The 72,089-nt window shown below is 34.3% G+C and overlaps 2 protein-coding genes across 3 annotated transcripts; one reads left to right on the top strand and one right to left on the bottom strand.

Annotated features, from left to right (window-relative positions):
* Positions 1-29,205: 29,205 nt before the first annotated feature.
* On the top strand, positions 29,206-47,422 carry LOC136203107 (myosin-15). Of its 2 annotated transcripts, XM_065994163.1 has the most exons (39): positions 29,206-29,344; positions 29,450-29,578; positions 29,655-29,801; positions 30,486-30,631; positions 30,737-30,893; positions 31,263-31,321; positions 31,894-32,050; positions 32,196-32,345; positions 32,447-32,583; positions 33,134-33,280; positions 33,377-33,478; positions 33,866-33,923; positions 34,013-34,114; positions 34,687-34,724; positions 34,820-34,946; positions 35,058-35,231; positions 35,838-35,969; positions 36,696-36,805; positions 37,077-37,143; positions 37,236-37,413; positions 37,956-38,161; positions 38,321-38,440; positions 38,535-38,633; positions 39,571-39,792; positions 40,177-40,316; positions 40,571-40,682; positions 40,796-40,846; positions 40,928-41,014; positions 41,277-41,447; positions 41,705-41,854; positions 43,249-43,425; positions 44,606-44,740; positions 45,604-45,674; positions 45,756-45,855; positions 45,973-46,029; positions 46,104-46,160; positions 46,279-46,360; positions 46,444-46,525; positions 46,901-47,422. In XM_065994163.1, exons 1-39 carry the CDS (start codon positions 29,333-29,335, stop codon positions 47,022-47,024), a joined length of 4,572 nt encoding a protein of 1,523 aa, XP_065850235.1. In that variant the 5' UTR covers positions 29,206-29,332; the 3' UTR covers positions 47,025-47,422. The 2 variants fall into 2 exon arrangements, 1 of the variants encoding a protein (XP_065850235.1); XR_010674709.1 differs by lacking the exons at positions 46,444-46,525; positions 46,901-47,422 and having other exon boundaries at positions 45,980-46,029.
* A 389-nt stretch (positions 47,423-47,811) lies between these two features.
* On the bottom strand, positions 47,812-49,114 carry LOC136203898 (protein OXIDATIVE STRESS 3 LIKE 1). The gene is made up of 2 exons (XM_065995124.1): positions 48,668-49,114; positions 47,812-48,570 (listed from the first exon to the last, which is right to left on the bottom strand). The coding sequence occupies exons 1-2, from the start codon at positions 48,958-48,960 to the stop codon at positions 48,120-48,122; spliced, it is 744 nt and encodes a 247-aa protein (XP_065851196.1). The 5' UTR covers positions 48,961-49,114; the 3' UTR covers positions 47,812-48,119.
* Positions 49,115-72,089: the final 22,975 nt, after the last annotated feature.

Genomic DNA, 72,089 nt, shown 5'->3' with positions numbered 1-72,089 from the left:
CTTCTAGGATTGGCCTCTGAATGTGTTTGGCAGTATGTGATTCATTCGCATGAATCTGACAATTGTGACAAGACTCTACCAATTTTTGGGCATCCAATTCAGCCGTGGGCCAGTAGAAACCTGCTAACCTGGACTTTTTCAAGATGGCGGCGGATGCTTCATGTGCCCCACATGATCCCTCATGTAGCTCCTTGAGGATTTGTTGTCCTTCTTCCGGTAGAATGCACTTCAACCAAGGATGACTAAAGGACTTTCAGTAAAGGCAGTCATTGATTACGGAGAAATAAGCAGCTCTCCTAACTATCCGTCGTGCCTCTTCTTTGTCCTCAGGTAAGGTTCCCTTCAGCAGATATTGGCGGATGACTGATCTCCAATCATCCTCCACTGTTGTGAGTAGAGAAACTTCCTCTGAGGCGAATGCTGGAGCTATTTTAACTTCGAAGGGACAATCCGGATCCGTCCAGTTCTCCTCATATGAGGCCATTTTAGCCAAATGATCTGCCTCTGTGTTGGACTCCCTTGGTACGTGAATCAGTTCCCATTTAGTTTCCTTAGCTTCAAGGTGATCCAGCAACTTTTTGGCTTCCGCTACATATTTGGCCAGAGCCTCGTCTTTCACCTTGTAATTCTTGATTACCTGGTTGACCATTAGTTTAGAGTCGCTATAGATCACGATCCGCCCCGGAGTGAGTTCTTTGAGTAGGCGCAATCCCAATATCAGAGCTTCATATTCAGCAGCATTATTAGTGGCATGGAAATTTAATTTTGCTGCGTATCGTAATTTTATGTATTGGGGACCCTTGATCACAACGCCTACGCCAGCTCCATCCGCCGAGGAGGCGCCATCGGTGTACATTGACCATTCCTCTATCAGAGGCTTGGGATGATCTATCCCTTCGTCAGTGAATTCATTCACGAAGTCCACCAGGACCTGACTTTTTAAAGCTGACCTGCTTTCATACCTCACATCGAATTCGTCCAGGCGGATTGCCCATTCCATCAGTCTTCCCGAAGTGTCTGGTTTCTGCAACACCTTTCTCATTGGTATATTTGTTCGCACCACTACAGTATGCGCCTGAAAATATGGCCTAAGGCGGATTGCTGTGGTACAACAGCCAGTGCCATTTTATCAAGCTTTGAATACCTGGTTTCGGCGTCTTTCAGAACCTTGCTCACGTAATAAATCGGAAACTACTGGCCATCCTCTTCTCGTATCATGACCGTGCATACGGCTTTGTCTGTGACCGATACATACATGTAGAGGTCTTCTCCCTTCAAAGGTCGACTCATCATAGGTGGCTCAGTGAGGAACCGCTTGATTCCTTCGAAGGCTCTTTGACAATCCTCATTCCACTCGAATGCCTTTTGCTTCTTGATGACTTCGTAAAAGGGCTGGCATCTGCGAGCCGAACAGGAGATAAACCTGCCCAAGGCTATGATACGCCTGTTAAGGCATTGTACCTCTCTGATATTCCGCGGCGCTTTCATTTCTAGGACTGCCTTAACTTTGTCAGGGTTTGGGCTAACTCCTTTTTCGCTGATCATGAACCCTAAGAATTTTCCATATGTTGCCCCGAAAGTGCACTTCTCTGGGTTTAACTTAATGTTGTGGCGTCGGAGTACGCCCAGTACCTCTTTTATATCATATGCATGCTTTTCTACGGTCGTACTTTTGATGATCATATCATCGAAATAGACAGAATAATTACCCCTTTTACTATCTGCGAATATCTTGTTCATCATCCTCTGATAAGTTGCACCTGCGTTCTTAAGCCCGAAGGGCATAACTTTGAAACAATAAGTGGCTTGGTGTGTTACGAATGAGGTCTTGATTCTATCTGAGGGCTCCATAGGGATCTGATGATAACTTGACTTCACATCAGTAAAGGAGTACATTGCGTGACCGGCAGTTCCATCTACAAGCATATCAATACATGGCAAAGGATAGTTGTCTTTGGGGCAAGCTTTATTGAGATCTGTGAAGTCAATGCACATACGGTAAGATCCGCCAGCTTTTTTCACCAAAACGACGTTCGCCAACCACTGAGTGTAAAGCACCTCTTCAATGGCATCCGCCTTCTGGAGCTTGGCGATCTCTTCCTCTATCACCTTCTGCCTTTCCGGGCCATGATTCCTCCGTTTCTGAGCCATATGAACTGCATCCTTATCAATGTTGAGCTTGTGAGTGATTACGTCTGGGCTGATTCAGGGGAGAATTTCATCCTTCCATGCGAAGACATCTTCTGCCTCGCGGAGCACTTTGGTGATTGCATTTTTAATTTCATCTTTGAGCCCTTTGGCCATTCGCACCTGCTTTTCATCCGCCATAAGGTACATTTCGGTCTCGCCCAAGGCCATCGTGACGCGTTCTTCTTCATCTTCCTCCTTAGATTGAGGGCGAATCATTAACGATGCCGAATACGTTTCTTGGGCCACCTTTTGGCTACCTTTGATCATTACACCTCCCTTGGCCGTGGGAATGTAAAGTGTTAAGTGGCGAATGGAGATAAGAGCTGCAACTTCGGAGATAAAAGGTCGTCCGAGGATGATATTGTAAGCTAACTGACCATCCAAGATCGAAAATTCTAAATCTCCCCTCCAAACTTGGTCATCATCTGTAAGCTCACAGTCCAAAGTAACTTGTCCTTTTGTTTGAATAATATATCCTGTCACTCCCAAGATATCGACCACGGTTGGCTCTACTTGAACAGGATCAATCATGAGTTTGGCGAAAGCTCCTCTGGTGATGACATTGCATGAACTTCCAGTATCAATCATTACCCTTTTCATCTCCCAGCCTTCCACCATCATAGTCACGACCAGTGCATCCGCATGGGGTAGTATCTCAGGACCTGCATCTGAAAAGGGTCGATTTAATGATGTCCTGTCAAGGGCGGTAGTCCTTGCCTTTTTCAACGTTGGCTGGTACCCAGGTCCGCCTGCTATGACATTGATAGTACCCTTTCCCTTCTTCTTTGGGTCCTCCTTAGATCTGTCACCATCTCCTCTCTTGCCTTCAGTTTGGATGAACCGATCCAATTTGCCTCTTTCTATGAGACGCTCAATTTCTCGAGCTAACTCCCAACATGCATCAGTGTCGTGGCCATTTTTCCTGTGATACTTGCAATAGTTTTTTGGATTTTTACCATTATTGGTGTACTCCCCTCCCTTTGGTTCGGGGTATGAAATGCTCCGCTTGTGTTGACTATTCTCGATCCACATAAGAACTTCACTTTTAGAAGCATTAAGAGGTGTGAAGGAGGTGACAAACGTTGATTTGCTCTTAGAATCTCTTCGCCGGTTTCTAGAGTTAGAGTCCTGACGTTTGTCTCTGTCTCTATCTCGGGGACGAAATTCGCCTTTGTCCTTCTTCGGTGATGATGGCGAACCTCGGCGAATGTCATCCACCTCTATGAAATCCTTACAACGCTCCATTAACTCTGCCATGCTGGTGGGTTTCTTTCGAATGAGATCTTCCTGCAGACTCTTACAGGTGGTGTTTCTTACGAAACATTCCACGGCTACGGAGATATCTACATCGACAATTTGTATGCATAACTGGTTGAAATTGTCCACATACTCCCGAAGGAACTCGTTCGCCTTTTGCTTTAACTCAAAAAGCTTTCCAGATTTCACCACTGGAGGAATACAGCCGGCGAATTTAGCACAAAATTCTCTGCTCAATTGATCAAAGCTGTTTATCGAACCTAGAGGTAAAGATTGAAACCACAAATAAGCTGGGTCCCCCAGCGTGGTAACAAAAATTTTGCAGAGCACGGGCTCGGTGGCACGGTTGAGTCTAAGCAGTATTCGATACTTTCTAACGTGAGCTTCTGGATTGTCATTTCCTGTATATATCGCAAGATTGGGAATTTTAAAGGCCTTGTCTGTTTCCTCCGCTTCAATCCAAGCTGCGAAAGGCGAATCCCTATTGGCGAATGGATTATGCCTAGCATTTTCTTCATTCATACGGAGCACCAAGGCTCTAACTCTATCATCAAAATTTTCTGGATTCGGCCTTGGACGACCTCTTCGTGGCGATCTGCTAGGAGAAGAAAAAGAAGAACTTGAATCAGACGATGGATCTGATGGCGAACGCCTTCCTCCATTACCGCGTCCACTTCCTCCTCTGCCTCCTCCTCCACCACCACCTCCCCCTCCGTTTCCTCCACCTGGGGGAGTCGGACCGTTTCCTCCTCCCTGGCCTCCCGACGGGATGTGCCCAATAGTTCCTGAAGGTGGTGGCGGTGGTGGACCACTTGCATGGGATGTCTTTTTTGGCCTTTTACTTCGCCTACGGCCAGTAGATGGGGGCGATCTGCCATGACGGGAGGATCTCGCTTGTCGGGGTGAAGGTGACCTGGTCCGCTTACCTTTCTCTCTTCTATGCTTCTTGTGAGTTGGCCATTTAGATCCGCCAAGGGATAAATTCGTCCGTGGACGCCTGGGTACATTGGACCCGCCAAGATTCAACCCTGGACCCCCAGATCCGCCAGGAAGAGTCGTATCATTTCTTTGACTTCCTTCACCAGGGAATAACTCCCGATTAATTGGTCGCTCGCCACCGGATGTCGTGGCAGTTATCATGGAATCTGTGTTGTGAGCTTGAAGGAACGAAGGGCTATAGGCACCTGGTCCAAGGCCAAAGTTTAAAGGCCAAGATGAAACGGTCGATGTAGACATCGTGCTCCAACGTGGAGGAAGAGTCATGAATGTTCGAAGGCGATTCCCTATCTCAAGTCCATATCGCGCCTCAATATCTTGAGCACACATATTGATAAAAGCAACTGTAGGCATGTTACTGTCGACATGCGTTATAGGAGCAGTTGTCCCAGTGCGACCAGCACTAGATGGTGTAACTAACGGCGTTTCAATCCCTGAGGAGGGATTTTGACCTCCATTGGTCATTGCGTTTTCAGCGTGAACGAAAAACCATTTATTTGATTAAGGTTTCCACGATCACCGCACCAATGTTAACTTTAAGAAAAATCCTTGATCGGAGTACTTCCCTGTGAGGCACCGTTGGGATCGACCGGGAACACTCCGATGCCAAAGTCAGTAAGATGGATCAAGAAAACCAACGGAATTGACAAGAATTGTAAGAATGTGTGTACCTTGATAACCTAGGGGATCAGGCTATATATAGCTGGAAGTTTGTAACCTTCAGGTAACTAGAAAGTCTCCATTAATGCTTTATTAATGGCGATTATGAGTTATCCTTAACCTGGCGGTTTAGCTAATTAATAACTCATTAATGAGCTTTTATGGCCGAGTCGGCGGCCAGCCGTTATAGAGGCGAATAGTGAGATCCGTCCTTATAGATCCGCCAGCGGATCTCTTGGAGCTGATTCGTGGAGATCCGCCAGCCAGCTTCCCTTTGGGGATCATTACGTGGCGTACTCTGAGACGAATATCCCTTTAGGTCCTCAGGATAATATCTCGATGTTATCACAGGTAAAACAGTTTCACATTGTTTTGTTATTTTTGTATAGAAATATCGTCAAGCATAATCATATATAAAATAACTAGTTTCTTAAATTAATATTATTTTACCATTTATATAGTTAAAAGAAGGCCTTGCCCCTAATGAATATCTCAAATGAAATTTTTCATTGTATATGCAAATGAGAACTGACATGGAAAATGTGATGAATTATCCTTTATGTATTACTATGGAGGAAAAGTTGAACTTTGAATTGAGCACATTTCAACCTCTAGGTATTGAAAATGTAGAAGATTCTAATTTACCTATTGTTCAAGCTCAAGAAGCTCCTTTAGATATGATTGATTATGTTCATCATTTAACTAAATCAATTTTGGACGAGTTAGAGAATCCAGTTAGAATTGAAGACGGAAAATAGATAGAAGGAGATTCTTCACTAATTTCAGACAAAAAGTACCAAAACTTTGAGGAGGGAAATATTTTGATTGATAAAGCAACATTGCAAAGTGCATTAAGCTTTTATGCAATTGAAGAACGCTTTCAATTTAGAACTGAGAGATCAAGTCAACAACATTATTTTCTAAAATGTATTGACACAAGTTGTTGTTGGATGTTTCGAGCAAGTAGGTGTGGTAAATCAAGTGCATTTAAGATTAAGAGATTTGTGAACATCCACTCCTGTTGTTTGGATATTCGATTTTCGGGGAACAGGCAAGCTACTCGGAAATTTATTGGTGAAGTGATAAAATTGAAATATGTTGAAGCAAAGTTTCACTATAAACCCGCAGATATAATTGAAGATATGAGACTTGGATATGGGGTTAATATAAACTATCAAAAGGCTTGGAATTCGAAAGAAAATGCACTTGAATTAATCCGTGGTAAATCGAATGATTCGTATACATTACCACCAAGCTACCTACATATGTTAGAACAAACAAATTCTGGGACTATTATTGAATTCATAAGAGATGCATCAAACGCATTCTTATATGTTTTTATTGCTTTTAGTGCCACAGTTAAAGGTTGGAGATATTGTTGGCCAATTGTAGTTGTTGATGGAACTTTCTTAAAAGCAGCGCATATTGGTACATTAATAACAGCTTGCACTCAAGATGCCTCAGGTAATACTTAACTCTTTGTCTCTAATAAAATACTTATATCACGTGATATTTTTAAAGACAACACTAATATGAATAATGTTATTTATAAGAATGTTCTAATATGCTTATTTCTTTTACTTTAGTTATTACAAATTATGATTAAGTTGTTTATTTTTTGCTAGTTATCTTTTACTGATTTATTGGAAAAAAATGTTATGCAAATTCATCTTATTCTTAAAATAAAATAAGCTTTAGTGTAATATGTAATGAGGGTTAGTTTCATAAATAAGATTTCAACAAATCCAACTGATAAAAATGTAATTATTTATGCAATTTTTCCATTAGCATTTGGTGTGGTTGATTCAGAAAATGATTCATCTTGGGAATGGTTCTTCTCTAAATTTAGAGAATCATATGGGTTAAGGAATGGAATGACTTTTGTATCAGATCGTCATGAAAGTATTGCAAAAGGATTGGATAAAATCTACCCAGAAGTAGACTATTATGCTTGCACGTATCATTTACGGTGTAACTTGAAGTCTCGATTCCGAAAAGAGCCTAAAAAAGTAGGCATGTTTTTTGAACATGCTGCAAAGTCCTACACAATTGCTGAGTTTGAATTGAACATGACTCAATTAGATAATATTGATAAAGAAATTAGAGCTTATTTATCAAATATTGGATTAAAAAAATGGGCCAGATGTTATCAGTTTGCAAATAGGAGCTACAATATGACTTCAAATATAGCAGAATCAATGAATGCAGTGAACAAAGCAAGTCGTGAATTGCCCATCACCGCTTTAATAGAACAACTGAGAGATTTGACTCAAGAATGGTTTGTTAAAAATAGATTGGTTGCAGAATCTGCATTCACGAAGTTAACAAAGAGGCATGAAGAAAAACTGAAGAAGAATTACATTGCAGCAGAAAAATATCTGGTATGTTCATAATTTAGCACTTTTAGTTTTTGATGTTAAAATCATATTAATAATATGATTTTATTTTTTTATTAAACTTAAATCATTTCTTTAATTATATTATTTATATAATTAATAATTACTCAAACATGCCTCTTTTACAAAAATGCTTTTACATGTTGTTACATACTGTTTTTCATGAATTTATATATTTTTTTTATTGAAATACGGACCTAGCCCAACGGGAAACTTTCATGAATTTATATAGGTGAAGGAATCGAATCATGAAGTTTTTAAAGTCAGTGTTGGTAGGGATGACTTTGTTGTTGATATGGCTGCTAGAAAATGCACATGCAACCAATTTCAAATAGATGAAATTCCATGTGCTCATGCGTTAGCTATAATGAGTAAAAAACATATGGATCCTTATCTATTTTGTTCTGAATATTTCACCAAAGAAGAAATGATATCAACATATGAATACATCATTTTTCCAATACCAAAGCAAAATACGTGGGATGTTCCAACGAATGTGAAAGCTATCATTGTGCATCCTCTGAATTACAGAAAGAAAGCTGGAAGACAAAAAAAAAAGGCGGTATAGATCAGTTTGGGAATCAAAGGCACAAAATTAATGTTCTAGGTGTTTGAAAAAAGAGCATAATAGAAAGTCATGCATTAATGGAGTTAATTATAATCAAAACATTTGAAGTATCATTGTTCAATAGTTGAAGTATCAAATGTCAATGTACTTAGACTATATAATTGTTTATAATTTGATCATTTTAACCTGTTTTATTTAATGTTTCATTTTTGTTTAGATTTTTTTGTATTTATATTTGTATTTTAGACTTTATATAGAATGAATTGCTTAGTGAAAATCATACATTTTAAACACCAATCCAGCATTAAATTTTCTAGATTGAAATGACATAGCATTTAGGTTGATGTCTATTGAGTTGTGGCAAGCAAAAACGACTCTGATCCGACATATTAAAATTGGTAAATGCTTATTTGTTAATCATAAATGTTTCCTTATTCATTGCCTTGTCATTCCACTAATGGTTATCTTGTTTCCTCTAATGTATACACTTTCTGTATTTTGGCTTTTTGCAGCAGGTTTCTATGACAGATAAATGGGCAGAAATGAGCTGAGAACCAAATAAGGTGACAAGCAGAAAGAGAAGTTCTTTGGTGGTATAGGTTCTCTCCAGGGTGAGACATGGCATGTTTCCCAAAGTGACGAGCGTAAGTTTATTTATAATTCCTGATTTATTCATCTGATAGATTTATAGACAGCTAAGAAACCAATACAATTGATTAGATTTTGTGATAAAATATTGTAGGATGCTACATCTGCAATTTCATGAAAAAGTTTGAAGTTATTAGCTTTTAACCATGACAAGTTCAAAGTGATGAATGTAATATGATAAATGTGAAGGTGAATTTATAGTTATTAGTATCTTCCATTTTTAAAATGAAAGACTACTTGCAAAGGGATAAAAAAAAATGTGTTCTTTTTTATCTGCTTAGTAATAAATTTGTGCAATTATTTGTTGTTTCACAGAATGAGCTCTTTAAATGGCATGTTTGGCTTGTGTTTCAGTTTGGAAACCAGCTTATTATTAACATGCATACAACATGCTTCAGTTGATATTCCTGCATTAATTAGTATCTCTGGATTTTGTGACGTTATAATTAATTTTTTGACTTCATTTTTTAAAATGATGATTATGTTGGTGTGACTGTATTTTGGGTTTTTGCAGCAGGTTAGTATTACCATTGTTATCATTCAGTGGATGTATCATGAATTGCTAAATCGCATCTGTGATATGGTTTATTCATTATGTCGACTCGTCCATATTTTAAACTTTTATGAAATGTGGAATAAGCAATAGATAAACCAATATGCAGATGGACTCATCATATTGTTTGTGGGCATACTCTCAAGCATTTAAGAGCAGCAATGGTTCATGTATTCTTGACACACATGCTTGCAGAGAGGAGTCTTGTAACTGAAAGGTTTTTTCCTATCTCTCCTTGCTTTTTTTTTTGCTTCTTTAAAATTATGTTTTGAAGTGGTACTTTAGAGTAATGGTGATGATTATATATGCTTATCACAAAAAAAAAACAGGAAATTACACAGGAAATCAGTTTTTGATTTTTATTTACAACATTATATCTTCTTTTTTTTTTTGTCTTTTATCATATGATTGATGGTTAAATTATGAATATCAGTTCTGATACATTTATTTCCAATTATGTCAAATTTACAGTTATCACATTAATTCTTTAAATTTATTATTAATTTGATTAATACAAATTTATATTTCAATCCTATATTTTCTGAACCACTATCTTTTTGCCGTTTCGTTCCTTCTTCTGCATATTTATTTTTGCTGTTGTTCCTGATTTTCAGAAGTGACTCTGTTAACCACTATGCTTTTGCGGTTTACTGTTGTTCCTGATTTGAAGAAGTGATTGTGTTAACCACTACGCTTTTGCGGTTTATTTCCTTCTGTTTTTTGTTTGGCATTGTTCTTTTTGCTGTTGTTCCTGATTTTTAGTAGTGGTCGTTTTCAATTTTCCAGGTTTTTCTTGGATTTTTTTGACCTTCGATAGTTTCAACCTCGATTCTTGTTTCCAAGCTTTTGTTCTAGCTTATTAGTTTTCCATTGGTACCTAATGACTGCTAATGCTTTGTTCAAATTCATAATCAATGGGAAATGTTCTTCAAATTTCTCTTTAGCTGATGCTTTGTTTTCTTAACATGGTTCTTCCTTATTCTTTTTTCTTAAAACAACATTTTTGGTTGGCAAACAACTTTTTTTATATTTCTTTTGGTTGCATTTTTTTGGACACCTTTGTTGAAAATAATGGTTTGTGAAAAACTCATTAATTTCTCTGTTTTTTGTTGTTGTGTGCCATTGCAGTAACAAGTTCATGTGGCTCTGTTTTTTTTTTAAATTCATCCAAGTGCTATGGTAAAGTTGTGTATTAAGTCTGAACTGCATTCTGACTATATAATCAAGGTATGTTTTTCTTACCACATTTACATTTGTTGATTGCTGTTATGTTTATGTTTTTTTGATGTAATTTTTTGGGTTAAAAGCTAAAAATTAGAACACAAGTGAAATAGGATTTCGAAACCCGTTGTTGCAGGTGAAAAATATGGCAATATGTTCTTCATAAATAGTTTAATGGATGTTATCTCCGCTTTCTTTAAATATGATTAATTTTTGGTGTTTTTGGCAGTATCTAATAGTGAAATATTGATGAATTTTTCCTTTGTTAGATTTGGCTCATATTGTGGTAGCTCTGCCGATCACAATCGTATGTTTGGAGATAATTGTGATCTATGTTCTTCGTCAGTATGCGTATCATTTCGGCCTGCATAAACAACTATCTAAGAGGAAACGTAAACAATAGTCGAGTATCCAATCCATGATATTCAACCCAAAAGTTATTTCTATTGAGGCACACTATAATTTTATTTTATTGCTTTCTCTCAATTAGATATTCATACTCTAATTGTATCAAGAAATTTTGGAAATACAAACTCTTATGCTGCCATTTTGAATGTTTAAAAAAGTCAGTTTATTCAACATTCATGTCTATGATTTTTTTTAAAAGAAACCATATTTGACATGCCTTCCAATTTGCTGCAGTATAATACCGGAACTTGCAACATCGTTGATATAGGAAAATTTAATATCAAGACTAATTACACTAAGTGTAAATAGATCCTTAAAACCTTAAGTCAAGACTAATTACCAATGCTTCCACCAAGGAACACAATAAATTGACAACCCATTAATTAAAAAAGGATAAGGTGTAAAACTACGTCTAATGTTTACAAGCAGGAGAAATTAACCCTTAACGTTTAAAATAGTACAATTTTACCCATAAGGTTAGCAAGTTTGGTAAAATTCATACATTATTATAAAACACATATAAGTTTTTTTCCAAAAATAGCTTATTTGACCAAAATAAGCATTTTTTAAACTTCTCTTCACCAAACACCACTATTAGAGGTTTGACTAGTCAAAACATCTAAAGTGGCTCAAACCTCTAATTTTACCTCAAAAAGCTGTTTACCAAACAGGGTCAATATGATAAAAAAAATTCTCCAATTAACTTAACTTATCAATGTTAGGGGTAAAATTGCTTTAGACTGCCAAGATTAAGGGTAAAATTGCTCCTGGGTGTAAACTTTGGAGCTTATTCCATTAAAAAAATAAGCATCACTTAAAGAAATGATTTTTGTGAAATAGATATAAAGAAATTAAAACTGATGCATTGAACTATATCCTTCCACTAATTGATGTTGAAAACAGTTATGTGTTTTCGTACTTGATGAACCATATTACTTCCTGTTGTAGGTTTATAATTGATAAACAATAAATGATTTGTTAGAAATTAATGTACTATTGAATTAATGAAAATTGAAAAACATTAGTATCATACAAAATAGATACAAAGAAATTTAATTGTATTCTTCAAATAACAAAAAAAAAGTCTGAATATATTGTTGGTAAAATATATTCATTACAAAATGTTAACAGAACGTTAAAATTAATTAGGCAATTTACTTAATTCGATATCACTATTTATGCACTCATTGGCCTTCATCAGTCCATGCTGATACACCAATATTGCATATCTCTTACGATGAAAATCAACAGAGATGTTGCTCAGTATTTCAGAATTTTCGATAAAATGCTCCGCAAATGTGCACATAAGGATCTCGCTTTCTCTGTATGATTTGCACACAAATAAATTCAATTGTTAGTTTAAATAACATAAATTAAATTATAATAAATTAAAAAATATTACATTCAGACACTGTTATAACAAATAGAATGGGATGAACTTACTTGTTATCTAGATGTGGAAGGTTTTGTATCTCCTCGACAATATATGGTTCTCGTGTACTAATTCCCTCATATGAGCCAGAATTATGATCAATGTCAGTTCGGATTGCATAAAATCCGGACAACTCAATAAAAAATGGTAGCAATTCACAATATGCTACTAAGGTAGACCTAGCTTCACGAGACATCAACGGAGTCCTCAAAGAATTATACAAATAAATCCGGCTGTCTAGGAAAGACAACCTAGCTAAGACCCAATAATTTTGTTTTTTTCCCAAGCATATCGGAAAGAGTACATGATCAACATTTAACCATGATGTTGAGCAATCCATGAAATGACCAAGTATTAAAGGGAGAATTTCTCGATCTCTTTTCAATATGAACTCATCACGTTTACTGGACAAAAATTGGCCATGTAGAGACTGAATATGCTCATCAAAGAATGAGTTTGTTGTTGTGCACCTTAATACGCGGGATTTACCATATATCACTTTCTTTCGCAAGTAATAGAATACTACATTTACATGCTGCAAATAATACAAAGGAAACAATGAGTACAAATACAGTTATATTTAGAAAAGTTTAAATCGTTTTTTTATGATTATTACTAATAATTAACATTAAAACCAAAATTCTAAAAGAAACTTTATCACATGAATGACTATAGCAGTTCAACAAATACATACCGATTCTGTGTTGCATCGTTCAATGGTACGTAAATCATATAACCAAATCTTCTCTCGGATTAATGCAACTGAAAAATCAAGAGATTTTCCAATATGATCCTTCATATAAATCTTCCCCCTATACCGTCCAAAAAAATGTTTGTTATTATTATTTATTGATTGAAATGGAATATAATAATAGACAATAAATGACTTACTTTCTCCATTTGTTTACCCCATAAAGCAACCATCTTTCAAATATATCATAGTGAGGATCGTCATTATCAAATTCAGATATTAGTGTAAACGGAGACATTCCCTTTATTGATTTTGATTTTGATATCACCTTCTCAGAATTGCATTCTACTCCATAATTAGGTAAATCAGATGCGTGAGTGACTGACATTGGTAGTGTAGCTGGTTTAATTTCACATGGCGTTAGACCAATATCAAATGATGGGGCATCATCAAATGTCATATTAACCGATGCAGTATTTTACTTAAAATATGTTAATGTGTTGAAAGTTACTTGACAATACAAACTTTTTTTCATGTAATCCCATTGTCTTGTATGCATAACCTTCTATTGCATCTAGTTGGCTTGGATTCAATTCATCTAAAATGATACCAGACGACTCCTGTATGAAAATATAGTAATATAAGCTATATTTAATTTATGATTTTCCTAAAAAATTAAATACAATCCAATGTATTAAATATCGTACCTCGTGGTTAGTCTCAGTTAACATACCACATGTCCCAACAACGAATGCACATCCATAATTTTCACTTAAAAATGATGATTTATGTAATAACCTTAGTTTGAGCCAATTAGTTATATATTTTTAATTCTCTTTATCTTATTGAAAATACTAAAGTGTATTTATATAGATATAAAATTACAGTTTAGGACCCTACCAAATAAATCCTTATTAAAAAAAAACAAAACAAACAAACCTACTTGTTCCGCGTTTTAAAAAGGAAAGAAAAGAAAGAAAAAGTTCCTCCAGGAAGAGCCGCCGCTGTACCGTCGAAAAAAATTGCGTCTTCTTCTTGAAATTCTAGATCAACAAATTGTTGAGCCTTTCATCAAATCATTAAGTAAGTTTGGTGTGGTGATGAAATAGCTTTTTTTGTATTTTATATATATATATATATAATTTGTTTCTTTGTGCATAGACTATTACCTTTTTCCATGGAAAATTAGAAATCTTGGAACCTGCACAACATTTTGATGTTTTCAACAAATAAACTATAGATATTATTATTATTTTAATTCATTTATATTGCTATTTTGTTGGATCTTCTTTTTACCAATGGTTCCACTTCTTTTATGTTCTAGTTTGAAAATTATATATATACATATATTAAACTAAGTTGTGTCTTTGATTTTATTCTATTATATTTGTTTGAGTCAATGAATTATTTGAAACAACTACAAGTGATGTGATTTTCCAATTTTGAAACAACCTCTGCTACTATTAAACCTTAAATCGTTTAAATGCTTTCATTAGTTTTTTTCTTTCTTTTCTTTTTCTTTTAAGATAAGTGGCTATGGCATAGCACTGTTTCAGACTAGTTAAGATCATCTTCCCCTCATTTACCTTGTGTCCGTAGCAATTTAGTTTGGGTTGAGTTTGGATTAATTGGTTTGTGTCTTTCTTGATCAATAGGAAATTCTGCATTTGGCCCGACGCTTGATTGATAAGAATCAATCACTCTCTTAGACTTCAGGTGAGTGGTAATTATAGTACATGACACGATTTGATTGAAATATCCGAATGAAAACCGTTTATCAAAAATTGGGATTTGATCGTATGTTTTCCTTTATAAAAGCGTATATTTGAACCTTATGTTTATTAAATATATTTAGTATTAGAGCGTATATTATGGGAACAGGCCCTTCATATTTGATTTGTTTTATTACCAGTTGCAAAGAAGTTATTAAATTTTGATTTGATATGATCTGTACTTTCTGATACGCGATTTATCGCCGTTATTACTTTTATTTTAGAAATCTGATAATTTGTTCAATCAGTTATGATTTTCTGATTTATATATGTATACTATATGTTTTCAAACTGGTACAAGTGCTCAGTATATCTGTATCTGTTATCTAGCCTCTCACCGATCTTCATAACATTAGGACTTTGCATTTGTCTTCAAGTCATGATGTCAGTTGTCAGTCTTGTCGTCAGTTGTGTCAACATTAGAATCATGCATAAGATCGGTGAAGGCAAGTATATGTTATCTGTATCTGTTATTGGTAGCGCGCTTACCATTTACCTGGCCCTGGTGGTGTGCAGTATCACCACTCTGTTACACTGTACCATGTGTTTTAAAGCTTTTATCTTATTTTCTGATTATCCTAATATTTGATATTTTGGAAGGTTTCAGTATTATGTTTTACAATTGATTATCAGCATTTTGAATTGATTATCTTATATTGACCTTCTAGTTTAATTGATTTTGAAATACTATATTTTGAACTATATTTGTCATAATTTAAAAGTATCAGCCTATCTGCCTGTTCCTTTTCTACTGTGTGCTATAGCTACTGCTCACTGAGGTTTTCGCTCGTATAGACGAAAATCTCATACCACGTTGAATCTTTCTTTTTCAGATTAAGGTCTCTGTTCGTGAGGTAACCTTTGGATTGATGTTGAAGGAGACTACTTAATTATTTAGCTTTATATCATTTTTGGAGACTCTTGATTATTGAGATTTGACTTGAATAATTAGGTTCCTTTAAGGTTTATGATGTAATTTCAACGAATTTGATATTCTGTTAGTAAATTTTGGAATTTCCATTAGTTCAGAATTAAGGCTAGCATAGGTTAAAGTTAATTTAATTTATGCGCCGGTCATGGCCTGGGTTGGGTCGTGACAAAGGTGGTATCAGAGGCAGGTTTAGGTTCTTGTAGACTTACTATATATGATTCACGTGTTCTGTTCGTATCCCTTATCTTGCATATCTATCTGGGTCTTCCTATTTACTCATTTTCAATACCTCATTTGCTAAAGTGTCTAATTCTCCTGCATGGATAGGTAATCATGCCTCCTAAAGGAAGAGGAAGAGGCAAGAATACGGTTAATGTTAGTACTAGGAGTAGGGTGGCCGTTGAGAATTCATCCCAACTTGATGGGGGAGCTTCACACCCTATTGGAGGACCAGCTCCAGCATCTGAACCAATATTGCAACCAGCTGGAGGGTCATCTCAACCCACTCGTACAGCTTCAACCTCCCAGCCTGCTCAAATATCTAACACTGATTTGGCTGTTGGATTGCAAAGGGTCTTTCAAGCAGTTGAAAGGATAACAAATGTGGTGGGGAAAAATAGACAACCAAAAACTACAGGATCTGGTATACCTAATGATAGAGCTCAATTACAGGATCTCAGTGACTTCTTGAGGTTACAACCTCCAAAGTTTTCGGGTGAGGATTCTGTAACAGATCCTATGGATTTTCTGGATGATATGGACAGATGTTATGAGGTCTTGGGATGCACCAGTGCTAGGATGGTATTGTTAGCAGGGAATCAGTTACAAGGAGTGGCGCGTAGTTGGTATCTTTCTAAGAGAGGGAATGGACTTGATAATGCTTTCCTTTGGCCACAGTTTCATGATTCTTTCTTAGAGAGGTTCCTTCCTCCTAGTGTTAAGGAGGCTAAAGCTTTGGAGTTTGAAGTGCTGAAGCAGGGTGGTATGACTGTGAGTGAATATGAAATTAAATTCACTCGACTTGCTCGTTTTGGTGAACATCTTATCCCAACTGAGGAGAGGAAGGCTAGGAGGTTTGAAAGGGGACTTCGGGACAAACTGTTAGGCCGAATTGCTCCTCTATGATTGTCTAACTTCGAGGAAGTGGTGGATCGATCTAGGCAGATGGAGATGTTTGATGATCAACGTAGGGCTCGTGATCAGAACAAACGTGCTCGATATGACAACCAGAGTGGTCAGCATAGCAGGGGAAGTAACTATTCAGTATCTCATGGGTCCCATTCTTTACGTGGTCAAGGAGGGCAATACTCCAAGAATAATCAGAGACATGGTCAGAGAGCTCAGTCTACTAGTACTCAGAATAGTCAAAGTTCCTCTAGATCAACATTCCCTACTTGTCAGCTTTGCGATAAATTCCATGGTAACTCTCCATGCCATCGAGCAACTGGGGCTTGTTTTGGTTGTGGTCAAGTGGGACATAAAAGAAAGGATTGCCCAAGTAGTAACACAACACTAGCTGTGAGTCAGGATACAGTTTCTACTCCTTTTATCAGTACTAGCCATCTTCTCAGTATGGTAGTAGAGGCCAGAGTTCAAGAGGTCGAGGTCAGGGTGGTCGAGGTCCCAATTCAGCTCCTAATCATACAACAGCAGGTCGAGGTCAGTCTAGAGCCTTTGCTCTGACACATCAGGATGCCCAGGCATCTAATGTAGTGGTGACAGGTACCATTTCTGTATGTTCATTTGATGCTAGAGTTTTGATTGATCCTGGTGCTACACATTCCTTTGTTTCTCTTTGTTTTTCTATGAAATTTGGTGTACCAATATGTTAGATTGTCCTTTATCTGTGGCAACACCTATAGGAGATGTCCTTGACATAAATCTAACTTTTAAGAACTGCTTAGTAAAAGTAGGGGAAAGGGAACTCTTAGCTGATCTTGTATTACTTGAAATGTTAGATTTTGATGTGCTTTTGGGAATGGATTGGTTAGACTCATATCATGCCTCTTTAAACTGTTATAGCAAGTTAGTAACTTTCAAAATTCCTGGGGAGATAGAATTTCAATTTCAAGGAGATTGTAGCATGGCTCCTCATAGTCTTATTTCTACTATTGCTGCAAGAAGATTGTTGTATAAGAACTGTGAAGGGTTTCTAGCCTATGTTAAGGATACTCAAGCCAAGGGTATCGAGTTGGAGAATGTTGATATGGTGAATGAGTTTATTGATGTCTTTCCTGAAGATTTGCCAGGTTTGCCACCTGAGAGAGTAATCGATTTCTGTGTTGACTTAGCACCCGAAACAAAACCCATATCTATGCCTCCTTACCAAATTGCTCTTGCTGAACTAAAGGAGTTGAAGGAACAACTGCAAGAATTGCTTGATAAGGGGTTCATCCGCCCTAATGTCTCTCCTTGGGGTGCTCCTGTGTTGTTTGTGAAGAAGAAGGATGGATCAATGAGATTGTGCATTGATTATCGACAGCTGAACAAGGTCACAATACGTAACAAATATCCTCTTCCTCGAATTGATGATCTATTTGATCAGCTCCAGGGTGCAAAGTACTTTTCTAAGATCGATCTGAGGTCCGGTTATCATTAGTTGAGGGTTAAAAATGTTGACATACCTAAGACAGCTTTCAGGACTAGGTATGGTCACTATGAATTTCTGGTGATGCCTTTTGGTCTCACTAATGCTCCTGCAACTTTTATGGATCTAATGAATAGGGTGTTTAAGCCCTTCCTTGATCGTTTTGAGATAGTGTTCATAGATGACATTCTGGTGTATTCTAAAAGTAAAGAAGAACATGAGAAGCATCTGAGGCTTGTTTTTCAAACTCTAAGAGAGAACCAGTTGTATGCTAAGTTCTCAAAATGTGAATTCTAGTTGGATAGTGTCGCATTCTTAGGGCATGTGGTATCCAAAGATGGGGTGAGTGTTGACCAAAAGAAGGTTGATGCTGTTCTTCATTGGCCAATGCCTAGTTCAATGTCGGAGATTCGAAGTTTTCTTGGGTTAGCGGGTTACTATCGACGTTTTGTGCAAGACTTTTCTCGAATAGCTTCTCCTTTAACCAAGTTAACCCAGAAGAATGTGAAGTTTCAGTGGTCAGAAGCGTGTGAGAAGAGTTTTGAAGAATTGAAAGTTCGTTTGACTTCAGCACTAGTGTTAGCCCTTCCATCTGGATCGGGGGGCTACATAGTATTTTGTGATGCTTTAAGGGTTGGTCTGGGTTGTGTATTGATGCAACATGGTCATGTGATTGTGTATGCTTCTCGCCAATTAAAGCAACATGAACAGAATTATCCAACTCATGATTTGGAAATGGCAGCAGTGATCTTTGCTTTGAAGATATGGAGACATTACTTGTATGGGGAGACATGTGAGATTTTCACTAACCATAAAAGTCTCAAATACATCTTTGATCAACGTGATTTGAATTTGAGGCAGAGAAGATGGGTGGAGTTTCTCAAGGATTATGATTGCACAATTCAGTACCATCCAGGGAAAGCAAACGTTGTAGCAGATGCTTTAAGTAGGAAATCTTTGGGTAGCTTAGCTCATCTTTCCGTAGTGAGGAGACCTTTGATTGGTGATATTCATGAATTGATTGATCAAGGAGTAGAATTTGAGGCAACATCTGAACCGTTAGTAGCTCATTTTTGAGTTAGACCTATTCTGTTAGATAGAATAACAAGAAGATCCTCAATTGTGTAAAGTTAGGGATGCTGTTTGTCAGGGTAAGGTTCAAGACTTCGTGATTGGTGACGATGGAGTTCTTCGTTATGGAGCTAGACTGTGTGTTCCTGATGTTGATGATATAAAAAGGGAAATTTTGGAGGAAGCACACTGTTCAGCTTATACAGTTCATCCTGGTTCCACTAAGATGTATAGAGATTTAAGGGAGTTATACTGGTAGAGTGGAATAAAGAGAGATGTTGCAGACTTTGTTGCCAAATGCCTTACTTGTCAATAAGTCAAGGCAGAACATCAGAGACCGTCTGGGTTGCTCCAACCATTACCCATTCCTGAGTGGAAGTGGGAGAATATTGCTATGGACTTCGTGGTAGGATTGCCTCGTACTAGGGGAGGGTATGATTCTATTTGGGTGATAGTCGATCGTTTAACTAAGTCAGCTCATTTTCTTCATGTGAAGACAACCTATGATTTCTCTAAGCTTGCTCAGTTATACATTGATGATATTGTTAGACTTCATGGAGTTCCAGTCTCTATCGTGTCAGATCGTGGTGCTCAATTTACTTCTCGATTCTGGAAGAAATTTCAAGAAACGTTAGGTACAAGACTCCAGTTTAGCACAGTGTTTCATCCTCAGACCGAAGGTCAGTCAGAGAGGACTATTCAGACTTTAGAGGATATGCTTCGAGCTTGTATCTTTGATTTTGGTCAAAATTGGGATCATCATTTGCCTTTGGTAGAGTTTGCTTATAACAATAGCTATCAAGCTAGCATTGAGATGGCACCTTATGAAGCCTTGTATGGTTGTAAGTGTCGGTCACTAATTTGTTGGGATGAGGTTGGAGAAAGGAGACTCACAAGACCCGAGTTGATACAGTTGACTTCAGATAAAGTTCGTGTTATCCGTGATAGACTCTTAACAGCTCAGAGTAAGCAAAAGAGTTATGTTGATCCGAGGCGCAAGAATGTGGAATTTCAGGTCGGTGATCATATGTTTCTGAAGGTCTCTCCGATGAAAGGAATCATGCGGTTTGGTAAGAAAGGAAAATTGAGTCCGCGTTACGTTGGTCCGTTTGAGATTCTTGAAAGGATTGGTGCAGTTGCATATCGGTTAGCTCTTCCATCTGATTTCTCTAAGGTTCATCCGGTATTCCACATATCGATGCTTAGGAAATATATTCCAGGTACTTCTCATGTTTTGCAACCACAATCTATACAAGTTCGAGATGATTTGTCTTATGAGGAGCAGCCTATAAGGATATTAGACGGTCAAGTTTGGAAACTGCGTTCAAAAGAAATTCCTTTAGTTAAAGTTCTTTGGCAAAACCACTCTAGTAGTAAAGCCACTTGGGAGACCGAATCCGAGATGCGAGTTAGATACCCACAATTATTCGATATGCCAGGTTAGTGTTCCTTGTAATTTAAATTCGGGGACCGAATTTTTCTTAGGGGGAAAGAATGTAATAACCCTAGTTTGAGCCAATTAGTTATATATTTTTAATTCTCTTTATCTTATTGAAAATACTAAAGTGTATTTATATAGATATAAAATTACAGTTTAGGACCCTACCAAATAAATCCTTATTAAAAAAAAAACAAAACAAACAAACCTACTTGTTCCGCGTTTTAAAAAGGAAAGAAAAGAAAAAAAAAAGTTCCTCTAGGAAGAGCCGCCGCTGTACCGTCGAAAAAAATTGCGTCTTCTTCTTGAAATTCTGGATCAACAAATTGTTGAGCCTTTCATCAAATCATTAAGTAAGTTTGGTGTGGTGATGAAATAGCTTTTTTTGTATTTTATATATATATAATTTGTTTCTTTGTGCATAGACCATTACCTTTTTCCATGGAAAATTAAAAACCTTGGAACCTGTACAACATTTTGATGTTTTCAACAAATAAACTATAGATATTATTATTATTTTAATTCATTTATATTGCTATTTTGTTGGATCTTCTTTTTACCAATGGTTCCACTTCTTTTATGTTCTAGTTTGAAAATTATATATATATATATATATATTAAACTAAGTTGTGTCTTTGATTTTATTCTATTATATTTGTTTTAGTCAATGAATTATTTGAAACAACTACAAGTGATGTGATTTTCCAATTTTGAAACAACCTCTGCTACTATTAAACCTTAAATCGTTTAAATGCTTTCATTAGTTTTTTTCTTTCTTTTCTTTTTCTTTTAAGATAAGTGGCTATGGCATAGCACTGTTTCAGACTAGTTAAGATTATCTTCCCCTCATTTACCTTGTGTCCGTAGCAATTTAGTTTGGATTGAGTTTGGATTAATTGGTTCGTGTCTTTCTTGATCAATAGGAAATTCTGAATTTGGCCCGACGCTTGATTGACAAGAATCAATCACTCTCTTAGACTTCAGGTGAGTGGTAATTATAGTACATGACACGACTTGATTGAAATATCCGAATGAAAACCGTTTATCAAAAATTGGGATTTGATCGTATGTTTTCCTTTATAAAAGCATATATTTGAACCTTATGTTTATTAAATATCCTTAGTATTAGAGCGTATATTCTGGGAACATGCCCTTCATATTTGATTTGTTTTATTACCAGTTGCAAAAAAGTTATTAAATTTTGATTTGATATGATCTGTACTTTCTGATACGCGATTTATCGCCGTTATTACTTTTATTTTAGAAATATGATAATTTGTTCAATCAGTTATGATTTTCTGATTTATATATGTATACTATATGTTTTCAAACTGGTACAAGTGCTCAGTATATCTGTATCTGTTATCTGGCCTCTCACCGATCTTCATAACATTAGGACTTTGCATTTGTCTTCAAGTCATGATGTCAGTTGTCAGTCTTGTCGTCAGTTGTGTCAACATTAGAATCATGCATAAGATCGGTGATGGCAAGTATCTGTTATCTGTATCTGTTATTGGTAGCGCGCTTACCATTTACCTGGCCCTAGTGGTGTGCAGTATCACCACTCTGTTACACTGTACCATATGTTTTAAAGCTTTTATCTTATTTTCTGATTATCCTAATATTTGATATTTTGGAAGGTTTCAGTATTATGTTTGACAATTGATTATCAACATTTTGAATTGATTATCTTATATTGACCTTCTAGTTTAATTGATTTTGAAATACTATATTTTCAACTATATTTGTCATAATTTAAAAGTATCAGCCTATCTGCCTGTTCCTTTTCTACTGTGTGCTATAGCTACTGCTCACTGAGGTTTTCGCTCGTATAGACGAAAATCTCATACCACGTTGAATCTTTCTTTTTCAAATTAAGGTCTCTGTTCGTGAGGTAACCTTTGGATTGATGTTGAAGGAGACTGCTTAATTATCTAGCTTTATATCATTTTTGGAGACTCTTGATTATTGAGATTTGACTTGAATAATTAGGTTCCTTTAAGGTTTATGATGTAATTTCAACGAATTTGATATTCTGTTAGTAAATTTTGGAATTTCCATTAGTTCAGAATTAAGGCTAGCATAGGTTAAAGTTAATTTAATTTATGCGCCGGTCATGGCCTGGGTTGGGTTGTGACAATTTAGGATGTTCATTTTCACCATTGGTATACGTCGTTGTTTTTCCAGACGCATCCACTTGTTTGTTGTCACCCGTCCCATTCTCTATGGTTATGTTGTTTACCTATGAAAAAAATATTTAACATGAAAAATCTGTGAATAAAAAAGTATTCACTATTTAACATCATTGTTATATTGAAAATGGCCAATTAAAAACATTCATTAACATTTCACAAAAGCATTTAAAAATTACCTCAATGACATCGAATTCATGATCTGATGATTTGGAAGTGCTGCTTTGTACTTTCCCTTTCCTAGATGAACTTGCATTGCTGCCTACAGCCCGCTTCTTTGAATAAGCAACGTCTTTTGTATAAGGTTCATTTTATAACATAACAAAAATGTCAATATAGGGTGCAATTGTATTAGTTTTGGAAGCTTTAAAATAATGTTTACTTCAATTTAAGACTTTCTCTCTACTATCTACTTTTTAAGTGATAAAAAAGGATTTGGTTTACAAAATAAAAAAGCACTAATAGAATACTTTCAATCATATTATTAATTCAACAAAATTTTACCTTGTTCTCATCAGATAAATCATCAAAAGATTTGTCAATACTAGTTTATTCAACTGGTGGTTTTGATAACCACTTCATAACTTTTACCTGTAGAAAAGAAAACATGGACCTCAAAGTGAGATAAATAATACAATTATCAAAAGGAATTGGATAATTCATTACAAAAATCCAAGCAGATAACAAAGATTTATTATTAACAACAAAAATATGTAGAACAAAAAAATGCAAATGAACATCAATCATAGATTAATCAGCATATTAAAATATACAAGATTAAAACAATAATTCAAGGTTGAAGCTAAATTTTTTTTGATTGTTTGCCTCCTTAAATCATGGCAATAAATATTCATTTTTTAAATCTATGAGTACAAACAAAATCAGGATCCTATTGTTTTATTTAGGGCATAAATGTATTTCTGCAAAAAATGATTGGTATGCATTTTCCCCCATGAACATGAAATTTGATATTTACAAATTATAACAATTTATAATATAGAAATCAGTAACCTTCTCTATGTTTACACCTATTATTATACATTTTTTATAATAATACAATGGAATCACGTTGATGATCGAATAAGCTCGTAAAATTAATTATATTGACTACAATTGACGTACCTTGTTCTTGTCCTTTACTGCACAAACTTTTCCCAAGTTTTGTAATTCGTTTCTAATCTCTGCCATATATCCATAAAAGTGGGCTTGTAAAGAAGCTATATGAATCCCCAACCCTTTTACTTCATTTGCAATATCCGTTATACGGTCGTTCAACAGTGTGAAATGATCTTCCTTTTCATCCTCGTTTGACCGAGAGAACTCTCCTTCACTACTCAATTCAATTGAATAAGAATCATTACTTGTCGTAATGTCTAATTCATAGTTGGTATTCTCGCCATAGAGGGCATTTCCCATTCCATCTGCAATTTCCTTCCCTTTATCAAATAAACCCTGTAAATGCAACAACCCTTTCTCTGCAACTGTAGCTGTTATGTTCCTCACTTTTAACTAGTATTCAATGAAATAAAAAGTGTTAAACCAATTTAATTTTTTTAAAAAACAGAATACACTAATTAATGGAAGAAAATATTATTTAAAACTACTTACTAAGTGAGAAGGAATGCTGAATATTTCTCTTCGCAACTCTTTCATGGGTGGCTTTCCAATAGAATACCAGTTCAACATTCGAGGGATGGTTCTTCCAATCCTTTTAGCGAATTTACCATCTATTGCACCACAACATTCATAAAGCCATACCTGCAATGCTATTGGACATCCTAATATGCTACATTTTGTTGGAAACCCAGAATGGATGTAACCACCCCTGTAGGATTTACCAGTATATTTCTCTTTCAAAGATTTAAATGTGTACTCAAATGCAAGTTTCCCCCATGGAAAAAATTCCAGTATGGACTATCAAGTATTTGAAAATGCAAATCAGAGATGTTTTTGTTTGGTACATTTGATAACAAATAGTGATGTAAAAAAATAAGAACGCAAGCTTGACTGCATCCTCATCACAATCCCAACGCTTATTTTTAAAACACTAAAAAACTGATAGTTTAGTCACTTTTTGCAAACCTCCAAAATATTTCTTTTTTAACCTCATGGATTCAGTATATTGATAATTTTCAACATCACCAACATATTGTAAGCCGGTCACTAATGCAAACTCTACAATCCCAAACTTTAGCTTAACCCCATAGACATTAAACCACATTTCACAATCATTTTTTTTGGTTTACCTCCCTCAAAAGTAAAGCATGCAAAATCTGAGGCTGGACACAAATGCTATCTAATTTTAAAAAATGTCCAAAACTAGTTTTAGCAAACAATGATAATTGAGTTGAAGATAATGTGTGTTTAATATCACGAATAGCATCAACTGTTATGGTTGTTGTCACGCAACATGAATAGAAATGCTCAGGTTTAATAAGGTAATCTCATTCATGTAATAAATAAAAAAAATGTTACATAAATAACTATATTTTATAACGTAAAAATTAACATAAATGGCATACTAACCCGCAAATCTCATTTTTTCCTTGGGAACCATTGCTTACGCTCATTCACTTGAAAAGTATTTAGAGAACCATTGTTTTCTTTACTAACTGTACTTTTCAATTTTGGTGTAACACTAGATTTTCGTATTTTTGAAAAAACACCAGATATCCTTTTATGTTTCATTCTCCCAATTTTTTCTGAAATAGGAGAATTTTGTAGAAAATTATTTACCCTTTTCACCATAGCTGTTAAAAAAAATCGAAATAATTAACATGAATATAACAAAATCCCTCTTAAATGCTATATTTTTTCATATAAAACTTAAAAGAAAATCATCAAAATGAAGTAACTAATATAAATTTAACTGTGGTTCAATTATTATAATTAAAAGCAGCATCGGATAATTAACTATTGGTTTTTTTTAATCAAATATTGTTTCAATTCATAAACATGAAATAGATAAGATTCTTAAAAATAGAATTGCTATCTTGGAAGCATTAGTATATCAAATTAATCAGACAACTGGTATCTCTCAGATATCAAACAACATGTTTATTCAAGGATACAGATACCAATAGCGCACTAAGATCTGAGATGAGTGAGTTAAAAAAGATAGTATGTAGGTTTTGTTTTGTATAAAGTAGTAATTAAAAATCAAATACTGTGCTTAAAATGGAATCGTTCGGCCAATAAATTACATCAAAAAACATAAACATAACAACAATCAACAAATGAAAATGCGATAAGAAAAACGTACCTTGATTATATAGTCAGAATGTAGTTCAGATTTAATACACAACTTTACTACAACACTTAGATGAATTTAAAAAAAAAGCAGAGCCACAGGAACTTGTTACTGCAATGGCACACAACAACAACAACAACAACAAAAAAATAGAGAAATTAATGAGTTTTTCACAAACCATTATTTTCAACAAAGGTGTCCAGAAAAATGCAACCAAAAGAAATATAAAAAAAGTTGTTTGCCAACCAAAAATGTTGTTTTAAGAAAAAAGAATAAGAAAGAACCTTGCTAAGAAAACAAAGCATCAGCCAAAGAGAAATTTGAAGTATGAATTTGAACAAAGCATTAGCAGTCATTAGGTACCAATGGAAAACTAATAAGCTAGAACAAAAGCTTGGAAATAAGAATCGAGGCTGAAACTATCGAAGGTCAAAAAAATCCAAGAAAAACCCAGAAAATTGAAAATGATCACTACTAAAAATCAGGAACAGCAGCAAAAAGAACAATGAAAAACAAAAAAAACAGAAGAAGGAAATAAACCGCAAAAACATAATGGTTAACACAATCACTTTTTCAAATCAGGAACAACAGTAAACCGCAAAAGCATAGTGGTTAACAAAGTCACTTTTGAAAATCAGGAACAACAGCAAAAAGATAGTGGTTCAGAAAATATAGGATTGAAATATGAATTTGTATTAATCAAATTAATAATAAATTTAAATAATTAAAGTGATAACTGTAAATTTGACATAATTGGAAATAAATGCATCAAAACTGATATTCATAATTTAACCATCAACCATATGATAAAAGACAAAAAAAGAAGATATAATGTTGTAAATAAAAATAAAAAACTGATTTCCTTTGTAATTTCCTCTTATTTAAATGAAATTGGGCTTTTAACCAATTCCGAATTCTTTTTGAAACAACGTTTCATTTGTAAAGAAATGCATACAATGGGGTGTCAATAAGTAAATAATCCAAATTTGTTAAATTTTCCCCTGTTGCAGCAATAACTTCGGGCACTTATGGACACACGCGGCTTAATTGAGCCTCATTATATACGTTGTATGAATCCAACTCTTTTAGGCGACCTAAAAGTTTGAAAATCCTAGCGTATTACATCAATTACGTTGTGGGGTGAATTATACTAGGTTCATTATTTTTAGGAGATTTTTCTTGCTTTTTTTTGTGTGTGTTTTATGTTCAACATTATTTCTTTTTGTATTTCGTAAGCACATAACAATTGTTTGACTCTGTCCCATAGTTGCTGTCACGCCTAATCCGAAACACCCTTAAATGGCATCAAACATGATAATAAGAGGTCATAACAAATGCTTATAAATCGAAATGTATCGAACAACATAAATAAAATGTCATTCCTCTTCGTAATATATTATACACCAAAATGCATACTTCCATTACATTATTCATTGAAGTACTCCATCATACTTACTCACTAACTGGATTCTATCTTGAACAAAAATCAAAAGTTTTAGTGAATGTCCTGATAATAAGCGGCTCTTTCTGAATCTTGCCTATGGATAGGCACCTATTCTTTATATTGAACTTCCTTGCCAAAAAACATTAAGACAATACGTTTCATATTTGTTATTTTAATTGAATGTTTATGAATATGAATTTATTTTATAACTTATTAACTATATGAATGTTATTTAATTTTGTAGAAATTATTTCTGATTCTGAAGTTGTATCGTCTTTTTTATCCATATTTCAATGGATTGATGAGATTTTTCAATGTAAAGCAAACACATTTTTGTAAGCATATTTTTTTTTCTTTTTCTGTTTACTAGTGCTAGTCGATTAATTTTGTTCAAATAAAAGCTAATTAATTCAATAATTTTCACTAATATTTTTAATTATATATTCAATGAAAATTGAGCTTATTGATTTCTCCATTAGAAGCAACCGTAGTTGGAGGAAGCAAATGGTTAGCGAACTCAAGTCAACTAATTTTAGCTTTCTTTCTCTAGCAAATTGATTCACCAAGTTTAAATTAATGTTTGAGATTGTAAATAATTGTTATTTATTTTGACTAAGAATAGTTATTTTGTAGAACCTATTTATTTTACTAAACCAATTCGATATTTATTTAGTTGTTTGTATTAAAGTCTTATATAATAGAGATTATTAGAGATTTATTGTTATATTTTTCTTGGATGATTATATAATAATATAAGTGACTTACCAAATTCATTTGATAAGTTAGTGATCCGATAAAAACCACCGTAATATCTAAATTCGGTTTCCTTTTTATAAGAATTGATAATTTATTTGATAATAAAAGAATTATCTATGCGGTGAATTATAACATAGTTTTTGCGTTTATTTTTAATTTGATTATGGTCTTAGACTTCATCAGAAGAGTAAATAATTTATTAGTCCATGATTTTTTTTATATTACACTAATCGGTCATTTTATTTTGAAAAATACATTATAATCTCTCTTTTTCAAAATCAATTATTTAGTCTATATGTTTAGGATTTTGTTAGTAAAAAATTAAAATTGATAGAAATGATAAGTTTATCGAACATTAGAAAATATTAATATAACTTGTACTAGATGCTTAAATTAGTCATTTTTAACTAGCAAAATTCTAAAAGGAAAGACTTATTAATTGATTTTCATAACGTTAAGGATTCTATATATATATATTTGAAACCATATATATATATTCATTAAAGAAATTTTAAGGATGGTATAATATATTTTTAAAAATAAAAATAACTGATTAATGTAATAATTAGAAAATTAGGGATCGGTAAATTATTTACTATAATTTGAAAATCAAATTTCCTATTCTCAAATATAGTAACTCATAAAGAAAAGAATTAGGTAAGAAAAAAATTGACTTTTATTTACCAGAAGTTGCGAACGCTCCAGTCCAGTATTCAAATTGAAAGTTAAAACGAAAATCGGTGCTGTACTTCAACTGAAGGGGTGACGTGTCAACTACGATACATACAAAAATACCCTCATTTCTCCATTTTGATGCTCTCTCTACCTACACCTGTTAGGGCGGGAACACACAAATCTTTTCACCCAAAATATGCCTGTAATTGTAATACCTTCTCTCTCTATGGTTCTTGTTAGGGTTTTCTAATCCTCACTCACACACACACTGTATCAATTTCTTAATTTCATCTTCTTGTACTTCCAATTACAGGACCCGAAGATGAATCTTCGCCAAGGCTCTAAGGTTTGGGCTGAAGATAAGGCGTTGGCTTGGGTTGCAGCTGAAGTTACTGATTTCACTACCAAGCAACTTCACCTTCTCACTGCTTCTGGCAAGAAGGTTGTAATTTATTCTTTTCTAATGTGGCTTTTACTTCTTAGTATTTTCCTCTCTTTTCACTTCGATTTTGGTGTAGCTTCTTGCTTCCCCTGAGAAGCTGTTTCTTAGGGAGGATGACGAAGATGAGCATGGAGGAGTCGATGATATGACTAAATTGACTTACTTGCATGAGCCTGGAGTCCTTTACAATCTCCACAGGAGATATGCTCTCAATGATATTTATGTGAGTTTATCTATAACGGTTTCTTCTAGTAGTCAATCACTGTCAATTGTTTTAGTTTTTGCAATGTTTTGACTCAATGCTGCAGTCCACGTGGTAGTTACTGCAGTTATCAACTGTTAATTTCTTTTTTCATTTTTTAATTGAAACAGTTTTGTTCAATTATGGTATGTTATTAATTATTCAATTTCTATGTGAATATGATCCACAGTATCTGCATTTACCTAAATATTCGAAATTAGTACTTCCTTGTTATGGAGAAGTATTAGCTGTATGTTATGCGCTGTTTCAGCTCTTTGAAGCTAAATTATTTACTTATTCACTTTGAGCGTTTCTCCACTTTTTTCCTTGCAAAAGCATGTTGAACATTTTGGTTTAGGACTCCAAACTCCGAGTTGGCATCTGACAATCTTAGTCAAACTTTTTACTAGTACAAGTTGAAACCATGCATTAAATAGAATACCAAACAATTATTTTTGCATTGCCATGACAATAATTTTAAGGACATTTCCCAAATGCGGTTTGGAGTTATTTCCTGGCTGAACTAATTACATAACAAACCTTTTTAATAGTCTATCTTATTCTTCCACTTTACCTCCTTATGTTGAAGTTTTAAATTTAATATGTTCCTGAGATTTAACAATGGTATTTATGTGATTTTTCTTCTGTCATTTTTGCTGATTGTAGACATACACAGGAAGCATTTTGATAGCTGTTAATCCATTCACTAAGCTTCCTCATCTTTATAATCTGCATATGATGGAACAATATAATGGAGCACCATTTGGTGAGCTTAGCCCACATGTATTTGCTGTGGCAGATGCATCATATAGGTATTTTCAAATTAAATTTGTTTGTGTGCAGATGGGTTTTGACCTGTATTTAATGTAGTTACAATATGAAGTGATCTAATCAGCTTATGGTTGGATGTAATCCAGAGCAATGATGAGTGAAGGTAGAAGCCAATCTATTCTTGTTAGTGGAGAAAGTGGCGCTGGGAAAACTGAGACAACAAAATTGATCATGCAGTATCTCACGTATGTTGGTGGCCGAGCTGCTGATGATGACAGAACAGTTGAACAACAAGTTCTTGAAGTAAGACTTTCACTTTCTTTTTGCCCCATTTGCTAGCACCATTCTCTAAAAGCAGAGGTAGTTACACCTTAGTTTAAGGGCTATTGTAGTTCTCGCTTTTGCCATAATATGAATGTATAAGTTCATATTTAGGTGAATTTTTCATTCAACTTATTTGTTTGTTTATTTGTAAATTCATTTTGTTGAATTTTTTTTTTTCCATTTACTTTTGGTTTCTGGAGGCATATGGATAATGTGCTTAATTCTTCAGGTTTTTTGGTACCTTTTTGCGGTGAAGCAGTTAGACTTCATTTATTATGTGCATTTTTTTGGCTACTTTTCATGTCTTGCCTGTGAAGATTTGCTGATTTGTAGTTTTGCATAATCCAGTCAAATCCACTGTTGGAGGCATTTGGTAATGCAAGAACTGTCAGAAATGACAACTCAAGGTGGGTTAGGGTTTCTTTTCCAAAATCTTAAGCTAATTTTTATCTTTTTTCAGTTTTAGGTTTAATTTGCTCGCCTCATATGCTTTTCTGGTTATTTCTTTTCTTGCATATGCAAAGTAATAATTATTGAATGAGTTGTTCTCTAAATGGAGACTTCTAACTCTGCAAAATAAACATTATTTCATCAATTGCCATCCTAAGGAAGGGAGAAATATTTTGCTGAGTGTGAGTGTATGAATTGTGAGACTGGGAGAAATCTCTACAGGAATGAAACTAACTGAAAAGAAATGCAGGGCATTATATAATTTGGAAGGAAAAAACACGCTAAGGTTGAAGTACTCTGTAACTTCTGTTGTAAGAAGGGATGTTACATAATTTTCAATATGATATTAGATACTACCTGCCATCCTAAGATTGTATAAATTTTCTTATTATGGTTTTTGGATGAATCACATTTCTATTGCTTCGTAGTCACACTATTCATTTCGTTTTTATCCTGTCAATTTTTAGATTATTAATCTTTCATCTGACATGGTTCCTTCTTGAGTGATTCTTTTCCTTTGTCTTGGCAGTCGTTTTGGGAAGTTTGTAGAGATTCAGTTTGATAAAAATGGTCGAATATCTGGTGCTGCTATTAGGACTTACCTTCTGGAACGGTCTCGTGTGGTTCAAATAACAGATCCTGAAAGGAACTACCATTGCTTTTACCAACTGTGTGCATCTGGAAGGGTAATAATATCCGCTTTCTTACCTTACCTATTTCTCTTGGTGAATAACGTTTATTGCTGTACAACAATGCTGATAATGATTGAGATTTTTGTTGCCTACCTATTTAGAATTTTCTAGGTAATTGGGGTTGTGTCCATGTGTTCAGGATGCAGAGAAGTATAATTTGGATCATCCAAGCCACTTTCATTACTTAAATCAGAGTAAGACATATGACTTGGAAGGAGTTAGCAATGCGGAAGAGTACATAAAGACAAGGAGGGCAATGGATATTGTTGGTATAAGTCAAGAAGATCAGGTTCATGAGCATTATGCAATAGTTTATTCTTCTATTATGATATCAATTTTTCAATGATCATTGATTTTATCTTTACTGATTTGGTGCAACTATTCCATTAGGAAGCTATATTTCGCACCTTGGCTGCAGTTCTTCATCTTGGAAATATTGAATTTTCACCTGGCAAAGAATATGATTCTTCAACTGTAAATGATAAAAAATCTAGCTTTCATATGCAGATGGCGGCTAAACTTTTTATGTAGGTGACTGTTTATTTCATTGTAATTTGTAAATTATTTCTTGCTTGAACGAATCAAGTCTGAGTTGATGGCATTAAATTTCTTTACTTAATTTTTTTTCTTTTATTACATAATGAAAATATAGAATTTTTTATATCTAGAGTTTAATTGGAAGTCTAGGGGTAAAAATGGTACTATCACTTTCTAATGGTGTTATAAATTATTAAAATGTATTAAATTAAATTATTTAAGATGGAACTTGCTCAAAAAGTATGGTTACCATTTGTATTGATATAATAAGTGGACTTATTTTATGGTGCTTGAGCAAAGTAAGAATTGTAGGTATGGAAGGCAAATACAGTTCACACCATTAATCCTGTCTAAAATCCCATACGTATGTAGGAATGAAACACATGGAAAAAAGAAAATGTAAAGCTTCTCAATATTTTAAGTGTGCTTTATCAATAGGAACTAAATATAACTTTTATTAAGAAAATTGGGCATTCCATTATGCAAGGTTGTCCACAGTTTTTGTTGTCTTCTTATGGTAACTGAACATTTATTTATCAGGTGTGATGCCAATCTCTTGCTGGCAACCTTGTGTACTAGAACAATTCAAACTCGTGAAGGAAGTATCGTGAAAGTTCTTGATTGCAATGCTGCTGTTGCTAGTAGAGATGCCTTGGCAAAGACGGTCTATGCTAGGATGTTTGATTGGTATTTCACTTTGATTTTTCATGAAGGACTTGCCTCTTGCTTTGTGTGAAGTTCTTGTCACAATTTGAATTTGTTTGATTGAAACTTTCCTTTTAGGCTTGTTGATAAGATTAATAAGTCTGTTGGGCAAGACGAGACTTCCCAGATTCAAATTGGAGTGTTGGACATTTATGGCTTTGAATGCTTTAAAAATAATAGGTAATTTACATGAACTCATTTGACCTGTGCTTATATATGTTATTATTTAATGATTTGTAACCTTTTCAGTAAGATAATTACTTGTGCTTCCACATAATTGTCTTTTTAACTTTGCATGTACTACATTCATGTTTTGTATTCTGTGCTTATTAACGGCTAGTTGGGTGCATCCTCTTTGTTGATCATTCTTAGGAAATGTGGTTCTGTTCCTCTTTCAATGAACACTCATGTGCAGTTTGAATGGATGCCTTTTACATGTTTAATTGCTTAATTATTAATCATGATTGACCCCCTTATACATTTCCAACCATAATTACTAGCAATTTCATTTCGTATTCTTGTTATTTCTGTCCACTCCATCAACTGATTCTTTCTTATGTTGCACAGTTTTGAGCAATTCTGTATTAATTTTGCTAATGAGAAGCTCCAACAACATTTTAATGAGGTGTGTAATGTTCTCCTTTAAGATGGGATTGCATTTACCAATGGCTTCTTTAATGTGGCCTGACATACTTGTCAATATTTATTTTTCAGCATGTGTTCAAGATGGAACAAGAAGAATATAGAAAAGAAGAAATTAACTGGAGCTATATCGAGTTCATAGATAACCAGGATGTCCTGGATCTAATTGAGAAGGTTCTCATCTCTTCCTTCTCTCAAATATGTGAATTAATCTTCCCAGTTTTGTATTCATAGATATCTCGTGAAAATGCTTGACTATTTCCTTTGCATTCCTTTTTTTTTTTTTTTTTGGTAGGCTCCTTTGCATTCCTTTTTAATATTGTTTATCTGCAGTGTTGAAAAAAGAGCTTGAAAATTTTATGTTGTGTTAATGTATGTTATGACATTGAAGGTAGTCACAATTGGAAGGTTTTCTGATTTTGCATTGATAGATTCCATATTGTCTCTTCATATAATAGGAACAAATTAGACGATTTAGCAGCTAATATGCTTCTTGTCATGTAATAAATTAGGCTTGCTTCAAATTGTTATGTTTTGGGTCAGATCTACTTTAGCTCAAATATTTGATGTTTGCACGCGTAGGAAATACAATATTAGGTTCCAATTCATTCTATGTGGTTTTGCAACTTTCAACTATAACTTATTTCCAATAATGTTTTGATATTCTCTCTTCTGTTTTTCCTTTTTTAAATATGACAATGGTTCTATTACTGTTAGGCCTTATGCAAGCGTGTGCTTGTTTGCAGAAACCTATTGGCATTATTGCTCTTCTAGATGAAGCTTGGTACAGTTTGTTTTCTACAATTTAATTGGTGTGTTTTGCTATATAACTTTCTCAGATAACAAGTTATCCTTATTCTGATTTTCACTTTGGTGCAGCATGTTCCCAAAATCAACACATGAAACATTTGCGACCAAGCTGTTTCAGAATTTCCGCTCCCACTCACGGCTTGAGAAGGCAAAATTTTCAGAGACAGATTTTACGCTTTCCCATTATGCTGGCAAGGCATGTTGCATCCCACGTTAATGCAAAAGATATTATTTTTGATTCTGGGATGAATTCTTATACAGTGAACTGCTGCTTTTTTTTCTTTTTTTTTTCCTTTTCTTTTTGTAGGTCACCTATCAGACAAATACCTTCATTGATAAAAATCGTGACTATATTGTGGTGGAACATTGCAATCTTTTATCTTCCTCAAAATGCCCCTTTGTTGCTGGCCTATTCCCTTCTCCACCTGAGGAATCTACAAGATCATCGTATAAGTTTTCCTCTGTTTCGTCTAGATTTAAGGTACACATTCTGTATTGGGTTCTCTTTGCAGTACATTAACTAGAAAAATTAGGGCAAAATTGCTTAAGAAGAAATGACTTGCATATTGTTATGTTGGACATCTAACAAACAGGTACCGCTCCATCATGGTTCTTAAATGGATACTGTAATTGTTCCAATACTTCAGTCAAGAAGATATTGCACATTATGGAATAACATCACTGCTGTTTCTTGATATGTATATGACATGCATGCTATACAGTTGAATTTTTCACATCAGCTTTCCTTTCTCTCCAATCCTATCCCCCAGTTCGCGAGGCAAAAAGACAATTAAAACAGTTGGATGATGTTTATCTTCTCAATTTTTTTCAGTTGTGTTTCTATAATATTATTTCATTACTGTTTACTTGTTTTTGAAGATGTGCTCTTGTTTGTCCTTTTATATGCAATATCTATTTCATGTTGCCGACAAGATTTGTGTTTCAGTTTCATTATTTAAATGAAAATTTGGGTTTTTTACCCATTCCGAATTCTTATTGAAACAAGTTTCATTTGTAAAGAAATGCATGCAATGGGGGTGTCAATAAGTAAATAATTCAAAATTTGTTAATTTTTTCCCCATTGCAGCAACAACTTCAGGCACTTATGGAGACACTCAGCTCAACTGAGCCTCATTATGTACGTTGTGTGAAGCCAAACTCTTTCAATCGACCTCAAAAATTTGAAAATGCTAGCGTATTACATCAATTACGCTGTGGGGTGAGTTATACTAGGTTCATTATTTTTAGGAGATTGTTGTTGCATATTTCTTTTGTGTTTTATGATCAACATTATTTCTTTTTGTATTTCTTGAGCATATACAATTGTTTGACTTTGTCCCATGGTTGCTATTGAACAGTAGGAATTGAAGTTATGTTGCTCCTTATTCTTTTTCTCATTCTTGGTCCTGCTTCAGATGGTCTGCTGATTGGATGTTATTTCTAGTCACAGTTTATGTTTTTCTTTCTTCTTTTTTTAATCTTATTATTGTTATTATTTATTAATTTTTTGCAATTATCGTTGTTATTGAAAAGCTGTTTATAGGATAGTATTTATATGTAGCATGACCAATTATCCTACTGAGTAGAAGAATATTTATTTATTTATAATTAAATTTATTGGATCTCGGAGGGGAAAGTAGGGTCAGATGCTAAGATATTTCACTGGGCTTCTGGTGTCTTAGTGTATTTATTGGAGGGAATGTTGGAGTCTTAGTTCTTACCTGTACAATTGTATGTCTAGTAGCTAACTTTTTTTAGGCAGAAGGCTCTGCCTTCGAGCATTTAATTGGACATCTGACTGACATTTAAGTTCAACAATTACTGTTTCTTTTGATTTTTTCTTTGTATTTAAATCATCATACTTCATTATAATTATTCTTTCTTTTGTATCATAATCTTCTATACTTGCACAAATGTTTGTGAATATGACAAAATAGTAATGCAGGGTGTTCTGGAGGCTGTTCGTATAAGTCTTGCTGGTTATCCCACTAGAAGAACATTCTCAGAGTTTGTTGATCGCTTTGGATTATTAGCTCCGGAATTTTTGGATGGAAGGTGGAGTATTTTGCAATATTCCTAAAGCCATTTTTTCTGATGAACCAGTTTTCTTGCATCTTCAATTATCCCCTGATAATAGTCTTTTATTAGCTGTTGTATTTTTAGTTTCTTTTGCAATACTGCAAATGTTGGCTAGACATACATTTCAGTTCATGTGCATCACCATGTATTTGTATCTTTTAAGTACTCCTCTGTGACTGTATTCGGCTATAATTCCTGCTTAATTAGAATCTCTTCTTAATCTTATTGTATGTATAAATTTACACAGTTGTAACTTTGATGAAAAAGCTTGGACGGAGAAAATTCTGCACAAGTTAAAGCTTGAGAATTTTCAGGTAGTCCTCTAAGAATTTAATATATACCTTTAACATATATTTATATACACATCTTTCCATATTTTGCATCCTGATCTTTAAATTTTTTGCAGTTGGGTAAGACGAAAGTGTTTCTCAGGGCTGGTCAGATAGGGGTATTGGACGCACGACGAGCTGAGGTACTTGATTGTGCTGCAAAGCGCATCCAGCGCCAATTGCGAACATTTACTGCACGCAAGGACTTCGTCACAACCAGGAATGCTTCTGTTGCAGTCCAAGCATATTGCAGAGGTTCACTTCTTTTGCTGGCTCTGTCCTAATTTTATCTACTACACATTCTTTCTGTTAATTCTTAACATCATCACCTGGTGTTTAAAGTCGGTGTCTACCCTTAATGCCTGATTAATTTCATATCTATGTCTAAATGTCTAATCACCAATTCTACCGTGCGGGATCAAATCTACATTCCAGAACTTTCTTTGATAGCATTACAAGTTTTCCAAGCACTATTGTTATTTTTGCATGTCATTCACTGGAAGATTTTTTTTTTTTTTTTTGTTTTTTTTTTGTTTTTCCCATTATCTTGCTGGGTAATGCATCTAGATGAATGTATTATTATAGGTAAAAGCTATGCTTACTTTGTTTTTGACAAAGTAAGCCTTGCTTTGTGTGTTTTCGCCATTGGATTAATTTTACACTCCATCATCCAACGGTGAAAACACACCAAGTAATGGTACTTTGTCAAAAACAAAGTAACCATAGAAGGCACCATTATTATATCACCAGAATCCCCTCGGTTTTCATCTAGTTCTTAATAGTGGTTATATTTGCAGGATGCCTTGCTCGAAAGATGTTTGCTGATAAACGGGAGGCAGCTGCTGCAATTTCTATACAAAAATATGTCCGCAGGTGGTTATTAAGGCGTGTCTATTCCAAACTGTTTTCAGTAGCTATTGTTGTACAGTCCACTATCCGTGGTTTCTTGACCCGCCAAAGATTTTTATATGGAAAGACCCACAGAGCTGCCACAGTAATTCAGGTAAATATATAGTATGGTTTAATTATCTGGCAGACATAAACCTGATGAAGTGAAAATGCATCGATTTAATCTTGAGTTTTATGAAGCCAGAGATTACATGTTACACTACAGTTTTTACTGCACTAGCTCCTATCTTGATATGTAATATACATGTCCTAGGCTTGGTGGAGAATGTACAAGTTCCGTTCTGCTATCCGGATTCACCAGACTTCAATAATAGCAATACAATGTCGCTGGAGACAAAAGCTGGCAATAAGAGAGTTCCGAAGGCGTAAACAAGTGGGGAACTTGTCACTTTATTTCCATTTCTTTACATTTAAATTCTTGCCACACACCTTTATCAACAGTTTCGCTCCACTCATCTTCTTTGCAGGAGGCTAATGAAGCAGGTGCCTTGCGTTTAGCCAAAAGTAAACTTGAGAAGCACTTGGAAGATCTCTCATGGCGATTGAATCTCGAAAAAAGATTGCGAGTAATGCTTTGTGTAATTATTTTGTTGTCTTGCCTTGTTATTAGATGTTTTCAAATGCATTCTTTTTTGCAAAAGTTCATGATATCCAATTTTAGAAGAGATGTTCTTCCGTTTTTTTTAAGAAATGAAGCGTTGAACTCATAGTTGTTAAAGGCGTGTTACGGGGTCATCTCCTGTAGCCTAGATGCAAGGTGCAAGGCTCAGGCATGTGCCGGATGAACATAAGGTGAAGAAAATGAAAAAAAAAAAAAAACAGATACAAAATCTAATTATCAATATTTGATACTATTGTCACTAATACTCTATTAGTAGTCCAGGCACAAATTATGGTGAACCAAAAAACACTTATAACCACACAAACAAGACAAAACCACATAAAAACATAATATTATACGTCAAAAACACCAAGTGTGACAATAGAGACTAATATACTAGAACTGCAGCAGACCTCTGCTGATTTTTTTTTGTGACTGCAGAAGGAGCTACTACCTTACGTCTCTTACTTTTCTTCCCTCCTGTTTTTACGTCTCTTCTTATTTATTTTTTTTACTTAGATCAACAGTTTAGATTTGAGGTTCATTAAATAGGATAAGTGGTTGAGAATAATCAAACCTTTTATTTTAATGAGAGCAACAAAAAAAAATATTAAAAACCTAATCATTACCCAAAAAGCAGAAGAGGCGCGGCTGCAAAGCCCAGGCGAGAGCCTTTTAAACAGAGGCTCGCCCCAGGCGAGGCGTGCCTTTAACAACTCTGGTCAAAGTTAACAAAATAATGGGTGAATCTGTTGATGCATGATTTTTTGTTAGATATGGTTAGCTTTATTTTCTTTAGCATTCTTTTTAATTGCACTTTTTGTACATGCGTCAGTGTTTCTTTTTCTCCCATCTTTTCCATTTTTAGTATTTCTGGCTGAGTTCATGTGTCCTGCCTGCAGATTTCTAATGAAGAGGCTAAGTCGGTTGAAATTTTGAAACTTCAAAAGAAGTTGCAGTCTTCAAATCTTGAGCTAGATGCAGCTAAGTTGGAGACGATCAATGAATGCAACAAGAATGCAGTGCTGCAAAATCAATTGGATCTATCAATGAAGGAAAAGTTAGCTTTGGAGAGAGAACTCATAGCAATGGCTGAATTAAGAAAAGAAAATGCATTTTTAAAGGTGATCTTTGTTGAATACTTGAGTTATTGGAGTTGCAGCAACTCTCTGCTTGAGCATGTAGCCATGTACTTTGGATGTTAATTTGGTTTCATAGAGCATGCTGGCTATTCATTCTCATAAATTAGTTTAGCATATACTAATTCAGTCACTACTCTTTGAGGATAAGCTGCTCATGGAGAAACTTAGTGTTAATATAAGTGAAAAGTTCAGAAAGCTTGGACTTCTGATGTTTTATAGATGTATTTAATTGCTTGCTGATTACTAGGAATAATTGTTTGATCTGCGGGAAAATCATCCTCCTTCACTATTAGTCATTTTTTTTCTTGTGTGCTGCTTGGAGTATGTGTATATTACAACAAAAAGGTTTTTTGCTTGTTTTGACAGGGTTGCTTGGATTCCCTAGAAAAGAAAAACTCAGTTCTGGAGCTTGCATTTGGGGAGGCTCAGAAGGATAATAGTGATACCATTCACAAGTTGAAGGAAACTGAAGAGAAATGTTTGCAGCTGCAACAGAATATAAAAAGGTACCCATAAATTGACAGTTTTTCATAACCAGCTAACTCGTCAATCAAAGAATCAAACATTGTATTTTATAATTGCTTAAGATACAATAGGACTAAGTTTCATCCGTGTTTGAACATACAAAAACACAATCCATCTGTATGCTACTAGGGACTGTTGATCTTACAAGTAGTACTCATTTCAGGGTATGGTAATTAGCAAATACTTGCTTGGATGTTTTTCCCTTATACTCTATTACATGTTTCTCATATTGTAGTCTTGAGGAGAAGCTCTCACATCTAGAAGATGAGAATCATGTCCTTAGACAAAAGGCACTGAGCATGTCTCCAAAAAGCAACCGATCAAGTTTGGTGAAAACATTATCTGATGTAAGTTAGTTTATATGTATCATTTGTCATATTGTATATGTATCTGTTGTTGTGAGATTTTTTTTTTGTTTTGCATGTGGATAATGTTAAATCTTCTTGTTTTAATGGAACAGAAATACTCTGGCATACTTGCTCTTGCTCAAACAGACCGAAAGCCTGTATTTGTAAGATGTATTATTTATGAATTTTCTTTCATGTATAGTTTCCATGTTTAGTATGATCTCTCAACATTGTTCTTGGAACAGGAGTCTCCCACACCTTCCAAACTCATACCTTTTTCCCATGGGTTTTCGGAATCACGCAGAACAAAGTTAACTGCCGAAAAACAACAGGTTTTGTTTCTTATTTTCTTATTATATGTACTCTCTCTGTCTGTTTCTCTCTCTGCATATGTATATATATAACTGTTTTAACCTCTTTTCGTTTTTAGGGTTGTGAAACCAAATTAGATCTTGTTATAAGTAGCTGGTAGCTTTATAGGGGGAATATGGTTACCTGTATAAACTGCTTATACTTGTTCACTTTTGTCATTTTCATTCTGCAAAATCTTTCATCAGCAGTTTTGAAAAATTGATATTTTATTTTGCTATGCAGGAGAATTATGAATTCCTCTCAAGGTGTATAAAGGAAGAAATTGGATTTATCGGTGGTAAACCAATGGCAGCTTGTATTATATACAGATGTCTTCTTCATTGGCATGCTTTCGAGTCTGAGCGGACAGTTATTTTTGACTATATAATCGAGGGAGTAAATGAAGTTCTGAAGGTAAGTGTAGGTGTGTTTTTATTTAATTGCCTCTTCACGGTTGATAAGAAAAATTATTGTCTTATTGCTCCAAGTGGTGTTAGCTTGGTGTTAATCTTGGGGTTGTGCAATGCTTTTGTTTGTCCTCCTAGTTAAACTTTGTTTCCTTATTCCTATTTTTGAGTATAATATTGTAAGGTAATAATATTCATAGCTGCCAGCATATTCCATGACTTTTTACATCCAGTGACCAATTTTCCATTACTATGATGATTCAGGTTGGAGATGAGAACATCACCTTACCTTATTGGCTTTCGAATGCCTCAGCTCTACTATGCCTCCTCCAGAGGAACTTGCGGTCAAATGGTTTCTTGAATGCTGGTAGTCATTTTTCTACACCTTCGGGTTTACCAGGAAGGCTGGTTCATGTGAGTTTTTCCATGAAATTCTGAAATTTGCAATTTGACAGCCAATTTCCTATCAATAAACTTTTCTCTACGGAATATTTATGTGTAAATGACTATAAATATCTCCTAAATACTAGATATGCTCCATTATTTTGTTATTTTCTATGATGATTATGTTGGAATGTGCCTATACATGCTATGCAAGGTTATGCACTCACGTTTTTAATTCTTTCTGGAAATCTTCGTACTTTATGATTTGTTGTTATTTTCTACTAGAATTTTCTTACTTTTGGCATGATTTTGTTATTTTCTTTGATGATTACATGGGAATGTTCATATCATGACATGCAAGTTTATGCACCCAAGACGTCACTTCTTGCGAGAAACTGAAATTTTCTTCATGAATTTGTTATTTTGTTTGATGACTACATGGAAATGTTCCTATCAATGCCATGCAAGGTTATGAACTCGTTATTTATTTTTACTGGAGTTTTTCTCTATTGAAGATTTTGTTATTTTCTTGATGATTACACGGGGATGTTCCTATGCATGCGCATGTAAGGTTATGCGTTCCAATTGTTAACTGTGTCACATTCAAATTTGTCATCTAGCTGTTTTTGTGGGAAATACAAACTGGTAATTCGATCTTTTTATGTTCCAGTTCCTTGTTCATTATGGTTGCTACAGCTGGCAATTGAGGCCTTCCTGGACATAGTTAAATTGTAGATGCTATCTGGGATCTTGAATTTTAATAATGTTTATGGTGCAACGATACTGGTCATATTCTTTATTGAACTTCCTAATCCGGAAGGGTATTAACAATCCAGGCTGTCAAATTAGTTGCTATATCTTCACCCCTTTATATCTAGAAGTGAATGAGATGCTACTGTTATATCAAGTGAAATGCAATAGACAGTTTATTTCAACATTGCCTTCCAGCATTACTTCTATTTCACGCCTTAGCAATTCATGGAACTAAACTCTGTATATACCTATTACTGTTCTGTAATCACTTTGGCTTGCCATGAAGATTCTATATCTTTCTACACAAATTTATGTTTGTTGTATTGTATTTCTCTTTCTTGTAGTTCTGTTAAAGCCATTGCCAATTTCAGTGTATGATTTGGGCCCTTCAATCCTGAACCACTAGAAGAGCAAAACTTTATATGTGAACTCATGATATGCAGAAACAAATATATTTTTTGAGATTACTCTGAATATAGTAGATGCTAAGTTTTGTACCATTGGCTTCACATACACTCATCACTTCTTTGTGGCATCCTTGAATGTTTTTTTTAAGAAGAAAAAAGAAAAAGTAATGGTTTTTATTTTTTGAGATTTTTCTTACTTAACTCATGTTTTTGAACTTATAATAACTGGCCTCATCCTGTTTATTCCATTTCTTTACTTGCCAGGGTCTGAAATCCCCATTTAAACATAGTGGACTTGAGGATGGACTGGCACATGTGGAAGCCAGATATCCAGCTATACTTTTCAAACAACAATTAACGGCTTGCGTAGAGAAGATTTTTGGTTTGATTAGAGACAACTTGAAGAAAGAATTGTCACCATTGTTGGGTTTATGTATTCAGGTAGTGTTTATCACATATATGGCTGTAATCGAGCCGAGCCGAGCCTTGGCCTGTTCAAGCTCTGTTCGCTATAAAATTAACGAGCTCGAACCGAGCTTGCTATAAAATTAACGAGCCGAGCCCGAGCCGAGCTTTGGCTTGCTCAACGAGCTTGAGCCGAGCTTCGAGCTTGTTTCGAGCCTAAAATCCTCTTTTGGACTTGATTCATTAAGAAAATTATCTAACCATGAATTGTTTGTGAGTAAATTTTTAATTATATTTGTGAAGTTTGCTCGCAAATAACTCTTTAATTGTGTACATAAACAAGCTCACAAACAAAGTTCGTGAATAAATAAGTAAGATGCTTACAAATAGTTCATCTATTACTCATTTATTATGTTTGTGAACGAACTCATCTAATAGCAAATGAAATAATATTAAGTTTAGATAGTTGTGAACTAACACAAACTATATAGTTTTCTACAAAACTAAAATTTGTTCATAAATGTTCTAATCGAGTCTGCTCGCGAGCTTTCGAGCTGAGCTTTGGCCTGCTCAAGCTTGGCTCGTTTACGAACCGAGCCAGTAAATCGTGTTCACGAGCGGCTCATTTACAAATCGAGCCGAATCGAGCCGAGCTTTTATCGAGCCGATCACCGAGCTGCTCATGAGCGGCTCTGTTCATTTACAGCCCTAATCACATAGCCTGCTATGGTAAATTTTTGTGCTATGTTTATACTGTTTTGGGTGCTTAGTTTCTTAGATTTTTTTTTATCTTTCGTTTCCATCAAACCTTACTCTTGAGCAATAAATCTAAAATTTAGTTTATTGAGATAGCTCACTGGTTTTAAATTTTACAAAAGTTTGTTTAAGTTGCTAGGCATATGTGTTGAATTTAATGCACTGGCCAGGATGTATGTTATGCTAGTTTTAAACAATCACTACTTTTTTGTCTTAGTTTGACTGGCATTTTTTTTTTCTTTTTTATATATTTGCAAATGTTATTTTCTTGAGAATAATGATTATTGATGCGATGCAATGCAATGTTGTGTTGCCTTGTCCTTAAATTGGTTATGTAAAGCTCAGAAATATTTTCCAGTTTTAGTTGCCTAAGAAAATTCTTTTCATTTGGGTTTATCTTCTTGTTAGTCTTTAACATTTCTGCAACAATTGATTCATATATATGATCATCAATGACTAGGCTCCCAAAACTTCGCGTCATGCTGGAAAAACATCTAGATCACCTGGTGGCATTCCTCAACAGTCACCTAGTAGTCAGTGGGAGAGCATCATCAAATTTTTGGATTCTTTCATGGGCCGTTTACGTGAAAACCATGTATGTCCAACATTTTCTGCTCTTGTTTTACTCAAATTTTACTAATGCATGTGCGTGCAGTTGCATCTAAAAACCTTGCAAATGCTGAAATCTGATTTTTCTTAGAAAATTTAAAAATGTCTTGGGATATTTCTTGTACGTGAATGGAGAAAATACATATATAGTACCAGAAAATACATATATGGCTTGTTGTTTTACTCAAACTGTTTCAATCAAATTGGTTTTTCTCAATCAAATCTGGATATTAGCATATAGTGGCACACAGGAATATTCACACGGACTTTAATGACCAAGTGATTCATCATTAGATCTAGGTTTATTAAATTTAAACCGCAGGATGCTTTGAATCTCCACCTTAAGATTCTAATAAGGCTAGATCTAATGGTGAATGACCAAATAGTTTATGTTGACTTTATTTCTGATTAATTATGATTGGTAGCTTTTCGTTTCTTATTTATGAAACTAATCTTAATTAAATATTTCATATTTTCTTTCATTTATGTTCATGATGCTTAATTATATTTTTGTGTGATTTTTAAAATGTTATCTTCAGATTTCAAGTGTACCTAAGCATTGTGTGGGCTTGAAACTAGTTATGAAATAAACCTGTCGCACCATTTGGTTTTTGTTCTCTTGAACAGTATGGAGTTATTTCATTTGACATTTTGGAGACTGGAGAGTGGGAAGGATCATTTAGTAACCCACTCATTCAAAAGGAGAGGAAACTATTAATCTTATTTTGTTAGTATTGCACATTTTTCTTGATGTCACATAATTTCGGTTGCCGGTATTTGATTGGTACATGAATATGAATTATTAAGATGCTCATATGTATTTTTCTGACTGCAAAGTTATGGATTTAGGTGCCATCATTTTTCATCCGCAAGCTTATCACTCAGGTTTTCTCTTTCATCAATATACAACTATTCAATAGGTGAGTGATTACCGTATACAATATTAATGTGCATTATGTGACAAAATGGCTTATGTGGTTTTATTCAAATGTGCTTGTCAGCCTTCTGCTACGGCGTGAATGCTGCACATTTTCAAATGGGGAATATGTGAAATCTGGTCTTGCCGAGCTTGAGAAATGGATAGTTGGTGTGACGGAGGAGGTATATGCATTTTAGTCGTGTCAGCTACTTGCTTCTAGAGCATCAATATTTCATTATATAATTAAACAATCACATAGCTTAACTGATTCTTCTGTCTGAAGTGATATAATTGTGTAGTATGCAGGAACTTCATGGCATGAACTAAACTATATTAGACAGGCAGTTGGATTTCTGGTAACAAGCATACCATTTCATAATTGATTTTCAAGCCGCTTCTATCAATTTCTCATGTATGGTGCATTTTTCAGGTTATACATCAGAAGAGGAAAAAGTCTCTTGAAGAAATTATGCAGGATCTGTGTCCAGTATAGTCTTTCAGTGTTGCCCTTTTTGATATTTCTTTTTTACACCGACTTGAAATAAATTGGTTTGATGTTACATCTCAACTTGCTTTTTTATTTTTTATTTTAATGACACTTGCAGGCTTTAACTGTTCGGCAGATATATCGGATAAGTACGATGTATTGGGATGATAAATATGGTACCCAGAGTGTGTCAAATGAGGAAAGTTGCAGTTTCAGAATATCCATTTTGTGATTTTGGTTAAATAAACTTCATGGAGTTCCTGACTGTAATATTATCTGCAGGTGGTTGCTCAAATGAGGGAGATACTGAATAAGGACAGCCAAAATTTGACATCCAACTCTTTCTTGTTGGATGATGATCTGAGGTAAAACAGTCTTTTCCCTTAGCAATATTTTGCACGTGTCAAGGTGCTAGATAGTATATCTTCCATAGTGAAAGGATGGTTGAGAGTTTAGAATGCTTGCCAAGTTGTTTATTTAGGTTTTACTGTTATCTAGCCATCAAATGAGAGATCCATTATAGTTGCTGTATGACTTCTGGAACTGTCTAACCACCAATTGATGATCCCAAAGTAAAATACATAGTCGGTTGCCTTCTGAGTTTTGTGGTTAATTTTACTCTACAGGACGGTTATGTATTGTACTTGAGATAGCTAGTAAACTATATAATCCAGTTATTTTGCACCATTGAATTCATTTGATTCTGGAAAACCTTGATACTAATCGTGTTCCTTTTGCAGCATTCCATTTTCTACCGAGGACATAGATATGGCAATCCCTGCAATAGATCCTTTGGATATTGAACTGCCGAAGTTTTTGTCAGAATATCCTTGTGCTCAGTTTCTAGTGCTGCATCAAAAGTAATGATATACTTTCACTTGTAAAGAAGTGCAGAATTTAGCAGTTATGAAGGAGTTTTCAAGGTTAGGAGGACTATCAATTTGCAGAAAGAATCAAGTATTCTTTGATTTTTCAGTAGAAGAAACCCTTCAAATGGCCGCCAAAAACAACAAATTAGGAGATAGATTTGACAGTTGAGAACCTGCACATTTGGTAGTGGAACGCTTTCAGCATATTATGTTTGGGGTCTGGTAGTACATTCCCTTCAATTATTTGTAGATTTAGCCACAACCACACACAATTGGCCATATGAAGCTCATTCTTTGTTGTACATGTTTTTCTTTTTAAAATTTGTACTACGCTCACTTGTCACATCTTTGTGCTTTGTGTATATAGTAATCAAGCCCTGCACTACTTGTACATTTATGTTCGTGCGACTCTGAACCTCCTATTTAAGTGCTCATACTTGAATCAAGCAATGCCCTTTGAATAACTAACAACTCCTAATATTATCTTGGGTTCAAGACTCGAATACGGGTCAGTTTAGGATGTCATTTTATATTCTATGTGATTACATTTGATATTAGTGCATCATTGTTTTATTAGTTATGATATTAAACATAATAAAAATGTTAATTGTTGTTATATTGGGTCAAGTCTAATAACGTCTCTTGAAATTTTTTACATTCGAAGAATTGTTTTCTTAGTCTGGATGTTTGAGGTCTACATGCATAATGACTAATAGATCAACCTCTCTCTCTCTCTCATCTCAAATGTGCCTGTTAAAGCTGATGGGATTGTAGGAGTGATAAGTTCTGACAAAATAATTCGAAATTATATTTACTAGACAACATGATTGATACAACATACAGATAACAAGTTTTTGATGCGATAATCCGAATCTTCACCACCTTAATTTAGGGAAGTGCTCCAATTCTCAGGAAAAGATATTCAGAAGCTACATAAACCTATAACTAGTATGACTGAAACTAAAGGAGGAGCTCTGAGTTCCTCTATTAACATACATTCTTTTCATTTATAGGCAAAAACAGGAAGCATAGAAAGGGCAGATTAAAACAGAAAATACCCAACAAAATTCTAGTTAAATAAATAATACAGTTAGTGATGGATTTTGTCAGAGGTAGTAGACACACAGTGTTGTAAATCAGCCACAGAGAATGAACGCCAGGGACTATAATCTAGAGAAGTCAGGTTATGATGAGAAGCCCCCGATCTTGGATGCAGAGGCGGAAGATGCGGTGGAGACTTAGAATTTGAGGAATCATCGCTTGTGCTACTCATAATACTCTCGGAACTGCTCATCGCAACTGCTAATGCCAATGTACTTTTGCTTGAACTAATTGGTCTCTTTGATATCCCTCCACCATTACTTCGAAGAGGAAAACTTCTATTCTTTTCCACCACATGGCTGAAAGCAAGTAAGTTTCTACGTTTCCTCGTGTATGCATTCTCTGCTTTTGCAATTTCTTTAATCGAGGATGAAGATGATGCCTCTGCTAGACTCGTGAACGACTTTGATTTTCCGTTATAAAACATTGAAATCCCCTTCCTGCAAAACCCCCAATTTAACAAATTGAATTCTCAATCCAATTCTGAAAAAATTAATTAGGATTACATCTACATGCATGAAAGGAAATTGTTTGTACCTCATCGGTAAAGCCAACTCTAAAGAATCCATAGAATCAAGAGTCCTTTTGAAATTACTTTGGACTTCATTTTCATCCTCGCCATCCGATGACTCTCCTTGGGACAGATCGCTGTTCTTCCCAATGGACGAACACGACGAAGATGTGCTACATTCATTCACGTCCTCCTCGCTCCTGTCAACCGGCGAGTCGAATATCGCGGAATTAGGTAGAAAGGAAAGGCCGGCGGCGGCCGTGTATCTTGAAGGTTGGATCTCGGTGATCCGAGAACTATAGTCTAACGCTATCGACATAATAAAAGGCAGAATTGAGAAATTGAGAAATTGAGAGAGAAAAAAGAAGAAATCGAAGAAACGGAGAAGAAAAAGGGGAATGAGATTGACAGAGAAAGTGTAGGTTTGGAATTGATATACAAGCAAACGTTTACATACAGCAGACCAGACCAGACAGTTTTTCGGAGAGAGAAAACATTTTTCTTATTTTTTTAATTATCAGATAGACATTCAACCTTATCCTCATCCACGACTATTGTTAGAATATTCCTTAATTTTGTTTTTCTAAATTAGAGTTATGATCCCCTACTTCCACACCTACACTTTCCGATATGCACCATTCAACACATTAAATTGGTGTATTAATTAAAAAATTTATCAATGAAACGAGTGTTTGTAGCATATATTTACGTTTAAAAAATAAATTCATTCAATAAACTAAATTTATGTGCTAATTAAATGGATTTACTTTGGCAATTCATCAATCACAGTAGTTTTTTTTTCGAAATAATCAATCAGAGTAGTTAATTCTCTAATATTATGGTTTTCTTTTTTCCGGTATAACCTAAAGCACATTTTAATATTATTATTATCAAATTCCTTATAGTTTTACACACAAATTTCACCCGGTTACGTACAGTACTAGTGTTCAGCTGGACTCTAAATAATCAAATGAATTAAATTTCAAAAATCTAAATCTAATGGTGGTCATTCAGAATCCAAGTAAGTATTGATATATTTCACAATATTGAGTTTATAATATATATTTTAAATAATATATATTTAATTTGAAGAAAATTTTCAACAATAAATTTGAATATAAAACACAGTCAGTCTTTAAAAAATAACAGTTACATAGTCAAGTTAAGTGGATTATTATTGATGTTGCTATTTACCGCTCCCAAATTACTAATTACCGCTCTTTATCGAACAATTTTGCCATTTTCATTTTTTTTCCTCAAAACTGAAAATATATATTTTTTGAGAGAATTTTTTGGTTTTACCCTAGGCGGGCAAAATATCCGCCTGACTAATGGCCAGGCGGGCAAAATTTCCGCGGGCGGATATTTTGCCCGTCTAGGGTAAAAAAAGTTTTTGACCCCAAAATGTAAAATCGTCATAAAAAATATGCATTATTTTCATGATTTTTGTGATAAAAAAACGTAAATTTTAATGTTCCGACTTGTAAGCATCCATTTTCGGGATTCACGGGTTGTCACGCATCAATTATTTTCTTAATTTCAATTATAGCGCAAATTACCATTGAGTTATTTTAGTTAAAAAAATAAAACTATATCGTATTATCGGTCACACAACTCTTACACTAAAATTATTCAGGAGGAGATGTGACAATATCACAAACTAAATGCAAATTGGAATAAAAGTTCTCCATATCTTAATGTTATGCAAGACTGGTTAACGAAAGCTCTAACTCTTAAAGCACTCAACCATTTTTATAAATTTAATTATAGCTTGTCCATAATGATTTTTGACTTTCAATCTAGTATGAAATTAACAAGCGCTTAACATTGATAAATGTTAGGTTTAAAGTCGTACTGTTTTGTATGTAAAGACTAAATTTACTTTCTCGCAATAACTATATGAATAATTTTTAATTTATTCCTATTATTATTATCAAGAGAGAAATTGTGAAATGAATTTTGGAGAGTTCCTATTATTTATTGTTGTTAATAGACGGTGGTAGAAGAAAAGATAATATGTATTATTATTGTTGATTTTCAATTCGTTTTAACAAGTTATATTTTTATTTTTGAATATAGACATCTATAATAATTATTTATGGAAATAATTTTTAATAATTAAGATTTCAATAATTATTATATCGTAATTGAAATAAATTTTGAATTTAAAAAGAAAAAATAAATTCTGGATTGGAGGTCCTTTAAAATGGGAGATCTAAGTAGATGCTAGACCAACTTCTTCTAGAGACGTCTTGTATATATACAAATATCTTTTATCTTATTTGGATGGATTCAAATTTTACTAAAATTACTCCAAATTTTTTCTAAAATTTTATAAAAAAATCACATATTTTTTTGTCAATTAAAAATATTTTTTAAATTTTCTGACCAGTGCATGGAAGGACATTGCTACGGATTTTGTCTTCTGGGTCATTATGGTGGCTGGTTTATTTTTATTTTATTTTTTGTAAATTTTCTGATTTTTATTTGATTTCTAGATGAGCAAAATGTTTGTTTGTTATTTTTTTCAAATATTAAAAAAGCATTTTAAAATTTCAAAAAATAGATTCATTTTTTATTTTATTTAGTTCTAGTTAAAGCCTAGCAAAGGACTCGGAGTTTAACCACGGGATTGTGGTAGAGTGGTAAAGGCTCCTCCTCCTTAATCAAAGGTCCAGGGTTCGATCCTCGCCTTTGAGAATGGAAAGAATTTCCGTGGCCAGCAGTCTCACCCATAGAGGTGCAAACCATCTGCGAAAGTGAATAGCCACTACTATCGGTGGTAGATACACTTACGAACCAAAATAAGGACTCGGAGTTTGATGAAAATAAACCTTAAAAATTGTATAATTATATTTAAAAAATACTACTAGTATATAAAAAGAAATTCATAATATTTTTCAATAAAAGTATTATTTGTTCCTTTATTTTAGTTATTGAAGTATATGTACATTTTATTTAGAGTAATTAATTTATTAGTCCCTATATTTTAATAAAACATACTATTTAGTCCCTAATATTTTTCTCGATGAATTGTTTAGTCCTTAACGTTTTTCTCGGTGAACTGTTTAGTCCCTGCCGTTAGATTCTCATGAAAATTTTGTTAACATTTTTCTAGAGGAACTGTTTAGTCCTTAACGTTTTTCTCGGTGAACTGTTTAGTCTCTGCCGTTAGATTCTCATGAAAATTCTGTTAGTCAATTTGGATTTGCGTTCTTCTTTTCCTTTATTTTCCTTTCCTTTCAACTTTGAGTGTTCTTCACCTTGATTTTCTTCTTAATCGTTCAAATTCGTACGCATTGGGTCTGTTCTTTTTCTTATTCTCCATACAAATAGCTTCTTCTTCTAAATTGAATTTTCTATTCTGAAATTTGAAGGTAAATAATAAAGGGTAATTTAGTCATTTTCGAATTCATAAACGATAAAAAATCTAACAAATAGACGGAATGACTAAACAGTTCACTGAGAAAAAAGTTAGAAATCTTATCATGTGTTTTTGAAAATACAGAGACCAATATGTTTTGTTAAAGTATAATCTAATAAATTAATTACTCTTTTATTTATTATAGAAAATGAAGAAAAAGAAAATGTAGAGGAATTTAAGGACAAAAAAGAGAAGCATTTATGGAAATGGAAACACGTGTTGGGATGAGAGAGAAAGGGATATTAATATTATCCATTGACGTGTAATAGATGAAAGTCTATTTCGGGTGTAGTGAGTCTTATCCATATCTAAATGGGTCCCACTTCTCAATATTTGATAAGATCTTGGTCTCTCTCTCTACCTAATCATTATTTTCCGCATCCCTCTTTATCTTCATTTATGGGATTTAGCTGTGAAGTTTATTTATATATTTATACTCTTCAATTTGACGAGTTATATTTATTGGTATTTTTAATTTTTTTTAAATAATCTATTACTTATTTATAAATATTTATATGTTAAAACCTATTACATATTTATAGTTTTAAAAACCTATCCTATGTTTAAAGTTGGCTCACTCAAAGCTTCTGTACACAAAATTATTAATCTGTCAGTTTTGACAGACGAGATCGTTGTACGTGCTATAGAAAAAAGAAAAACATATTAATTCGTTCTATATGTTACTTCATATGTCAAAAATGACACATCAACAATTTTATGTACAGAAAGTCTGAATGAACTAGTTTTAAGTGTGTGATAGGTTTTTAAAACCAACTATAAATATGTAATAGGTTATTTAAAAAATCCAAAATACCAATAAACAAAACTTTGTAAATATGCATTAACACTTCATTCTTTTAGTATTATCTTTTAATTGAGAAAATTATCAATTTTCTTTTTCTAAATGTATTTTGATCAAGGGAAATATGATTTTATTTGCGCAGAAGCTAGATTCCGATTATTCATTATTATTTTTAGGTATATTAAAATATTTTTGATAAAGATTTAAATAATTATAAAATTTAGGTTTAATAAATCTAAATCTATTTGACTATAGTTTATTTATAATGAAAATAGTAAGGTTTACTTTGTAAAAAACATAGCCTAATCTGATGGCATGAATACAACGTTTGTAGCACAAGTAACAATTGCTAATAAATGTGATCGGCCTACTTATCAAAATTTTAATCGCTTTTGATTTAGATAAGATATCAATAATGCTTTAATTTGAATTTTAAATGCCTTGTTTAAAGACAGATTTTGGAAACCCAAATGAGCTATCATCATTAGTGGGGCATATTCTTTTATATTGTCCATCCAGAGTATTTAAATGGTCATTTGATAAGAGAAGAAGCACCCCTTTTTTCCTTCTAATAATAAAGATAAAATAATTCTATTACCACGAGATTGTGACCTGTTTTTTTTTTTTTTTTTTTTATGAATATTGTGACCTGTTTCACAATTAGCTACAATTGATTACTTTTTATTTAGCTGATTTAATTATCGGATTATATGAACTTCTTAGATAAAATTTAGTTGATTAGTAATAGTTATTTGTGTAAAATGATAAATAAAGATATAGTAAACCATTTATTTGAGATTAAAGAGTATTGGATGTCCATAAAAAAGATGGAGTAATAATATAATTGAAAAAGCTAATAAATAGAACCCTTTCAAAATTATCTTTTTAGATCCAATAATCTCTTTCAAACCTCTCTTTCCCATCACCACTATTAGAGGCTTGACTAGTCAAAACCTCTAAAATGACTCAAATTTCTAACTTTACTCCAAACATCTATTTACCAAATAGAGTCTATAAGTGCCTTTTTGGAGTGAGATCTTTAATTTAGGAGTGGAAATTCCTAATCTGAATAAGAGCATTTCTAATTGTTCATAGCCACAATCACCCAATGATACATAGGGATGTAAACGGGGGGCGGGGATTGGAATTCCCATCCTGTTCCCGAACTAAATGGGGAATCCACATACTCGCCCCGCGAAACAAACAGGGACAAAATTCATCCCGTCCCCGTTCCATGGGGAATTCCTGACCTCGCGGGTATCCCCGTTTACCCATTTGAAGTTTAAAAGAATATATGAAAACAAATAAATGAAAAGAATAGAAAAAAAGGAAAGAAAATAAGAGAATATGATGAACAAATAGATATAGAGTGAAATAGAGGTAAAACATTTGAATCAAATTAATTATAGGTTCAAGTTTTTCTATGCGTATTTTTTATTTTCTATGATTAATAATATGTTATCGGGGATTAAACGGGTAATTCGTCGGGAATTCTCGCGGGGCATAATACGGGACGGGTTCGGGGATCCCCGTGGGGCGGGGATACCCTTTCCCATCCCCACCACGTCCCCGCTAACGAGGCACATATTAGTCTCCGTCCACGCCCCATAATAAAACGGGGTGGGCCACATCGAGGACGGGTAATCCCCGCCCCATTTACATCCGTAATGATACGATAGTATTTGAATGGGCCCTGAATGTTTGGACTTCAGTTTAGACCTGAGTCCAACATTTAGGTCTAGGCCTATGAATACACACATTCGGATGTTGAATAAATTAATAAGGCCTCTTTGGGAGAAGCCTAAAGGGATACGTGGAACAATGACCACTCCGGATCCCAAAGGCACGTTCCCCAATTCGTATTAAACACAAAATGAAAAGATAGGGTCCGAAGACCAATCAAGCATTGTCACGTGTCCATGTACATACTTTATTGCGTATAAATAGCTTGAGAATCAGAGCTACATGTATATAACCATACCAATTCTCTCTCTCCTATTCAATTGTGTTCAAGTTAACTTTGTAATTCCTCTAGTACTTAATTGACTTTAGCATCAGAGAGGGTTCGCCAGAACTCCGGTCCCTTTTCTAACGATTGTTGTCTTTTTAGGTCATCAGAGATGGTTGAGAGTTACATTTCAGAAAGGAAGAAATCATTTGGTGTGGTGAACGTGGATGCTTTTCGTAAAAGATGGTTCATGTTCAGATTTCAGTCGTTCATCCTGTAGCCCAACCAACAGTTCAATCTACAGTTCAACCGGCGATTCAGCTTAACCAAAGAGTTGAAGATATTCCAAGTACTTCGGCTACATTTCATCATGGCTTAGTTGATTCCCATAATCATCTGATATCACCACTGCTTGTTACTCCAACTTTGGACCAGAGGATTGATGCTTGTTTGGGATCTTTGGATCTTAAACAACGAATCTTTGTGGATGGTTTAACAAGGCAGTTGATCTACAATATGAGATATGTTCAAGAATCAATGAACATCCTTCGATCTGAGCATGCTACACATATGGAAGTTATACGTTTGCAGTTAAAGGAAGCAAAGGATGCTGGCAGATATGGTGAAAGAAGAGGGTCAGTCGCCTATTATAATGGACATCATGTCACTCAAACATGTCCTAGGAAGCATGGGTTTTCCGAAGAATCTCAACCAGAGGTACTTAGAGGAAGATCAAAGGAAAGGCCTAAAAGTCCTTTACATCGAAGGCGCCACCATTCGCCTTCACCCGTCAAGCACGTTCCAAAGCTAGAAGGACCCAAGTCCCCGAAGCGGCGTATGAGCGTTTGTCATGATTCTACTGAATCCCTGATTCGTTGCTATGAAGCTCATAAGAAGAAATTAGAGGTTTCTAGGTCTCCTGATTATCGTGACCAAAGGCAGCCAAAGCTAAAGGAAAATGAGTCTTCTCTCAAGGAAGAAGTTTATAACTTTATCAAGAGTGAGCTTCGACACATGATGAAAGATGAAGGACTAGAATCCAGGATGCCAGAAACCAAGGATGTTGACACTCCTTTGAGTGCAGAGATAATGAGTCACTCAATGCCGAGGGGATTCATATATCATCTTTTAAAGACTACAACGGTATGACAGATCCAACTCTACATGTGAAATTTTTTCTTAGAGCTCTTCAAACCACTATATTAACGGAGCCCATATAACCTTCTTATCAGTCCCCCATTTTTTAAAAATCCAAAAGACACCAATATCAAACCCCCCTCATCCATCTTATTAGGAATCAGTAAGTACAACGCTCCCTAAAGCAAATAGTTTCTCATTCTAAAGAATGATAAATTAGACCCATCGAAGAGGGTGAGACATTTGATATCAATCAAATATAACTCTGCCACATGGCACCAGGGAGTAGGGGTGCACACAAAAATCCGAAAAACCGAAAAACCAAACCGAAACCAAATCGAAAATAAGGTTAACCGAAACCGATGGACTAGTGTACGGTTTTTAATTTTAAAAATAATGGTTAATGGTTACGGTTACAGTTTCTTTATTCCAAAAACCGTGGTTAACCGAAACCGACCGAATCTCAATTAAATATTAAAAAAATATAAAAACAAATTTATTTATATGGGTAAACAATTATTTAGTCCCTATAGTTTTTTATAACTCATTAATCAATCCACTATTTAATTATAAGGTCTCTAAATTTTTTCACTGTTAACGGTTTTGTCCTTCTATCAAATATTAACATTAAATGAGATGAAAATATGTAAATAAAGTTAATTTATTACCGTCTCTCTAATTTCAGTTTATGCGGTTTTTTTTCTTTTATGTTTTTGGATGCAGAAACAAGGATAAAATTTTATTACTTGTTTTCCAAAACTTTATAGCCAGAAGTTTTATTAGAGGCATTTTGCCTTTTTTTATCCGTTTAATTGTTTTTTAACACTTTTTTAGATGAAGATTTGATATAGAGACTAAACAATTTAACGGAATCAAAACTGATGGATCATAATGCACGTACATCTCCCTCTCCGCAGTTAATCTCTTTAACTCGCCATTGACCCGTCGTTTTCCTCACAATAAAAATTAGAATTCTTTTATTATTTTTATTTTTATTTACTAATGGTTAGAAACCAAAATAAAAGGTTAACCGATCGAAATAATTGGTTAACCGATTAATGGTTAACCGAATTTAATGGACTAGTGTATGATTAATGTTTTTAAAAAACCGATTAAATGGTTAACCGACCGAATTAACCTTAATGGACTGGTTAACCGACCACGTGCACCCCTACCAGGGAGACCCGAATCAATTCTCAAAGATAGAGTGAAATTGGTATCTCCTCAACAAAGTAGAGTAATACGACTGCACATCAGGAAGCTTGATTTAGGAAGTCTCCCTAGACCTATTCAAGGATCTATTAGTTATCATGACCACATCGGTTTTTGAGAACATGGACCTAGTGGGCTTGAGGGATATCAAATCCCGATATCTGGGCGCACTTCCTCCTATCAACAGGAGACATGTGGCCCACCCATGTCTCAACTTATAACCATCTTCTATAGTTCGACATAGTATAAATAGAGTAAACACAGCTAAAAGTACATAAGTTCATTCAATCTTTTGAGCTTACATCACCAATTTTGTTTATTGATTTTGATCATCCTCCAATCATTTTATAAATTGATTTAGTCATTAGAATGGTTCACTGGATAATAACCCCTATGACCTTGTTTTTATGCATTGTTAGGATTTAACCACAACTGAAATTTACACTTATTAACAAAAATACACAAGCAGCGAATTATTACAATTGACTCCAATTTGAAGCTGTAAATTCGTAATTCAAAATAAACTGAACAAATTGCCCCTTTCTTCTTCTTCCTCTTTCTTTCTAATCCTCTATTTTCATGAATAAAGAGATAATTCATGCATTTCTTCTTAATGATCTCCCTTATTTGTTCTTCTTCTCCATTCTCTTCTTATTATTCGAACAAAAATCTCTCCTTTACGACTTGACCCAAATCCCGATCAGTTTTTATTCCCTTATTTATCAATCTCTTGTTGTGGATTTACACGAAGAAATGGATGGTTGAACTGTCCTTTTGTTGGTTTTAGATAAGATGGCAGAAATGGGTATTGCCGGATGGAAAAAATGGTAATATGATTCTCAGAATACCACCCAAGGATCAAAAAATTTCATTTATTTTACTCTTCTTTCCTTTTCACTTTCCTATTTGCCTTTCAGGAAAGATAAAAAAAAGTAATGTTGGATTAGATAACATTATACATTTAAAGATTGTTTAAGAAATAGTGGGATGTTGTGGTAGTACAAGAAAAGACGGCAGGGAAATAGATCTCCGGCAAACATTCTTATGTTTGACATTCAGAGCGACTAAATTGTTAGTAGAAGCCCTTGATGCTAAATTTGAATTATTGGAATTACAGCTCGAATCTGAAATAGTTCTGGCCAAGGTCAACCCCGTCCATTTTTTAGTGGCCGGTTTCTTGGATATCCCACCGGCGACGCAGTGAACGCTTGTAGTTTCCTTGGGCCAGACATGCTTAAAAGCTATGAGATTCCTGTGTCTCCGGTTGTACGCAGTCTCGGCCTTGACAATCTCTTTAATGGAGGTCAAAGATGCAGCGTCGTCCATACAAGCAAAACTCATGGATCTGCCGGCGTAGAAGGCCGAAATACCTTTCCTGAAAGGTAAAGCATCCTCTAAGGAATTGAGAAAACCTTGTTTGGCATTAAAGGCGCTTTGAACCTCTTCTTCTTCCTCCTCATTGGAATCAGATGATTCAGATGTGGACCAATCGCTGTCTTTTCCGATCGACGATGTGGTTGAGGAACTGGTTGAGCTTACTTCATTCGCAACCTCTTCACCATGTTCAAAGATCCACGCGCCCATACTGAACTGATCACCTCAAATTTGATATCAGATGGATGATCATATATAATGAAAAGAAAAAACACCTATACATAGCCCCGTTGTTTCCCCGTTGTTTCTTAGAAAGAAAAAAAGAAAATTTGTGTGCTGACTATTTTTAAGGATAAAAAAAATTAGAAAAATGTTTTATTTTTTTAAAAGTGCATTTTAAATTTCTTTCCAATTTTTTCCATTAATTGATTTAAGATTTTCAGTCCATTTATTTTTTTAAGTTTCAAACTTATTAATACGGATTTTTTTTTTTTGAAGATAAAATTCCATTAAATTGCTGAATCAGCAAAGTCACTATATAGGAGATTCCATACAGAGGTCGGGACCTCCTCAATCAAGTAAATTGGGTCCGTGGATCCCTTCGCCCACCGAGCTATTTTATGAGCAACACAGACACAGTTATTATTTCTAGGGACATATATGAATGAGCAACTAAAAAATCCTGAAGCCAATATGCGTATGTCTATAAAAGTTTCCATTAGGGCCGAACTCGGGAGCTCAATTGCGTTAATTATGTCAATGACGACCTTCGCGTCGGACTCTACCATTATAGCCCGGAAGCCACAATCCCTTGCCCATATCAGCGCTTCGAGGATAGCCCGAGTTTCAGCAGCTGCAACTGTGGAGCTTGGTCCAATCGGAATGCCTGCAGACGCCACTAATACGGATTTAGTCTTAATGTATGAAATGCTATAAATTTAATTTTACTATTTTTAAACAAAATTAATTTTAATTCTATGTTATCGAAAATTAGATAAACTAGTTTAACTGGTATTTAAGTGTTACTTCAGACCTTCCGAATATCAATTATATCTAAGATATTTAATGTATTACTAATAAAATTACAAAAATTCGGTTAAAATGCTAAAAACTATATCCACTACATGTAAGTTAATCACAATTTTTTTTCGTCAAACTGTCTAAAATATTTACTATTTTCGATGTGACAATTAAATAATAGTCAAATCAGTTTTTTAAATTTTTTATAACATAGGACTAAAACTAATCTTTTTTTTTAAACACATGACTAAAACTAATCTTTTTTTTTAAACACATGACTAAAACTAATCTTACTTAGGTCCTGTTCTTTATCACTTAATTTCAGTAACAATCAGTTCAGTTCAGTTCAATTCAGTTCAATTCAGTTCAGTTCAATTCAGTTTCAGCATTCAGTTTCAGCATCCAGTTGCAGCATCCAGTTTCAGTATTCAGTAATTTATCATTATTTATTATTATTATTATTATTATTATTATTATTATTTATAGTTTATCATTATCTATAAATTAGATAAAAGTCAAGAAATGATAGTTTATTAAAGTATATATCGTTTAATAAAAAAATTAAAACTAAAGTATGCATCCATGTTTAAAAATTAGGAATTGCATCCATATTATGAATTATTTCACAAATTTACTGAATTTATCAATGTTAGAGATAAAATTGCACCATTTTAGACATTAGAGGTAAAATTACTCCTGACCCAAAACGTTATTTTTTCAATTTAACCCTTAATTAAAATAAAAAGTTAAGAGTTTGTATTCATATGAAGATTTGTATTTAATTTCATAGGGTTAAATTATATGTAAATTTGTGTTTGTATGTAATTTGTATTTTTAATTTAAATTAGACTCATTTTTATTTAATTTCATAGGCTTTTATCGAGCCAAGATTTTATCAACCCGAGCTTTTATTTGATATTCAATTTAGTTTTATCTTTAATAATATATTTATTTATTATTGATATTATTAAATTTATTAGAACCATTATTATTATTATTATAAGTTCATTAATGTCCAATATTATCATGAAAATTATTTTAAAGTTTAATATCATCATTATTGTTAAGTTCGGTTAAGTTCGGTAGCATTCAGTTAAGTTCAGTTCAGTTCAGTATTCAGTAGCATTCAGTTCAGTTTAGTTCAGTTCAGTTTTTTTCAGCGATAAAGAACAAAGCCTTAAAAATACTAGGAATAAATTTATATAGTTTCACCTAAATCACTTCGCCTGTGTTTCTAACCATTTCTTTTCTCTTTTGGTTGGTTGGTGGGAGTTAGTTAAAATTTGGATTCAATTTCGCTTCTAATTTAGTCAACTGTAAGTTTATGCGCTCGTACTATATCGATCTTATCCCTTACCAAATTATTATTATTATTATTATATATATCCAATCGTTAGACTAATTTATACTCTCTCACCGTCCATTTTCTTGAAGTACTCTCATTAATTTATATAAGGTTGTACATCCCCATTTTAAGTAGTGTTAATTAAAAAAAAACTATGTGGTTTTATTAATTTATTATGAGGTTTTGAATAGTAATCTCCATTCTCTTTTAATTTATACTCTCTCTCACCGTCTATTCAAGAACCTCATAATATTTTTTTTTTAATTCTTCAACTTTTTAGTATTGAGATTATTTTATTGTTATTTGGTTGGAAAATAAAATTAATGTTAAAGAGAGAAATTTTAAAAAATAAAAAATATGATTTCATAATAAATATAGCACTAAAAAATGTAATTATTAAAATTTTCTATTATAGGATATTTTTTTTTGAAACAAAGAACTTCAATTAATCAAATAGGATTGTCTTTACAAAGAGGCTCAAACAGCCAATTGGGAATAGAAAACGAAGCAAAGACACTAGCATTGGAAAGGGCGTTCCTTGCAATGGCATGAGAAACTCCATTCGCTAGTCTCGGCACAAAAGACACTGAAAAGTCTTGTCTGTTTTGGAGAATCGACTTACAATCTTGTATAATATTTTCGAGCTCCGATCGATCCGCTGAGTTAGCTTGCACTTTATGGACGATGGCTTGCGCGTCGGTTTCAAAGATCACATTAACACAATTAAGAGATTTTGCCCATATGAACGCCTCGAGCAGCGCTAACGCTTCGATTTGCCCGGCTCGGTTCTGAACTGATAAACACGGCTCCGACAGGCCATGAATGTTCCATCTGAACTTCTCAGAACCGCTCCAACCCCACTCGCTCCTTCCTCCCTAAATAACGCACCATCGCAATTACATTTTACACTGTCCGGTGGAGGATTTACCCAAGTCGTAGTTCCGCGAACTCGTGCTGTCAACCCCCTCCCATTGCATTGCTGATTTTTCTGCCATTCTTCAACATAGGATCGCGCGACGTTAATTGCAGGGCTGGATAATTAGAGCTTGTCTTCCCAAACGACCTTGTTGCGCTGATTCCATATAGTCCAGGCAGTTACAGCCACTCGACACGCAACAGGTTCAGATACCGAACTCCAAATCTGCAACAATGAATCACTAAAATATTCTGAACCAAAAATAGCTGGGTCAATCCTCATAAGCATCCAACACTCTTGCGCATATATACACCCAACAAATAAATGAAAATCATGTTCAATATCCTCTTGACAAATAGGACATTATGTAGGGATCAGAACTCGTCTACCTGCCAGTCTGTTCCTGGTTGTGAGGCAGCCTAACATAACTTTCCACAAAAATGATTTAATCTTTGGTGGCAGGGGCAATTTCCACATTTTCGACCAGCCCTCCTGGCTATTACCTGGATTTTCAATAGCTTGTAAAGCCTGATATCCTGATTTACATGAATATTGAACATTTTTGGTATGATACCACATAAGAGAATCAACTGTGTTTCTTACCGGGGGAATTAATTTCAGAACCTCTAGTGCACTTTCAGCAGATAGGATTGACAAAACCTTACCTCTATCCCATATCCTTGTACCTAGAATGAAGAGAGAAGCCACTTTTGCATTTTCTTCAACGATAGCAGATAGGGGTTGCGCAATAAAACGAGGAGCTGTACCAACCCATGGGTCTGTCCAGAGCGAGACTGACTGTCCGTCACCCACCCTCCATCGAATCCCTAACTTCAGAACCTCTACCGATCGCCACACACTCCCCCAACCTGTACTGGGATTATTGCCCAGCTTAGAGGAAAGAAAAGTCACATTAGGATAATACTTTGCTTTGTACATTTTACTAACCATAGTGTGCGGATTCGTCAACATTCTCCACCCTTGCTTGCCCAACAACGCCAAATTGAACCTTTGAAGTTCTCTTAACCCAAGCCCTCCACTCTCCTTCCTCAGTGATAGCCTTCTCCAGTCAAACCAGTGAATACTTCTGCCACCATTTTGTTTTACCCCCCACCAGAACGAATTCATTATACGCTGAAGTTCCACACTTAACGTTTTTAGCAAGAGAAAAACACTCATACAGAAAGCAGGAAGAGCTTGTGCAACAGCTTTAATAAGTACCTCCTTCCCAGCTGCAGAAAGGAATCGGTGACTCCAACTACCCAGCCTTTTCCGTAATCTATCCTTAAGAAAGCTGAATATCTCCTTCTTACTCCTACCAATCAGCGACGGGAGGCCCATATATCGTCCAGTATCAAGTGGTTGAGTAACCCGAAGAATCCTCTTAATAGCCTGTTGGATATCATTATGTACATTAGGACTGAAGAAGATACCAAATTTTTGGAAATTGACTGCTTGACCTGAGGCCGCTTCATATTTTGACAAGATGGCTGTAATTGCCCCACTCTCCTCCAAAGAAGCCCTGAAAAATAGAAAACGGTCATCCGCAAAAAATAGATGGGTCACCACAGGGGCCTCTCTGGCAATTTGGCACCCATGAATGTTACCATCCACTTCAGCTTTAGAGATTAGTTGTGACAGCACTTTGGCGCACAGGATAAATAGGTAAGGAGAAAGGGGATCTCCTTGCCTAAGACCTCGCCCAGGCTTAATAGGTCCCACAAAGTCACCATTTACTGACACAGAATATTCAACAGTGGTCACACACAGCATTATCCAGTCAATCCATCCATCAGCAAAGCCAAACCTATGCAAAACAGCCCTGAGAAATCCCCAATCCACCCGGTCATACGCTTTACTAATATCCAGTTTAAGCGCAATTTCCCCCACTGAACCCCTATTTTTCCTCTTCATGTGATGCAAGGATTCAAATGCAATCATAATACTATCTGTGATGGATCGATCAGGGACAAAGGCCGATTGATTCTCAGAAATGATCAATGGCAACACTTTTTTCAACCTGTTTGCTAAGACCTTTGCAATTAATTTATACAGCACATTGCAGAGAGAGATAGTGCAAAATTCATGCATATCTTCAGGCCTGTCAACCTTAGGAATAAGAACAATGATGGTATCATTCAAATTAGCTGGGAATTCTTTTCGATCCAGATAACCAGCACAGGCACGGAACACCTCCTCACCAATAGTATCCCAAAATTGCTGAAAAAAACCAGGACTGAGGCCATCAGGTCGGGAGATTTGTCAGGATGCATCTGGAATATTGCAGTTTTGAACTCTTCTCTTGTAAAAGAAGCCATAAGATCTTGATTCATCTCAGGAGAAATAGCGTGAGGAACCACGTTAACCAATCTGTAATTAGCATTAGCAGCGGAAGCAAATAACTTAGAAAAATACTCACTTGCTATGCCATTAAGTTCAGATCTACCTTCCATGAGCTGCCCTGCTGCATTTCGCAAATGTCAGATTTTATTTTGCTGCCTCCTTGCCTTAACACACACATGGAAGAATTTGGAATTTTGGTCACCCCCTTGCATCCAAAACATTTTAGCCCGTTGGCACCAGTGTATAGCTTCTGCTTCCAGCAACATGTTCATGTCACGTTTAGCCCAAAAAAACCGATCCAGACTCTCCACATCATCAAGGTCTGCTCGCCTGCTTATTTGTTTTTTACATGCCTCCAGCTTTCTACGGAACCGAAGTCTGTAATCAGAACCCCACTGCTCCATATGGCTCGCACATGCAGATAGTTTATCAGTCAAACTCTGTCGTACTTCACTAACCCATCTATCACGTACCATGGCACAGAATTGAGTATCCAGCAACCATTCTTGCTTAAACTTAAATTGCATGCTTCATCTATCCTCACCACCTCTAACTATTTCTAAAAGGATGGGCGCATGATCGGAATACGGAGACACCAGAAGGCGTAGCCTGTGGTTCAAAAATCTCTCCTGCCAGGAACTCGAAACCAATGCCTCTTGAAAATGCCTGATTAAATACCCTGGATATTCTGCACCTCCCCATTTCTCTTCAGGTGTGAGTATACAATTGAAATCACCTATGATCAGCGATGGAAGAATAGAAGTCGAACAAAGCTGATTCAACAGTTGCCATGAATGATTGTGCTGATTCCTGTTTGCAAAACCATAGAACCCTATCATTCTCCAATCTCCTCTTTCATGATCCTGTATTTGAATTTCAATGTGATGCAAGGAATAAGATAAGACCTGAACCAGACATGTACCTCTCCAAAAAATAGCTAATCCCCCACTTCTCCCCTGGCGATCCACATTAAAGGCTCTTGAAAAATCAAACTTCCTCTTCAAACTTTCAATACACTACTTAGTAACTAATGTTTCAATTAAAAAAACAATATCCGGTTTGCTTGATTTGATTAGCTCCCCGAACGACCTAACTGCACGAGGATTACCCAACCCCCGGCAGTTCCATCTTAAACAATTCATAACCCTCGGCGGACCTGATCCTCAGGTCTCGCCGCTTCAAATTCTTGGGAAATCACTGAATCCTTTGGACATGTGGAAACAGGTGAATTCAAATGTTGAGTTGCCAGTGGAGCTCTTTGTTCCTCACTGCCTGCATTCAGCTCCTTCATTATGTTCGCCTCCGAAGAGGTCCTTCTCCTTTTCCGATCCTCCAGCAGTTAAGCCCCTCCTCTTCGCTGTCTACAACCATGTTTACCAGCCCCTATACATCTGAACGGGTTGCAGCCCCTTTAACAGGTTGCACAGTGATGGTCGGCCCCCTGATATTAGTGACTAAAATATTCTCATTTTAAGCTCCCATTATAGCCCCACTCACACTCTTTGAACCGCTACCAGGCTCTCTTAACCATTTACTTGCCACTGCTTCACTACCTCTGTGCATTAGTGCTTTCAACCATTCCCCCCATTCTCGTTTTATCACTCCTTGCCTTTCTGTGAAAAGATTTTCACAGAACCTTTCAGTGTGCCCCAGTAGGCCACAAATGTAGCAGAAGTTTCCCAGCCTTTCGTGTTTGAATGAAATGTAGGCCAATCTTCAATACATTTTCTTATCTTCTTAGCACGTTTTAGGGGTTTCCTGACATCTATCAGGACACGTAGCCTCATAAACTGCCTGCGCATACCAGCATTATTATTCAAGTCATATTCCTCAAATCTCCCCAGGAAATTCCCAATCTGCTTGCCTACTACCTCTAACATAGATCCAATAGGGAGATCATATATCTGAACCCAAAACGCAACTTCATTCAACTGAACATCTTTTGGAGAAGATTCATTCTTCCATTCGGCTAGGACAAGCAGGTGGTTGTCAAACGACCATGGCCCCCCCTGTAATTACTCGTGATCGATACACCTCATGAAAGAACTCGAAGACATATCGATTGTTACTGAGTTCTGATATTGCCACACCCCTTCTCGGACGCCAAATCATACCAAGCCTCGTCTTCATAGCGCCTACATTAATCGTTCACTCATTCAGAAATCTCCCAACAAGGGACATCCCTGCATTTTTGGCGATTGGATTCGACGGCGGACCCTTCAAGTCCAACTCCTCTTCCTCCCCATCATCCATCGAAAGATTAATCAGAGAATCCTCCATCAAACAGGTTGTGTGCGTAAATTAGAGATGGTGAAGGCGAATATATTTACCCAACAAAGAACCACTCGAGTAGACCGAACAAACCAGATACAAAGGAAACTAAATTCAACAAACAGAACCAGAGCAGGAAGCCGCGAAATGGAATCGGAGCACCCCTGATACCGACGAACAACAAACCTCTCACAGTTGGAGAGAACGACAACCTCTCACACGATCCGCTCGGGAGAGACGTGGGTGAGTAAGTAATAGAAAAAGATTTGAGGGAAAGACTTCTTCTATAAGGCCATCAACAGTTAAATTGATGATATAAACCTTAAAGTTATTGATTTGCAACTAGACAAGAACTACATTTTTTCTAAAACCATATATACCCATTTATAAATTAACGAACCCACATTTTTTAATAGATTAAAAATACAATTCAAAACTTAATTTATTTTCGGTTATGTATTTTCATCCAAATCAACTATAATTAATCACTTAATATATATATATAATTACGGAAGCAGAGAGAAATGAAAAGAAGTGTTTTAGAGGTCTTTTTGATGAGTTGTCAACGTAGTAAAAAATCAGATTAAAAATATTTAATTAATTAAAAATAAATATTTAATTAATTAAAAATAACAAATTTATATTTATAATATATTAAATAATTACTAGCCTATTAATTAAAATAATAAAAGAAAGCAAGAGTTACGGGAAGATGAAAAAACACAAAGCAAAGGAAATCCAAAAGTCACAAATAAACTTCTATATAAAGCATGATAGATAGTATTCCACCATTATATTCATTGGTCACGATAGATAGTATTATATTTCTGAAGGTAAATATTTGATTTTTTTCATATGTTGTAGTTATTTTGTTCTCAAATATGTTGTTGTTTTATTTTTATTAAACAATAGTTGTTATAGTTTCATCTTTCAGATTCATTTCTGTTGTTACCCAGGTTCTATACCTCTCGCTATCTTATCCATGTTTTCTTTTTTATTTGTCTTTTTTTTTTCCAAACCGATAGCTTCAGTTGAAGAAATCCGACAGAAATAGAAGATGCATGAACAACTAAAACCGGAAAACACAAAAGTGTCAAAAATTACAAGAAATTCTTATGTTTCTCAAGGTAATTATTCGATTTTTTTTTCATATGTTGTAGTTATTTTTGTTCTCAATTGTGTTGTTGTTTTCTTTTTATTAAACAATAGTTGTTATAGTTTCATTTTTCAGAGATGAAATTCCATTTCTGTCGTTACCCAGGTTCCATACCTCTCGCTACCTTATCCATGTTTTCTTTTTTATTTGTCTTTTTTTTTAAAATGACTAAAATAAAGATTTTGTAAATTTGTATTCTTTTTTAGTATATGTTGCTAGGTGTTATCGTTTCGATTGCTAACTCTTAACTAAAATTTAGATTTTCGGCTTTATATGAACTCAATTTTTGGCTTTCTCAATTGTGTTGTTGTTTTATTTTTATTAAACAATTGTTGTTATAGTTTCATCTTTCAGAGATGAAATTCCATTTCTGTCGTTATCCAGATTCCATACCTCTCGCTACCTTATCCATGTTTTCTTTTTTATTTATTTATTTTTCAAAATGACTAAAATAAAGATTTTATATATTTGCATTCTTTTTTAGTATATGTTCCTAGGTGTTATCGTTTCGATTGTTAACTCTAACTAAAATTTAGATTTTCGGCTTTTTATGAACTCAATTTTTAGTTTTAATTGAAGTTAGATTAATTTTTCTAATTCGGAACATGTTGAAATCCACTCATTTTTTTTAGTTTGAGTTTAGCTAATTGATATGGATTGTATTTTTTATTTTTATGCATTTTGGTACAAATAGATATAAAGTTTCACACGATAGTTGTTCATTGAAGTTTGAGACATATTAAATAAAATATTAAAGAGATATTGAAATATTATACTTACAATGAAGTTTATTTCAATATAAATTATGTTATATTATTATTATTATTATTATTATCAAGAAGTTATTTTTTCCCAATTTTCTAGACAAGGAGATTGTAAGCGTCTAATACGCTTGATAAGATGTTTATTCTTAATGAATGTGGATTATGCTAGATACGAATTCAAAATCAAGGTAAATAAAAATAAATTTTGATGCTCAAAATTCTAAAAATGTACATTAATTATGGATGTTGAGATAATTGCTTTTGCAACATTGGCTTATATAATTTTTAACTATTATATTATGGTTCGTACAAAATTGTTAGTATTTCAAGAGTTTTTAACAGATGAAAATGAAATATGATCATAGAACAAATTATTGAAAAATATTAATTAAGAAAATATTATTATTCGAATCTCTTCAAATTCACAAATGTTGAGCATAATGATTCTAATTAATATAATTAATTTCACATATTAATTATAAAACGTTTTTTATATTGAGTGGTTACAATTGCGATTTAATTCTATTTAACTAAAATTAATTTATGGACTTAATACTTCATTAAGAAAAAATAAAATGTTTAATTAATGGGCAAAAAATATTTTCACTCTCCTCTTTATATGCTTATGTCTCGACATTCTCTCTTATTTAAAAAAAAAACCCGAGAGGAAGATGGTTTCCTCCTAATTATTTTTTTCGTCCCTTCATTTTTTTTTCAATTCTTTTGTTTGTTTTTCTTACTTACAAAATTCAAGAATATATAATTATTAGAAAATATTAATGAAGTCAAATAAGTGATATCTGCGAGTATGGCTGATATTCTATATAGTGAAAGAATGAAGAACAAATTGATCGAATGTCTTGATGAGATATTACGAGATGAAAATAGGAGAAATCATCATCTTAAACTGATTCAATTAGATATATTGGGTTATTGTAGCAGAATGAATAATTGAATTCGAATACTTAGTGATCATGAAATTCCATCAACCAAAATAATTATCATCAAGATGAATTTGTGACTAATTCTTACGAATTTTATTTTTTTAAATGTAACATATTGAATTGATAAGGTTTCTTCATATGCAACATTAGAAAAGTATTGATTGTAATAGTTTATAGAATAATATATTGATATTGCTTCCATTTTAACATAGATTGTAATTCTTTTGTATCGTAGATATAATATTTAATTTTAATTGTAGTTTAATTCAATTTTTGTTTAACCTATATTGTAATTCTTTTGTATCGTAAATATAATATTTAATTTTAATTATAGTTTAATTCAATTTTTAGTTTTTTTTATTATATTCTAATATATTTCTTAATTAATCTGCTATTTTATTATTATTGTTTCACAAAATATTTGGAATATGAAAATGTATTAAAATTCCCAAACAGTACAAATCATTGAATTTTGTAAAAATAAATAAATCATTCATCTTTAGTTAAAATTCTACAAAAAAAAGTAGTCAATTATTTTTAAAATTAATTTAATTTGAATTATCATTAAAAAATATATATTAATTTTAAATATACATAATATAAATTTTTTCATAGCATGATATAAAATTATTTAAAAGTAAATATGTCAATTTATTTATTTATCTAAATTAGATAAAAGTTTTATACCCCGTGCATCGCACGGGTTTTCGACTAGTATAAATAAATACTACATGCACATATTCATAAAAGAAAAAACCCTTTTCTGTTCAACATACCATTTAGATTGTTTTAGTGGATTACTAGCCTAACCATAAATTCTTACATTTAGCCCCGTGAAAAGATGAAACTGACCTTGCAACAAATTCACTAATCCTCTCAAATTCTCTCAAAACTCTCTAAAATCTAATCCGGACTAATTTGGTAAAGAAAAAACATGAGAAATGACTAATGATACGTAATTTTGTTCGAACATATGTTTTATTTACGGTTGTCTATAGTAAAATCGAATGATTTTTAAAAAATCAAATTTCGATGTCGGGGCATATGAACAAAATGCCTTCACCACATGTGGGGCGTATGAACATCATGCCCCACCAGAGGTGGAGGCATATTGTTCATATGCCTCCACTGTGGTGGGACGTGATGTTCATATGCCCACCACAGGTGGAGACATATTGTTCATATGCCTCCACCTGTGGTGGGACGTGATGTTCATATGCCCACCACAGGTGGAGACATATTGTTCATATGCCTTAGGGATGTAAATGGGGCGGGGATTACCCATCCCCGATGGGGCCCCGCCCCGTCGGGGACGGGTAATCCCCGCCCCATTTTATTATGGGGTGGGGATGGAGACTAATATGTGCCCCGTTAGCGGGGACGGGGCGGGGATGGGAAAGGGTATCTCCGCCCCGCGGGGATCCCCGAACCCGTTCCGTATTGTGCCCGCGGGGATTCTCGTCGGATTACCCGTTTAATCCCCAATAACATATTATTAATATTAGAAAATAAAAAATATCCATAGAAAAATATGTATAGAGTGAAATGCAGGTGGATTATAGGAAGGTACTACTGATACATTTTCGGTTCGATTAGAATGAAATATTGACACAAACTTAGCAAAATATCAAGAAAAACAGACATCTATCTGCACTTTCTCCAACCCAAACATGAGCACATAAATAACGATATCATTTCAAAATTTCAATTCCGTTTCTACTCTAGATAATTCAGTAGCAATTGCATATAGGAACTGAAGTTCAATAAAACACACAATTTGATAAAATCCTAAAATTAGATAAACATAAACTGCTCTCACAAATCAGATTCAATTTTTTCAAAAAGAGAAAAGTGATGATTGATTATTACATGTAATGAACCAGACGATAAAAAAAAGTAGAGATGAGAAGAAAAGAAAGAAGGAAAGACATACCCGTCTTTTCAATTCCGTTTAATCCCGTCTTTTTATTTATTTCTTTTTTTATATATTCTTTTAAAATTTAAATGGGTAAACGGGGATACCCGCGGGGTCGAGGATTCCCCGCGGGGCGGAGACGAGGATGAATTTTGTCCCCGTTTGTTTCGCGGGGCGGGTATGGGGATTCCCCGTTTAGTCGGGATACGGGGATGGGAACTCCAATCCCCGCCCCGCCCCGCCCCGTTTACATCACTAATATGCCTCCACATGTGGTGGGACGTGATGTTCATACGCCCCACCTGTGGTGGAGGCATATTGTTCACATGCCCACATGTGAATTTTTTTTTTCCAATTTTATATTTTAATTTTTATTATTGTAAACAATTATAAATATTATCATTATTCTTGTAAATATTATAATTATTAACATTATAATTTGAATTATAATTATTAACATTATAATTAAATAATATACATGAAGTATCAAATATGTATTAAAATGTGTTAAAAACAATAAGTTCTAAAGAATTCTAAATATTAAAAAATTACAACAAGTGAATTCGTCCGATCCATGGAATAATAATAATTAAAATGTAAAATTGGAAAAATAATTCACACGTGGACATGTGAACAGTCTTTCTTAAATCTATCACACACCGATCCATGGAGGAATAGAACCGGACGAATTGACTTGTTGTAATTTTTTAATATTTAGAATTCTTTAGAACTTATTGTTTTTAACACATTCTAATACATATTTGATACTTCATGTATATTATTTAATTATAATGTTGATAATTATAATTAAAATTATAATGTTAATACTTAAAATATTTAGAATTTTTTAGAATAATTATAATATTTATAATTGTTT

The sequence above is a fragment of the Euphorbia lathyris genome, chromosome 8, assembly GCF_963576675.1.
Source record: "Euphorbia lathyris chromosome 8, ddEupLath1.1, whole genome shotgun sequence".
In the NCBI taxonomy this organism is placed as follows: domain Eukaryota; kingdom Viridiplantae; phylum Streptophyta; class Magnoliopsida; order Malpighiales; family Euphorbiaceae; genus Euphorbia; species Euphorbia lathyris.
Note: the sequence above shows the minus strand (reverse complement) of the source record. Positions and strands in the feature narration are given on the sequence as shown.

Excerpts from the sequence above, each read along its gene's own strand:
- LOC136203107 (XM_065994163.1), top strand. Across the intron at positions 38,441-38,534 it reads AGTTCCGAAGGCGTAAACAA|GAGGCTAATGAAGCAGGTGC; the intron begins GTGGGGAACTTG and ends TCTTCTTTGCAG. Across the intron at positions 43,426-44,605 it reads TGTTGGGTTTATGTATTCAG|GCTCCCAAAACTTCGCGTCA; the intron begins GTAGTGTTTATC and ends ATCAATGACTAG.
- LOC136203898 (XM_065995124.1), bottom strand. The coding sequence starts at position 48,960 with ATGTCGATAGCGTTAGACTATAGTTCTCGGATCACCGAGATCCAACCT. Across the intron at positions 48,571-48,667 it reads GAGTTGGCTTTACCGATGAG|GAAGGGGATTTCAATGTTTT; the intron begins GTACAAACAATT and ends GGGGTTTTGCAG.